The 72,089-nt window shown below is 47.8% G+C and overlaps 2 protein-coding genes across 3 annotated transcripts; both read right to left on the bottom strand.

The window, feature by feature from the left end:
• Nucleotides 1-16,415: 16,415 nt before the first annotated feature.
• Nucleotides 16,416-18,199, bottom strand: LOC123113836 (chitinase 2-like). The gene has a single exon (XM_044535179.1). The coding sequence runs from the start codon at nt 18,164-18,166 to the stop codon at nt 17,222-17,224; it is 945 nt and encodes a 314-aa protein (XP_044391114.1). The 5' UTR covers nt 18,167-18,199; the 3' UTR covers nt 16,416-17,221.
• Nucleotides 18,200-20,805: 2,606 nt separating this feature from the next.
• LOC123044273 (ABC transporter G family member 25) lies at nt 20,806-57,130 on the bottom strand. Of its 2 annotated transcripts, XM_044466976.1 has the most exons (15): nt 56,828-57,130; nt 56,622-56,698; nt 33,437-33,700; nt 33,158-33,221; nt 32,916-33,059; nt 32,802-32,836; nt 32,305-32,378; nt 31,105-31,829; nt 30,341-30,637; nt 29,443-29,889; nt 29,211-29,359; nt 22,097-22,386; nt 21,883-22,007; nt 21,185-21,337; nt 20,806-21,104 (listed from the first exon to the last, which is right to left on the bottom strand). In XM_044466976.1, the coding sequence occupies exons 1-14, from the start codon at nt 57,061-57,063 to the stop codon at nt 21,187-21,189; spliced, it is 3,078 nt and encodes a 1,025-aa protein (XP_044322911.1). In that variant the 5' UTR covers nt 57,064-57,130; the 3' UTR covers nt 20,806-21,104; nt 21,185-21,186. The 2 variants fall into 2 exon arrangements, with proteins under 2 accessions (XP_044322911.1, XP_044322920.1); XM_044466985.1 differs by lacking the exons at nt 56,622-56,698; nt 56,828-57,130 and adding an exon at nt 33,842-34,625.
• Nucleotides 57,131-72,089: the final 14,959 nt, after the last annotated feature.

Raw genomic sequence — 72,089 nt, 5'->3', positions numbered from 1 at the left:
CATATAATAACTTAATAATCGTGCAACGCTTTAAAACAAACTTAATATGATAGTTGTTTAGAATTTTGTCTAGTTTAATAAAATGCAACTTTCATCTATGTTTAAAATGTCTAAAATGTTGTTTGTTTAAATGTGCCCCTATGCCATGCTAAAATGCTTTAATTCATAACTAAATAACCGTAACTCTGAATTAAATAATCTTTATATGTAAATGGGGTAGAATTTTGCCTAGTTTATCATGGTGGCCTTACTTTGCATGTTTAACAACTCTAAAATATGGTTTAGGGCAGAACAGCACCAAATCTAAAATATGCATATGGGGAGTTACCGGAATTTGTTGTTTGTTGTTCCGGCCTCATTTAAACTTGCCTAGATAGGTAGTTTTCATTTGCTTCACCTCTTGCCATGTTAATCAACATTTAATATTGTTGGTCACATAAACGAGATAGAACTAAATAACTTGTTGTGGTGTTTCGTCACTAAGCAACTCGTTGCATATTGAGCTCCACTTAACTTGTAGTTTTGCTTGTGCACTCTGCCATGCCATGAATCATTAAAGCGGACATGCATCAAACTTGGTTGTGCATCATGCCATGTTCATGTGTTGGTTGTTTACTATGTTGTGTGCTTCTTTCTGGTGTTTGCTTCTTCGGGTTGGTTCCGATAACGTCGCGTTTGTGAGGAACCGTTCGACTACGTTAGTTTGTCTTCTTCATGGACTCGTTCTTCTTCCTTGCGGGATCTCAGGCAAGATGATCATACCCTCGAAATCACTTCTATCTTTGCTTGCTAGTTGCTTGCTCTTTTGCTATGACTATGCTGTGATACCTACCACTTGCTTATCATGCCTCCCATATTGTTGAACCAAGCCTCTAACCCACCTTGTCCTAGCAAACCGTCGTTTGGCTATGTTACCACTTTGCTCAGCCCCTCTTATAGCGTTGTTAGTTGTAGGTGAAGATTGAAGTTTGTTCCTTGTTGGGACATGGAGATGTTGTTCCTTGTTGGAACATGTTTACTTGTTGGGATATCACAATATATCTTATTTAATTAATGCATCTATATACTTGGTAAAGGGTGGAAGGCTCGGCCTTATGCCTGGTGTTTTGTTCCACTTTTGCCGCCCTAGTTTCCATCATATCGGTGTTATGTTCCCGGATTTTGCGTTCCTTACGCGGTTGGGTTATAATGGGAACCCCTTGATAGTTCGCCTTGAATAAAACTCCTCCAGCAATGCCCAACCTTGGTTTTACCATTTGCCACCTAGCCTTTTCTTTCCCTTGGGTTCTGCAGACTCAAGGGTCATCATTATTTTAACCCCCCCGGGCCAGTGCTCCTCTGAGTGTTGGTCCAAACTGTCAGCCGCCGGTGGCCACCAGGGGCAACTCTGGGTTGGCCTACCGGAAGTTTGGACAATCTGAGTGTGCCCTGAGAATGAGATATGTGCAGCTCCTATCGGGATTTGTCGGCACATTCGGGCGGTGTTGCTAGATCTTTTTTACCTTGTCAAAATGTCTTGTAACCGGGATTCCGAGTCTGATCGGGTCTTCCCGCTAGAAGGTATATCCTTCGTTACCGTGAGAGCTTGTCATGGGCTAAGTTGGGACTCCCCTGCAGAGATTTGAACTTTCGAAAGCCGTGCCCGCGGTTATGGGCAGATGGGAATTTGTTAATGTCCGGTTGTAGAAAACCTGAAGTTGACCTTAAATAAAAAACATCAACCGCGTGTGTAACCGTGATGGTCTCTTCTCGGCGGAGTCCGGGAAGTGAACACGGTGTTGGAGTTATGCTTGACGTAGGTTGTTCTAGGATCACTTCTTGATCATAGTTGTTCGGCCGTGCTTTTGCCTTCTCTTCTCGCTCTCTTTTGCGAATATGTTAGCCACCATATATGCTAGTCGCTTGCTGCAGCTCCACCTCATACCTTTACCTTACCTATAAGCTTAAATAGTCTTGATCGCGAGGGTGTGAGATTGCTGAGTCCCCATGACTCACAGATACTTCCAAAAACCAGCTTGCAGGTGCCGTTGAACCGTGCAGATGACGCAACCGAGCTCAAGGAGGAGATCAATGAAGATCTTGTCCTTTATGTTGTTTCGTTCTAGTTGATCAATAGTGGAGCCCAGTTGGGGTCGATCGGGGATCTGTGTAGCATTTGGGGTAGTCTTCTTTTATTTTGGCTCCGTAGTCGGGCCCTGATTGTATTTGGATGATGTAATACTTTATTCATGTATTGTGTGAAGTGGCGATTGTAAGCCAACTATGTATCTCTTTCCCTTATGTATTACATGGGTTGTGTGAAGATTACCTCACTTGCGACATTGCTTTCAATGCGGTTATGCCTCTAAGTCGTGCTTCGATGCGTGGGAGATATAGCCGCATCGAGGGCGTTATACCAGCGTTGGAGCTCGGATATATTCTGGCGTTAGAGCTGGGAAGCGGTCCGGCGTTGGTGCTCGGCTGCAAAAGATACCTCGAATGCAGTCCGGCGTTGGAGCTCGGACGCAAGAGGACGCTGCCGCCCGGGACCAACTTCAAACCCGAGGTGTGGCATAAAAATAACAAGGCATTGATAAAGGCGGAAAACTTAAAGGGGCTCCTCGGATACCCGACGTGTGAACTCGTCGAATGCATTTCGGCGATCCTCAAGATCGAAGATGAGAAGATTTGTTGAACCAGTTTTCAGGACCGACGACCGAAGATGAAGAACGGTTCGGAAGAATCGAGGAGCGTCCCTAACTTGAAGACCGGTTCAGGGGGCTACTGACAGTGTCCTGGACTAGGGGGTACTCACCACGTCATCTCCCGATCTGTTAGATTGGGCCGAGGACCCCCATGGTCGTATACTCATGGGTCAGTTCGGACAGCTGCCGCATACAAGGAATATTCCACAAGACTTGGCGACCAAGACAAGGACTCCTCCCCACCGGCGTATTCGGCTAGGACTCTTGTTATCCTAGGCCTCTGGTGCATTATATAAACCGAGGCCAGGCTAGTTGATAGATGATATACAACAACAATCATACCATAGACTAGCTTCTAGGGTTTAGCCTCTCTGATCTTGTGGTAGATCTACTCTTGTACTACCCATATCATCAATATTAATCAAGCAGGACGGAGGGTTTTACCTCCATCAAGAGGGCCCGGACCTGGGTAAAACATCGTGTTCCTTGCCTCCAATTACCATCCGCCTTAGACGCACAGTTCGGGACCCCCTACCCGAGATCCGCTGGTTTTGACACCGACATGCACTCTCTGGATTGAATAGAAAAATCATCCTGGCAAGAAAAAACATAACGGGCTGAAACTGGGGGCGGACTGAGCTGCTCACATTGGACCTACAAGGGCGCGGCAGATCTGGGCCTCGGCCCGGTTTGGTGGAGAGGGAGGCCGGCAAGGGCACGCTGGGCCGGCCTGCTTGTGGCCCACGCGCACAGGAGGCAGGCGGCCTGGAGCTGGGCTTCACGCGATCGATGCTGGAAGTCAACGCACAATTGGACGAGCGGGCGAGGCAGCGGTTTGCGGGCGCGCTCCTCTGCTCGAGAAGAAGTAGAGCAGAGCAGCGGCGTCAGGGATCTCCGGCGCGGCGGGATGGCACGGCTCCGGCGTGGCGTCGGAGAGGCTGGCAGGAGGCGGGACGATGCTGGCGGCAGCGAGAAAGAGCAGGCGGGGCGGCGTGGGAATTGGCGGTCAACGCGGTGGGGCGGCTTCCTCTGTGTGCTCCCGGCAGAAGGATCCAGCGCGGCGCGGAGCAGTGCTTGGCTGCAGCGGCAGCTTGGCTCCTGCGAGGCAGGGGAACGATGGAGCGATGAGGGAAGGCGGAAGCGAGCAGAAGACGGCAAGGCGTCGAGATCCGGTCGGAGGTGCGGCGGCAACGGCTCTCGGCAGCAGCCATGGATGGTGTTGTGGGCCCTGTTCTTGCCGAAGACGGCGACGACGAACCTGCGAGACGAGGCGGCAGTGAGAGACCCGAAAGAGAGAAGAAGGCGGGGAAGGGAAACGAGAGGAGGAGTGGAGCGGGACGAGGCCGGTCCTGCTTGTGCTCAACGTCAAGGTGCGCCGGGGCGGTGCTGCTGGTCCGGCGGCTGGACTCCCGCGAGGGTGATGCTCTTCAAGGCGGGGCTGCGGCCATCTTCTGGAGCTATTCGCCAGCGGCGACCGGTCAGGCGAAGTCGAGGAGCAGGCCAGGGTGAGGTTGCAGCAAGGCTGCTCGGGCACGAAGGAGCAGAGAGCGTGAGGAGGTCCTCCGTTGGCTAGCGTGCAGACCTTTGGTGGCCGGCGACGAGGGACTCTGCAGTGGGGAGCTGCGGCTTCGAAGCCTCCATTCAGCGAGGATATAGGAGGGAAAGGCACGGGGAAGGAGGCGTGATTGGCCCGCTGCTTGCCGGAGCTTGTCGGTGGCGGCGAAACGATGACGGGGCCTAGCAAAGGGAGCGTACAGGAGGATCTCCAGAGGAAAACTCATCTTTGGGCGCACGAGGAGGATTTCCTCTCCTTGAATCGTGTGCGCTAGGTAGAGCAGGAGGGGGGATCGAGTGCTGCTGTTGGTTGGCTGCAGAAAAACAAGGTGGATTAGATCGGAAGGGATCCCGAGGGAGATGGAGACCGGGTGGAGGCGGCGGCTGATCCGAGGAGGAAGGAGACTTAGGTGGCGGCGGCTAGGGGGAACAAAAGTCCTAGGATTTAGGGTTTGGTCTAAAATGGGCAAGGGGTATATATATATATATAGACAAGGGGCGTTTAAGGTAGATTCGGACCCTCCAATCGAAATCGGGCGGTTGAGAAAAATAGACTAGGTGAGTACAAACAAGAAAACGAAGATGTTTTCAGGATGTTTGGGGATGATCCGGATCCAACGGTGACGACTGTCCGGGTCAGGTCCGGGACAACTTTCGGACGCACACGCGAGGAGGGTCGCGGGCTGACGAGAGAGGTTAAGTTGGGCCTGACGGTGAGTGGTAGTGGGCTGTGCAGAAAGCCTTGGGCTGAGAGAACAGAAGAGAGAGACCCGACGACTATTTTCGAGACCAAAAACGTCCGACGTTAGACCGGCTATACTGCCACTATAGTTATCCGTTGGGGCCTCAAACGGACTCCGAATGCGATGAAACTTGGCATAGGGTCTACCTACAACATAACAAGACCGCACGCCAAATCTCATCCCATTCCGAGAACATTTTCCGGGCACTTAAAAAATACTTTTTCGAACGTGCCGCGGGCGCGGGCGAGTGTGTCTGGGCTCAGAACGGACAACGGACGGAACTGGAGGAACCCAGATGGATGCAAGTTTTAAAAACATGAGGATACAATGCACATGATGACATGACAAGATGCAAGACGCAAGCGAATGACATGGAAACAAGAGCGAATAACTGGAAGACACCTGGCGCATCGGTCTCGGGGCGTCACACCTTCGTCCTCTTCAGGAACACTTCAATATTGAACCGTGGGTGTTGTATGAATACCTTCCTCGCCTCCTGGCCATACAGGTGGTTTGAGAGGTAATCATTAGTGAACTGCTTTGGAAAGGCCTGAAAACAAGGATGTGCATAAATATCTTCTCTATATTGGAAATGGGGCAAAGGAATAAAAAGGCAAGGTATAATAGTTAGTACCATCCTGTAGGGAACTGATGTCTTCTTCATTGTGCAGACAAAGATCTTGTTGTTTTTTGTCGCTAATTTCTTTATACGATCTTCCTGAGTTTCTTGACTTGACTGGTATTCATGGACAACTCATTTCCCCATATGCAAAAAGGGTCGAACAGTGGGTCAAAACCTCTGATAGCAGGACCTACATGTGCAAGGCCAAGTTGTTAAAAACCTAAATATTAGAATGGTTCCTGCAATTGCACAATAATATGCTATTAGACAACGGACCATGCACGTACTAACCTTGATTGTAAACCTCGGTGCTTCCTATTGTTTCCCTGCAACACATATAAGGTAGTTAGTCATCAGGTTAAGTAAGGGTTCGCATGCTATCAGTAAAATATGTTGATGAAAAATAAGCACATTGCAGATTCATCAGATTAATTCAAGCCACATGGAAAACCCATTTATCCAAAGCAAGCATGATTAAGAACTAGGAAATATAGCACTTGTATATGTTTCTCATGTATTAAGTGCAGCCAAATTCGATTTATTCCTCACATGCACAACAATACAAAATTCTACCAACGACAATTGAACATCGCGGTGTAGAATTGAACCAAGCAATTAGCTAAACACCACAACAAATGAATCAAACATTAAATGAGCACCACATTGCACAATATAACATACTCCTAATAGAAGATAAGACAGTTAACCAAACCAAGCATGCTTAACAACTTGGAAATATAGCAATTGTATTTTTTTGTCATGTATTTACTACAGCCAAATTCAATTTATTCCTCACATGGTATATAATAATAGAATGCACCCACAACTATTGAACATCACATTGCATAATTGAACCAAACAAAAGAGTTAACTAAACACCACAACAAATGAACCAAACGTTAACTGAGCACCACATTATACAATATAACATACTCCTAATGGAAGATCAGACAGTTAACCAAACCAAGCCTGCTTAACAACATGGAAATATAGCAATTGTATTTGTTTCTCATGTATTTAGTATAGCCAAATTCGATATATTTCTCACATGGTATACAATAACAGAATGCACCCACAACAATTGAACATCGCATTGCAGAATTGAACCAAACAACCAACCATGTCGCTCGTTGGCACGCGAGGCATCGACGGTGGCCTCGACGGTGAGGTGCTCCTCCAAGATCCGGGGTCGACACGAATGGCAACCATCGCGACCTCATCCGCGCATGCGGCCGTGATTTGCTTCTCCGCTGCCAAATGGTTCTTGGGATCCTGGCTATACTGCGTGCACCATGGCCTAGGGCGGCGCTTATTTGGTGGAGGGGTCAGTGATTTGGGTGGAAGGTGTCACGCTGGCGGTCGGGGCATGTGGAATGTGGAAGGAGAAGGAGGATGGGGGTCGGGTGTGGATTACCTACCTGGATAGGCGAGGCCGAGCAGCGTGGAGGAGGGTCGCCAATGAGGAGGTGGCGCTGCAAACAAGGAGTTAAGGTTTCAACTTGGAAAGGAAGGCAGAAACAGGGGAAATGTGGATTTTGGTAAGGGCGAGGGGCAGGGAGGTAGATATTTCCGCGGAAGCCGAAAATTTAGAATCTCTTCAGCGAAAAAACTAGCGCGCAAGGTGTCATCAGACACGGTTCCTTATTCAGAACTATGTACGATATGTGAACATCACAAACGATTCAGATAGCTTAACCCGTGTGTGTTGAGTTTGAACGTCAAAATTTTTGGTTTTAATTTCCCTGGTTATAGTAGTCATCCACGTCACTGCATAATTTGGGTACACAAAGGAGACTAACTTCTTAATCGAGCAAGTTCAGCAATTAAACAGAACTAGCTGACCTAAACATTACTCTAACAAATTAAAGACCGGCGCTCTTAATTAAACAAAACAAAGAGTACTACTACGGCTGGTGCTCGTCGATCTCCGCCACTGCCTCCATGTCCAGCTCGCGTCTGACGATCTCCTGGGGAAGGGGCTCCATGGCATCAATTGCACCAGACTCGACAAGCATCTCGCCATACGCATCCGCCATATCTTTGAAATAGGCCGCCATGAGCTGGGTGTGGGAGGCCACTATCTGGGCTCTAGCGGGCTCCGTCGTGGCAAGGTATGCCGCGCAGGAACGGGCGGCTTCTCGAACTCTCTCGGTGATTGCCAACTCTTCGGTCGTGGGTTGTCGACCGTTGTCGGAGAAGCTTTGTTCGATTTGTGTGGTGACCGCCACGAGCTGGGCGTGGACGGCCTCGACATGGTAGTGGGCGGCCTTCATCAGGGCTAAGGCCGCCGCTGCGGAACGGACAGCTGTTGTGCCACTCTTGCCAGTTGCTATCCCCGAGGCAGATGTTTCTGCCGCCGCCTAAGAAGCAACATCGGCCATTTGGGCTGCCTTGGTCGCTTGGACGCAGACTGTGGTCGCCCCCAAGAAGCTTCTTAGAACGTGCCTGGCGGCTGCGGTTGCGCTCTCGCCGGAGTGGGCCGCCAAAGTTGCCCTCACGACGTGGGTCTCGTCCCCATCTTTCACCGATGACGAATGAATAGTGAAATGATATTTGGGGAGTGAGCTAGTGTGCTTGAAACATCGGCTGTGGACTGTAGCCGACGCACCTTCTCGCGTAAGCCATAGGCGTAGTATACACCCACGGTGCTCCAAGATATTTTGTGCTGCATCTCACACGGTTGGTGATAATAAACTGCGTGTGATCTACTTGATTTATTGTCTTGATTTGAATTGCGTAATGGGGTCACAGCTACAAAGGATGGTGTTTGAATTGCTAGAACTTTTATCTGCAGTGAACATGCAACTATAGGTGTGTCGTAAAAAAAATTGGAATTATTCAGCATTCGTTTGGACATTTTTATACATTAACTTGGCTTTGTAGGCATTCATGTGCATAATTCTAATTTGAACTACATGCAAATGCTCTAGTGCATATAAACGGGTTGAAAAATCAAATATGTGTCCTTGGTTGCATGCTTAGGTCCCATGCAAGAAATAGGAATGAATGTCACACACCCTGCCACCGTCACTCGGCCGCAAACATTTAGATACCTGGTTTTTAAATTCTAGTGAATTCAAAACTCGTTTGAAATTCATGAAACTTGGCATGCTATCATGGAGCGGCATCAACATGTTGTGGTAAAAAATTTGTCCCATTTGGGGCAGGTTTGGGTATAAGCTTCTCATAAACCAGAGCTTCTCATAACAACCGTGATGGTTTCAATAGGGAACGTGCCACCTTTTGGGACGAAACGATATCCGTTGCCTCTTATTGCTTTCAAAAAATTCAAGTGTCAACATAGAACAACAGGATTGCTGTGTTTAATTTTAGAATTTTCCGGGGTTCATTTGGACATTTTTATACATTAACTGGGTTTCCCAGGCATTTTATGTGCATAATTCAAATTTGAACTACATGCACATTCTCCAGTGCATATCAACTGGTTGAAGTATCAAATCGGTGTCCTTAGTTGTATGCTTAGGTCCCATGCAAGAAATTAGAATGAATTTCAAACACCCTGCCACCGTCACTCGGCCGCAAACATTGAGATACCTAGTTTTTAAATTCTAGTATATCCAAAACTCGTCTGAAATTCATGAAACTTGGCATGCTATCATGGAGCGGCATCAACATGCCATGGTAAAAAAATTGTCCCATTTGGGGCAAGTTTGGGTATAAGCTTCTCACAAACCAGAGCTTCTCACAATAAGCGTGATGGTTTCGGTAGGGAACGTGCCATCTTTGTGGACGAAATGATATCCATTGCCTCTTATTGATTTCAAGAAAATTCGAGTGTCAAAATAGAACAACATGAGTGGTGTGTTTAATTTTGGAATTTTTCGGGGTTCGTTTGGATATTTTTATACATTAACTGGGTTTCTCAGGCATTTTATGCGCATAATTCAAATTTGAACTACATGCACATTCTCCAGTGCATATAAACTGGTTGAAAAATCAAATATGTGTCCTTGGTTGCATGCTTAGGTCCCATGCAAGAAATGGGAATGAATTTCAAACACCCTGCCACCGTCACTCGACCGCAAACATTGAGATACCTGGTTTTTAAATTCTAGTAAATCCAAAACTCATATGAAATTCATAGAACTTGGCATGCTATCATGGAGCGGCATCAACATGCCGTGGTAAAATTTTTGTCCCATTCGGGGCAGGTTTGAGTATAAACTTCTCATAAATCAGAGCTTCTCACAACAAGCGTGATGGTTTCGATAGGGAACGTGCCACCTTTGGGAACGAAACGATATCCGTTTCCTCTTATTGCTTTCAAAAAAATCTGAGTGTCAACATACAACAACAGGAGTGTTGTGTTTAATTTTGGAATTTTTTGTGGTTCGTTTGGACATTTTTATACATTAACTGGGTTTCCCATGCATTTTATGTGCATAATTCAAATTTGAACTATATGCACATTCTCCAGTGCATATAAACTGGTTGAAAAATCAAATATGTGTCCTTGGTTGCATGCTTAGGTCCCATGCAAGAAATGGGAATGAATTTCAAACACCCTACCATCGTCACTCGGCCGCAAACATTGAGATACCTGGCTTTTAAATTCTAGTAAATCCAAAGGTGGTCTAAAATTCATGAAACTTGGCATGCTATCATGGAGCAGCATCAACATGTCGTGATAAAAAATTTGTCCCATTTAGGGCAGGTTTGGGTATAAGCTTCTCACAGACCAGAGCTTCTCACAACAAGCGTGATGGTTTCGGTAGGGAACGTGCCACCTTTGGTGATGAAACAATATCCGTTGCCTCTTATTGCTTTCAAAAAAAATCGAGTGTCAACATAGAAAAACGGGAGTGTTGTGTTCAATTTTGAAATTTTTTGGGGTTCGTTTGGACATTTTTATACATTAACTGGGTTTTCCACACATTTTATGCGCATAATTCAAATTTGAACTACATGCACATTCCCAAGTGCATATAAACTGGTTGAAAAAACAAATATGTGTCCTTGGTTGCATGCTTAGGTCCCATGCAAGAAATGGGAATGGATTTCAAACACCCTGCCACCGTCACTCGGTCGCAAACATTGAGATACCTGACTTTTAAATTCTAGTAAATCCAAAAGTCGAATGAAATTCATGACACTTGGCATGATATGATGGAGCAGCATCAACATGTCGTGGTAAAAAATTTGTTCCATTTGGGGCAGGTTTGGGTATAAACTTCTCACAAACATTAGCTTCTCACAACAAGCGTGATGGTTTCGGTAGGGAACGTGCCACCTTTGAGGACGAAATGATATCCGTTGCCTCTTATTGCTTTCAAAAAATTTCTAGTGTCAACATAGAACAACAGGAGTGTTGTGTTTACTTTTGGAATTTTTCGGGGTTTGTTTGGACATTTTTATACATTTACTGGATTTTCTAGGCATTTCATGTGCATAATTCAAATTTGAACTACATGCACAAACTCTAGTGCATATAAATTGGTTGAAAAATCAAATATGTGTCCTTCGGGGCATGCTTAGGTCCCATGCAAGAAATGGAAATGAATTTCAAACACCGGGACACTATTGATTGCCAAAAAAACGTTGAGATACTTTGTTTTTAGATTCTAGTAAATCGAAAACTCGTCTGAAATTCATGATACTTGGCATGCTATAATGGAATGGCACCCGACATGCTGTGATATTTTTCGTGTCCATTTTAAGAGAAGGCGCACTCGAATAATAGCCAACAAAGGCATTTTGAAACAAATAGTGTTTGTTTTGTTAACCACTATAACATCTCTAACGTTTTGTATAATTTGAATTGTGTGTGTTCTGTTAACCATTCACGTGACGCCACGCCTCACTCTTTTAATGGCTAGGAGGTGCCGTCGGACAGGTGCTTGAGTGCTTGACTAAATGGAAGGCATGTGAGCTGTACTACAATGCGGAGGCTCACCGAGAACCGTGCAAGCTATACGCCACGTAGACTCACCGGGAAGCGGGCCCTTTGACTTTCATGGCCACCTGCCTTGCTCGCATCCTCTACATTAATGGCGCCCAAGCCGTTATTTAATATTATTTTTAAATATAAAACGCTAATCGCAAATGGCAGCTTCCCCAGGAAGCCAAGAGAAAATGTGTCGAGCAGGATTTATGCAGCTCTTGATCGCAAACGTTTTAGATAGAACACCCATATGCAAAATGAGAGCTATGGTCTTTCCCCTTAAGTCGAGGGAAAACCCGCAGCGCAGGATTTGTGCATCCCTTCAACGCAAACGGTTGTTTTGAATGACCCGTGTGCAACCATGTACAAACAATTTGGTAAGATTTGCATCTGTCATATTGGGTATGTTGCCATTTGTCAAACTGGAAAGATTTACATTTGTTGAGTAACGTTGCCATTTGTCAATCCTTGTAACACTGCGATTTGTCAAAATATGCAGCTAGAAATCACTAGCACTATCTAATTTTTGCAACTAAAATTTAGTAATTAAGCATAGATTTTATTTATAGATTAAGCAGTCGTTCTTAATTTATAAAAATAGTTCAAATTGACAGCTAAACCGATGAAATTTTTCCCCAATTATTGCCAACCACGTACTGAAATAGCTAGTTCAACTATATATACTAGCTAATTTTAAGTATATTGTATAGTTCAACCACACGTTTATAATCAGATGAACTGAACAAAATAGCCCCTAAATACTAATACTACCACGGAGGGGCTTTGTGCTATTTCTGGCAGTCTCTCCTCTGCCGAGCGCGCTCAGTAAGATGCAGTTACGTGCGGCACAATGGAGTTACGCGCTGCAAATTAGAACTGCCATCAGGGCTTGCCGATATTCCTGGCCGTTCGGCTTCCCCTTTAATTCCCGCGGCCATTATAACCTTAGTCTCTCAACCTTTCGATCGCGCCCCACAACACAACAAGCACACCCATGACGACACATAGAGAGGGGATGTCCAGCGGCACTCCAATGGAGTTCGACGAGGATAGAGTGGAGACCCACGCGAGGGAGATAGATCTCTCGGTGGTGTACACCATCGACCCGGCCGTGGTGGATGACTACATCAACAACGTTGAGCAGTTGCTTGCTCGCTACAAGTACAAGGTGGTCGGCATCGACCTCCAATACACCGCCGGTCGTCCCGACATAGATTAGAAGGTTGTCGTTGCCCAATTGTGCGTGCGCCATCATGTCCTCATCTACCACTACTGCATGGCCACAGGGCCTTGCAACCGTTTCAATAGGTTTTTCAACAGCACCGACTACAAGTTCACAATGGTGGAAACCATCGATGATGTAAACGCGCTCAGTGTTACGGGTTTGGCCTGCAAGAACCTTGTCGAAATTCGTGACCACTATAGGGTCTGAGGCAGCACGAAGAAGGACTCCCTGGTCGAACTCGCCTCGGCCATCATCGACCCCTACTATGAAAAGATGAAGCAGGATGCCCAGAGAACAAGTCCTCTGGCACAGGGCCTGGATGACGCAACTAGATGAACCTCACCTCAGGTTCGCGGCCAAGAGCGTGTACACATGCTACGAGATGCACAAGCGGATTGTTGACATGAGAAGTGCCTCGTTACCCAAATCGGCAAGCCCGGATCGAGCCACAAGCAAAGCAAGCGTCACAAGAAGTAGATGATGATCAGATGATCGTTTATGCTAGTTAATCATGCATGTAATATATAGTTTACTTTATTGCTGTGTGGAAATGTCATGTGTGTAGTAGCCACCTATGTAATTATACATGTAATAGTTTACTTTGATGTGTGCAAATGCCATGGTTGTAGTAGCCACCTATGTAAATGGATGTTTAATTTGGTTATGCAAGCATGTCCTTATAAGTGTGTGTGTGTGTGTGTGTGTGTGTGTGTGTGTGTGTGTGTGTGTGTGTGTGTGTGTGTGTGTGTGTGTGTGTGTGTGTGTGTGTGTGTGTTGTTGTTCTGTATACAATCCCATCACACAACACACACGTCTTATTAGCAGCAACTGTCTGTGTTATTATCGGTCTTCACACACATTTCTAATTACAGACCTGTTTGCCGCGTATCACCCACATCTTGTTAAGTTGAACTGTTTCTGTTCTCATGTCTCAACGCAAACAGTTCATTCGAGTGAACCGCATGTCGTATATCACGCACACCTTTATCTGGCTGACCGTTTCTTTTATGTTGCCTAATCACAAACAATTCATCCGAGTGAACCATATGCTGTATATCTCACACACCTTCATTTAGCTGCCCATTTCTTTTGTTCCTCCTCATTGCAAACAGTTAACTGAACTGAACTGTATGCCCTGCATCGCACACGCAACTAAAATCTGAACCGTGTTTGATGGCTCCGCCATCGCAAATGGTTTGCACCTTTTTGACGGTTTTTTACACCATCGTTTGCGATTATGGCATCGCACACAGTTTCATCAAAGGGTCTCTGATCATAGTGTCGCGTTAGCAGCATCCTACAGTAGTGCCACTTTCTAATACAAAAATAATCTTTGCAAATAATGCACAGAATAAGTGCACAAAGCATAGGCCAATTATACCCTTTTACCTGTTTGACTAAAACATAGCACAAGCTCCTTCCAAATCGGCATGAATCCTAGCTCATAACACAGCCGCCGCCCCAGCTGTCCCGCCACCGCCGCCGTCGCCCCTACTGCTCTCCGGTGGCCCCTGCTAGCCCGCCGCCGTATCCCCTGCTGCTCCCCGGAGGCCTTTGCTGCTCCCGGCGTCTCGCGCTCACCTTGAGGTGGACCAACACAACGCAGCAGCACATAGCAGCGACGGCGGCAGCACACAACAGCAGCTTCACAAAGCATCATGGTCACAACCCAGCCAACGACAGAGCACGTGCACTGGTAGGAGCAGCCGCTCGAGTCACCGCTGCTCCTCACGCTGGTACGTCAAGCTCGGCCTCGACCGCTCCCCTCCTCGCCTAGATGCGAGTAAATTGCATGAAACCACCACTTTGAAGGCTAGGTTTGCAGAAAACACTACGTTGCATTTTTTGCAAAAAACACCGTGTCTGCCGTAATCATTTTGCAAAAACCACTAATCAGCGGATTAGAACGCTTTAAGTACGTTTATGACATGTGGGTCCTGATTTTGCTGACGTGGCATAACGGCTCGACCGAGACGGCGTTAGATCAAGAATTTGACTAGATTTACAAACTAGTCCCTGCAATTTTACATGAAAGCGCCTCAATCAAAATCAGAAAAGCAATCAGCTCCATGGGCTACCAAGCACGACGAGGGCATAACAGTCGATCCGATTCAGCTGCATCCGCAGCGTCTCCATGCAGCCCAACCCGGCCAACATGTATGCCTGCTGCCTTCAGGCGCGCGTTGACATCACCCAGGGCGTCCCGCGTAACGCCGCCGCCGGCTGCTGCCCCGACTGCTTCTCCTACCTCCAGCCGCAGCGCTCCTGGCTCCGCGCCGGCCCGGAGTCCCCCGAGCACCCGCTCGCTCGCCTCCGGATCTCGCTCTCCGGCGTCGAGTTCGTCTTCTCCGAGCCCCACTCCAAGCGCCTCTGCCTCAAGCTCCGCCTCCGCAGCGAGGTCCTCAACGACATCGTCCTCGAGCAGACCCACCCCGTCGAGTTCGCCGTCCACGACCGCTTCTGTGACTCGTGCGCCCGCGCCCAGCCAAGCCCGACCAGTGGGCCGCCCTCGTCCAGTTCCGCCAGCACGTTCCACACCGCCGCACCTTCCTCGCAGCTCCTCTTCAAGCATGGCCAAACCGCGCTCGCCATCCGCGTCGCCTCGGCTCCCGGCGGCCTCAACTTCTTCTTCGGCTCACGCTCGCACGCCGCAAGCCTCGTCGTCTTCTTGGTACAGTCGAGCGTGCGTTCCACCATGAGAAACGGGATCGAGAAAGGGAGTAATTTCGGGTGAGAGGAAGAGAAGAATCGAAGAAGAAGATCCAGCTAACAAGTGGGCCCGGTCTCTCTGGCCTGACGCCGTCTCGGCCGAGCTGTTATGCCATGTCAGCAAAATCAGGACCCACCTGTCATAAACATACTTAAAGCGTTCTAATCCGTCGATCAGTGGTTTTTGCAAAATGATTACAGTAGACATGGTGTTTTTTGCAAAAAATATAACATAGTGTTTTTTTACAAACCTAGCTTTTAAAGTGGTGGTTGCGTGCAATTTACACCCCGATGGGTTACAGCCCGGACATGCCCGCCGCGCCTGGCCATTGTGTCCGTGCAGGTGTAGCAACTCGTCCGCCATGCCGATGCCCACCGCGCAGGTGTAGCAGCTCGTTGTGGACGTGCCCGCCGTGCCTGGTCGTTGGGTCCGCCATGCGCAGCGCCATCTCACCGGCCGCAGTAGCTCGGCTACAGGTCGAGCTTGGTCATTGCGGCCACCGCGCGCAGCTCCAGCGATGAACCCCACCGCCACCGCCACCCCGCCACTCCTGCTGCTCCCCATAGGCGGAGTCCCCGCACGCCACCCCGCTGCTCCTGGCCGGTGCCCCTTTCTTCCCCCCAACACCGCCGTCTGCTGCTCACGACCGTCGTCGCTCCGCACTAGCACGGGCCCCCGACCAGCCCAGGCAGTAGTCTGCTACGCACCCGGTGGCAGCGTGAGCCATGTCCAGTACGCGCGCTGGGCAGGCAGCGCGCGGCGGCGAAGGATCAGGAGAGGCGCACCCGCGGATCCAGTGTGGTGCCTCATGGTAGAGGTGCAAGCGTGAGTCGTCGTCGAGGAGCCGCCGCCCTCTTGCCATCTCTGGGGGCGAGAGAAGGGGATGAGAATGACGACCGAGAGCTTCTCTCCCGTCCTGGTCAATCGAACGGCAAGGGTATTTTGGACTTTTCCTGTGGGGCCCAACCGACAGATGGCAAATTATCAAAATTCCAAGTAAAGGGTGGCACCAGAAAAATATCAAAGTTCAAAGTAAGTTGTGGCAAATAATCACAAATCCCTTTTTTTTTATGTTTTTTGAGTTTTGTTAGGGTTTGTGTCCTGCTTAGAGATGCGAGGCGGCGGCAACTCTCTGTAGGTGGAATAAGGTCTTTTCTGCCTAGCCCTAGTTTTGATGGTGTTTCTAGCATCGTCAGGGGGCGTGTGAAGGTTTATCTCCGGCGGATCTCATGGAATTCGTTCGGCGTTTGTCTTCGGTGGATCTACGTGGATCCGGTTTTCGTTCGTCTGTCTACAGGTTGGATTCTTCCAATCTACGCTTCTCTTCATCGGCGACGGTTGTTGTTCTGATGCGTTGGTCCCATCGGGTCTTAGCACGAGAACTTCTCGACTGTTTACTACAACAAGGTTTGCTCGTCTTCGACGAGGGAGGGCGATGACGGCGGCGCACCTTCAGCTAGCTCCAGTGCTTGTAATCATCACTAGGTGGTTTACGAACCTGAATGTATTTTTTATTTCTGTGTTCTTTGTACTACCTTAAGGGTCGAAGAATAGATTGGAAGTTTCTCTTGCAAAAGGAAAGTTTAGAGGAAGGGCTAGAAAGTTATGGATATGTTGAGAATGTGCTATAAATAAATCTCAAATGTAAATATTACGTACATTTTCCAATAATTTTAAGCCTAATAGGGTGCAGTCAACCAACAATTAAAATCGGATGCTCATTTTATTCCATATGATTTCACTAAAAAATCGATATACGCAAACCAAGAAGCTGTGGGTAACTAGTAAGTGGTGGCATCAGTCAACAGGGCCTGCGACTGTGTCTCATACTTGAATCCTTGGTTCCTGGAATGGTCTGCAGCCCAGACAAAGATGCCGTAGAGCTTGCCCTGCCCCTGCAGAGTCCGGCAAGCACTGAGCGCGGTGTCGACCGGCACCGAGGTGTTCGTCGCCGCCGTGGTGAAGCTGGCCAGGATGTTGGCTCCAGGGTAGTTGGCGATCTGCTCGTCGAAGAGGCTGACGTACTTCGCCGCGGTGGTGCTTGCGCCGTAGGCGTAGAACTGGAAGTTGACGTAGTCTATGGCGGCCCCGTGCGCCGCCCACAGCGTCCGGTAGTAGCGCTGCACGTCGCCGTTGCCGTACGGCGCGATGGACGCGAACCTGATGACGCCGCTGCTCTTGAGCGCCGCCACGAGACGGCCGGCGCACTCGGCGAAGGTGCCCGGGTCCACCTGGAACTGCTCGTAGTCGATGTCGATGCCGTCCAGGCCGTACCGCTGGATGATGCCGGTCAGCGAGTCGACGGCGTTGCGGACCCAGGAGTCAACGCCGGAGGTGACGTTGAAGAACACGGGCCTGCCGTTGACCGTGGCGCCGCCGAGGCTGACGGCCACGCGCACGTTGGGGTTCCGCCGCTTGACCTCGGCGACCGCGGCGGGGGTGAGCACCGTGTCCTGCCAGAAGACGTTGAACCGGCCGTTGGTCGGGGACGGTGGCTCCGTCGCGGTGGTGTAGTCGATGACGAACGCGAGGATGAAGTCGAACCGGGCGCGCGGGTCGACCGGCACGTCCGCGAACCTGACGCCGTTGTAGAGGGCGCCGATGTAGTCACGGAAGAGGTTGGAGTTGGAGCTTCCTGCCGCGGTGGCCATTGCTGCTGGGGCGTGTAGATGGAGGGCGAGGAAGGCGGGGAGAAGAGTCGCTGCGATGAGCTTTGTGGAGCCCATTGGTGGCTTTTGTTACTCCTGCTTTTGTTCGGGGGAGCGATTGGTTTTTGCACAGCTTGGATGGTTCAGCCGCAGTATTTATAAATGCTAGTGCGTTTTGCGGCTAACGATCAAAACAAGCGATCGAATGGACTTGTTCTGCAGGTGATCAAAGTCATCTGCTTACTTTTCAACAGAAAATCTCCTCCTCAATCGCTGACTCTTGACATTGCAGATACATTCACACGGAATAATGCATATGGAGAATTCATAATGTAACAGATTAATTAAGCGAACTGTCTTCACTCTTCAGGAATACACGATGCTTTGTAATCCCTCTGTTCACTGTTCAAAAACGTCCTACATTAGTGAACAGAGGGTGTAGTAGTTAATAAGCAACTTTGACCACCAATTTTCAAACCACATAATATTTTATGTTCAGTATAATAAATGTTGTTTCATCTGGAAAATAATAATAATGTTGTTTTAGGGTGTTGAGATGGATATAGTTACTCCCTCTGTACCATAATTCTTGTCGTGGTTTTAGTTCAGAGGGGGTACTTTTATGTGAATATGTTGACATGGAATTCTAGGATACTATGAAAATACTAACATTTATATTTTACCAATCCAAATAATATATTTAAAGCTTATGGCACTCAAGATATATATTTATGTTTATCTTCGTCTTCATCTTCAAACTCGCCGGCAAGGAAAACTTGGAAAGGTCGGACTTGGTACTACCAAGATTTTAATTATAAGGCGGGAAGTTCACGGAAATGACTTCTATGTTTCAACATTACCGCCACAATGGCTGTGGGAATTCTTCCAGAAGATAGTACATGCCCTGGATGGCAGGACGGTAGGATTAGGCACACGATCCAAGAAGTCAACTGTTGCATTGCTATGTGATTGAGTTTACCAGCTACCAGCTACAGTACAAGATTGTAATTTTCATAGCTGTGACTGTAGCGACGTGGAAATAATGGTTACTAATAGAGAAATGTCTAACAGCTCCGGGTGCCCCTACACTCTCATGAACAGTAAATTCATAAAAAATTAAAAGAAAATCAAAAAAAGCTGAAACTTTTAGGGATCAAAGACTATCAAAGGTTTGATGTTCCTGCAAAGTTTCAGCAACAAATAACCTTCGTGGAGCCCTCTCCAAAAAAACAAAATCACTGCTCAAAAATGCACATAAAGTTTGAACAATGATTTTGATTTTTTATTTGAGTGCTCTTTGAATGTTATTTTTAGCTAAAACTTTGCAAGATCATCAAAAGTTACATGATGTTCGATGTCCCAAAGTTTCAGATTTTTTTTGTTTTGTTTTGAATTTTTTTTAAATTTACTGTTCATAGAGGGTGTAGGGGCACCCGGGTGCTGAAAATCATGTCTCTTATTAATAGTATCGCTAGCTTTTTACCTAAAAGGAGAAATGTATGTGTGGAAGATTGAGGAATTTTGAGTGTTTGGAGTTTTGACTTCGAGCATTTGTAGCAGTAAAAAATTCTCCTTACAAGATCCGAGATCCCAATTTGATATGTTGGTATACCTATGACTTAAAGTGATTTATTTATCATAAAAGGCTAGAAAATTAATCCTTACTTAGATTTTGAGGGCTGAAAATCACTTTCTGGCGTAACATCCGGGCCCAGCCTGGATCGGTTCACTTAGAATACCTAAGTTGGGGAAGCATGACGAAATGATTTGAGAAATACTCCCTCTGTAAACTAATATAAAAGTGTTTAGATAACTAAAGTAGTGATCTAAACGCTTTTATATTAGTTTACGGAGGGAGTATGATTTTAAAAATAGCTTTAAAAAAATGGTATACTTACACGTGATATTTACGGAGTTAACAGGACTAACCCTACTACCCTCACTACCCCCCCCCCCCTCCGAGCTTCAGTGTGGGCCTCGCTTCCCCCTAATTACGAATCAAAACAGCCCACATCAGCCTGTATGTCACCTCCCGAAAAAGTTGTGCGTAGTTGTAGCATTGCTCCTTTAGAAATAGAAGATCACAACAGTGTTATAAGATCAAGAGCCTTTAGAAATAGAAATAGAAATAGAAATAGAAATATATATATATATATATACCTCATTATTATTTTTAATATACTTATGGGAGTACGTACTCTTGCTCCTCATATACCACATAGATGAATCTTTTATACCTCATTATTATTTTTAATACACTTCATTGATAATTACTAGATACCCTAAAATGGATTTCATGAAAAAAAAATCATGTGTGCCTCATATTTTCAAAAGGTTTACGTATATACTGATTTGTTTGTACGTGAAAAAGGTATATTACAAAAAGTAGGTCGCAAATGATATTTTTTCAACAAAACTCGTATTGAGGTATCTTAGAATATTTAATGAAGTATATTGAGAATGATAAAGGGGTATAGTCAATGCATATACGAGGTATATTGAATATGGGAGTACATACTCTCAAGGAGTATAGAAAATGAGTCCTATATATATGTATGTGTGTGTGTGTGTTTTTATCTGTGTTTTTTTTTCTTGTTATACATTCAAGGATCTTTCTCAATAAAAAAAGAGTTGCACCTTCCGCAGAATCCAAGGTAAGTGTGTGTTCCAGAGAAATGTGGATAATGTATTAAAACGACCAGACTGCTTTTCTGTCCTAGTAGAACTGGATTTCACACTTTTCATACAGCAAAATAAAATACAAAGGGACAATTTGAGATTACATTTGCATTCGAGAAATGAAGGGCAGCAAGTGTACAAACATATATGCTACCTATGTAGGCCCGATTCCCCCAAGAGCTTATGGACAAGAATAATAATTACAAATCTGCATATATTCTCGAGATCTCTACTCTACCAATGTGATAACCTTGTTATATACAAATTCCGCAGCAGTTGAATCTTGAATATTCAAGAGAACACACCCTTGTTCTTTAGTTCGCGAGATGATAAGAACCTTCATAATCCACATATCCAGGTTAAGTGAAATGAAAGCAGAAGAAAAATTGACAAAAACCTAATTATGTGCATACTTACGTCTATCTTAGCTTCAACAGACTAAGCAGAGCAACAAACCGGAAGAGTACACCATTAAGCATCATAATGCCGATGCAGATTGCAAAATAATTGATATTATAACCACCTTTTAGCAGTGCTCCACATCGAGTAATCAGCCATACACCAGAATACCTGAAGGGTAATACCGTAAGAATATGTGTTAGGATAAAGGGTAAAAGGCTTTAAGTTTGATTGTTATACTAACAGAAGAAACATTTGTACTGGACTTATAAAAGTTGGGGGCCTGGTTACCTAAAATTTCTACAGGGCAACTGAACGAGGAACTGCTGATATTTAGTAATTTACTCTAGAGACTTTAGTACCAAATAAAAATAAAAATACATATGCACTAAGAGGATTAGTTACAATTTTCAGTATATGCCGGGGTGATCATTGCCTGCAACAACTTGCATGTGAAAATATTATATTTTTCTCACTCCACCAAACAGTTTTTAGCAGTTTCAAGCTATTATGAAACCCAGGATCTTTTTCTTCTATATATAGATATGAATGAACAATTAGCTCAATATGCTTTTCTAGGAGTTAATGTTGCCTAGCCTGTGCTGCAGACAAGCTTAATTGAATGACAAGAACTCATCTTTTACTATTCATCGAGTGTCGATTTGCTGCTTAAGGAAATGGGAAATACTAACAACATTGAGGGAGAAACTACTAACTCTTTTGCTCCAGCAATAATGAAAGCTTCTAGTGTCCACTTGGGATAGCAGAATTGTTTAATAAATTGTGGAAATTTTGGGTCAGTGCCCACCAGGACCAGTACCACAGGTAGCAATGCAGAACACTGCAAGAGCAAAGTTCATTAAGCTAAATCACCTCCTGTAATTTGGATTTTCCATAGAATGGTAAAGTATTTGATAATTGCCTACTTACCAACTGAGCTAACCCCAGCTCAAACCAAATTGCAAGAGTATAACCTATGCCAGTTACACAGTAAACTAACGCAAGCAAGACCAAATAATTATCTCCAAGTGTAGACCGTGGATTGTTGAAGAAATAAAATGTTGAGAGGAAGACAATTGGTTTAACCACGGTGTTGAAATGATCAATAGTGTCTCTTGCAAGGAAGTAAGCTACAGAGCTCATGCCAGATTCTCTCTCCCTCCAGTATTGCAATCTTTCTGGTGAAAATGATCGCAGTGCTGCAAGCTGGCACAACAGTGCTGTGCACAAAGCAAATTAAAGTCAGGAAGAATGCTATTGTAAGTAACATATATTGCAGGTAAAGATGCCACATGAAGTGATAAATCAATTTTTTATTTTTATTTGACAAAAAATATTGTAAATTATACAAGCTTATAGATATGATAGAGGAGCCCTCCTCACCCCTAGCCCCTCCCCCCCCCCCCCCCCCCCCGACGCCCATGGCCTCCCCCTGCGGCAGCTCCGGCGACCTCGACCTCGGCTCCGCCAGCTCGCGCCGCTGGATGGACTCCGACGGCGAGTCCCCCGCGAGATCCTGCCTCCGCCTGCCCCGGGCCTTGCCCTCGCCGCCTCCCTCCCCCCGGCTGCAACCGGCCCTGCCGCGCCGCCCCCACACGCTCCAGCCGCCACCCGCCTCGGACCCCGCAGCGAGGTCCACCGCGTCCATGGAGGTCCGGAGGTCGACGCAGACGGCTTCCAAGCCCCCCGCCACAGGAACCGGCACCGGGGCACGCGCCGCGATGCCACCCCACCGGCCCAGCGGCGCCACCGCCACAGCCCATCCCCGGAGGAGGCTGCTGGCCTCTGCTTCCGTTGCCTGGACCCCGGCCACCCCGTGCGCGAGTGCACCAACGACGTCCGCTGTCTCCGCTGCCTCTACCCCGGGCACGGCTCGCGGAACTGCTGGAAATTCCAGCGCGGCGTCCTCCGTGCCCCCCCCCCCAACCACCGTCGCCGCCGCTGCGCCGACCGCTGTCACCCGGGAGACGCCACGCCCCCACATCGCAGCCCCGCCCGCGGCGCCGCCCCAGCCCGCGCCGGCCCCGCTCATCGACCCGGTGCGCGTCATCATTTCGCGCTCCATGGAGATGGACGAGGCCGAGACGGTGTTGCGCCGTGGGATGGTCGTCTCCATCACCGGAGACAGACCAGCGGTCGCCGCCCGTGACGTTGAGCGCGTCATGTACTCATCCTTCGACCTCCTCCCCGGCGACTTCACCATCCACGCGCATCGCCTCGAGGACTTCCTCCTCATCTTCGCCACCAGAGAGCTCATGGACCGCCTCGCCGGCGACCACTTCATCAACGGCCCCGGGTTCACTCTGGCGCTCCGCCCGTGGAACAAGCTCGCCCATGCCCAGCTCGGCTCCCTGGACTGCAGCGTCGAGCTCGAGCTCCGCGGCATCCCGGCGCAGGCATGGCATCTATCCACCGCCGAGCATCTCCTCGGCACCAGCTGCTGGATTGAGCGGCTCCACCGGAGCACGCGCTCTCGCGCCGACCTTGCCACCATCCGCCTCACCGCGCACACGCGCGACCCCGCGAGCATCCGCCAGGCGGCCATCCTGGAGATCGTCGAACCCGTCCCCTCCCGCAACCGCGCCCACGGCCGCACCCTCCCGCCTGCCGTGCGCACCCTCATCTACCCGGTTTCCATCATGCTCGCCTCGGCCACGCCCCGCCGGACCGCGCAGCCTCCCGCTCGTAATGGCCCTGGCCCGAGCGATGACGACGCACCAGACGGCAATGACGGAGACGTTGGTCGCGAGCATGCCGCGGGACGCAACCGCAGCCGCCGCCTCGGGCGTAAGCGCCGCCGCTCTTCCGGTGCCCCTGACGGCCGCGAGGACGGCATGGCTGTCGACTCCGCGTGCTGTCACGTGTCCAGCCACCATGGCCGTGCTGGTGGCGTCGTCGTCGACGCCGGGTGGTGCCAACCTCGCTGTCGTACGGCCGGGGTGGCGTTGCCCCCGAGGCGCACGCGCATGATGGACCCTGGCCTGCTGCTGGGGGACCCACGGGCTCTCGTCGCTTTTCCAAAAGGGGAAAGCGTCGGGGAAAGAAAAGGCTGGCGGCCTGTGACAATGCTACCCCACCCCCCTACGCCACCATCGTCCTCCTGCCCCGAAACCCGCACCCCACCACCCACCAGCTCGACAGCTGACCGGCGACCATTGGCTCTGCCCTCCCCCAACCCTGCCCCAACCAGCCCGCCCATGTTGCCTTCCTCACATGGGGCGGGCCACACGATGACGGCACCGGGCGAGGCAAGCCACGACATGCATGGGGATCAGGATGGCCCTGTGGACGGCCAATCGCTGGCTAGGGAGGTACCGGACTCCCAGCCTTCGACGCCTGCAGCTGGTCCGCTGTCGGGGCAAAGCAGCGCTCTGTCGCTGTCCCCCCTGGCGCTGCTGCGCTCGTTGCTGACCGGTCCACGGACCGAATCCCCGCGGTGGCGACCCCCGAGTCGACAGCTGGACCGGTCCTGGAGCCCCGGGAGGCTTCCGCAGGGGCCCCACCATGCATGGACGCGCCCCTTGCCCCAGCCGCGGCCGCTCAGCTGCTGAGACGCAACACCCGCCCGAGGCCCAGCATGAGGCCCATCATGGCACGGGGCATGCGGCGGCCCGTCATGGGGACGTGCAGGCGACGGCCCAACATGGAGACATGCATGCGACGCATTCTGTCGAGCCCAATGCCACGTCGTCGTGCCCGCCCGCGCGCTTCGCATCCCCCCCCCAATCACCCTACGCCGCTCCCACCCACGCGTGCCAGCGCCTACTTCCTGGACTCTGGGAGATTTCCTCGCCGCCGCCACCAAGCAGATCGATGTCGCCCTCCCACCCCCCGGCAGACGCCCGCGACGCGTACCTCCCAACTTCACCCTGCGACGAGGGCGCTCGACCGCCTCCTCGTCTTGCAAGTCCGCAGCCCCGCCGACGGCTGAGCGGCGCTCGCAGATCCACATCCTGCGAATCCTGGGCATCGTTAGGGTCGACCAAAGGATCACGTCGGCCGAGATGAAGGCGTATGAAGGCCTCTTCGCAACGCCCATCCCTCTGCCCATCCTCTCGGCCATCGCCGCGCTGGTCGATCGCGAGCTACCCGCGGATCCCATGATCGCGCCGATCACCACGGTGCTCGCCGGCAGCCCGATTGAGGCATGACCGCGCCCCCGCACCCCACCGTCGACCTCTTTTCCATGGATTACTACGAGCCCAAGATCCTGATCTAGAATGTGTGCGGCCTCAATGCGCGTGCCCGCCGCACCGCCATTCACTCACTTGTTGTAAGCGCTAATGCGTCCATCGTTTGCCTCCGAGAAACAAAGATGGCTTTGGTTTGCGCGTCGACTGTCCTTGAAGCGCTTGGCTCGGAATTCGATGACTATGTTTACCTCCCTGCGGACGCCACCCGTGGTGGTATTTTGCTTGCCTGGAAAAGCATGGAGGTGGCCATCTCGGACCCTGAGTTCACGTCAAACACCTTGACTGCTAGGGTGTCTGCCCCCTCTGGCGCGCGCACGCTGTGGTGGATTTCCGTGGTCTATGGGCCGCAGCTGGACGCCGACAAGATCGCCTTCTTACAGGAGCTACAAGACGTCCGGGCGGCTTGCGACAGCCCCTGGATGCTATGCGGTGATTTCAACCTCATATACCGCGACGAAGACAAGAACAACGGCAACCTCAATCGCCGCATGATGGGTCGTTTCCGGCATGCTATCAACGACCTCGCGCTCAAAGAGGTCTACCTCAACATTCGGCGCTACACGTGGTCCAACGAGCAATCCCCCAAACCGTCGTGCACCTCAACCGCGTCCTCTGCACCCCCGATTGGGAGGACCCGCATGGGGAATGCCACCTTCGATGCCTCGCCTCCGTCGTTTCCGATCACAGCCCCTTGCCGCTTGATTGCAAACCGGTGCCGCCAGGACATCGAAGATTCCATTTCGAGGAATTCTGGACACGGTTGGATGGATTCCACGACATTGTGGCGGGCGCCTGGCACTCCATCCACGATGACGACCCATTCCGGCGACTCATGCGGCGCATGCAAATCACCGCGCGCAAGCTTAGTAGCTAGAGCACGCGAATTGTTGGCAACGTTCGCCTCAAGCTTGCGATCTCCAGGGAGCTCCTTCTCAGGCTGGACACGGCGCAGGAGAGCCGATCTCTGTCCCCGCACGAAGACTGGCTTCGGCGGCAGATCAAGGCCTCCTACCTTGGCCTCACCTCTCCTGAGCGCACCATTGCTCGACAGCGCGCCCGCATCTTGACTCTCAAGGACGGCGACGCCAGCACATCATTCGTCCACCGGCAATGCATGTATCGGCGGCAGAAGAATCGGATACACGGCCTCACGATGGACGGCGCTTCGATCTCCGCCCCCTGCGACATGGCAGCCGCGGCTTACGCGCACTTCGACGCCCTGCTCGGCCGTGAGACGCCCCGCGATTGCAGCCTCGACCCCACCGAGCTGATCACGTCCACAAACCTCGACGACCTCAACGCCCCCATTGACGCCGAGGAAATTTGGCAGGCGGTGAAGCACCTCCCTGCTCGAAAAGCTCCCGGCTCGGACGGCTACACCGCCGAGTTCTTGCGCGCGCCCATTGTCCGGAAAGACTTTGTCGACGTTTTCCAGCGGCTGTACGAGATGCGCGGTCGAGGCTTCTGCTCCCTCAACTAGGCACTGCTCACCCTGCTCCCAAAGCGCGCGGACGCTCGCGGCCTTGGTGACTTTAGGCCCATAAGCCTAATTCGCCTTGTCGCCAAAATCTTCACCAAGGTCCTTTCGCTCCGCCTCGCGCCGAAGCTTTGCAGCCTCGTCAGCACTTGCCAGAACGCATTCATCCCCAGCCACAGCTTGCACGACAACTTCATCCTCGTGTGCCAGTCCGCGCGCCTCCTGCACCAGCTCGGCGCCCCCCGCGCCCTCCTGAAGCTGGACCTGGCTCGTGCCTTCGACACCATCAGCTGGCCGTTTCTTTTCGAGGTCCTCCGGCAGTACGGCTTCGACTCCCGCTTCCTGGAATGGCTCGCCATCTTGCTCTCCTCAGCCAGCACGAAGGTGCTCATCAACGGAGACCCCGGCCCCACCATCTGGCACAGGTGTGGCCTCTGCCAGGACGACCCCGTGTCTCCGCAGCTCTTCATCCTTGCCTTCGATGTTGGGTCACCTCCTCCGCCGCACCACGGAGCTGGGCGTCCTACAGCGGCTGCACCCCCGATGCCCGGTCCCCTCGGTCTCCCTCTACGCCGACGATGTGATCCTCTTCTGCCATCCCACCATCGGCGACATCACTGCCGTCAAGAGCATCCTGCTGCTCTTCGGCCGAGCTTCAGGCCTCCTGGTCAACTACTCCAAAAGCTCCGCCACCTTGATCCGATGCACTGCTGATGACGCCGCGCCCGCTGTCAACCTACCGGGCTGCCCCCTCGCCGAGTTCCCAATCACCTATCCGGGCATCCCCCTCACTCTACATCGCCCCACGGCTGCACAGCTACAGCCCGTCGTCGACAAAACGGCCGGCATGCTACCCACCTGGAAGGCGCATCTTATGAACAAGGCCGGCCGCCTCGCGTTCGTCAAGGCCATCCTCAGCGCAATCCCGATCCACCAGCTCCTCGCCCTCGCGCCCCCAAGAAGACCATCAGGGCACTCGAGAAAATCTAGCGAGGCTTCCTGTGGGCTGGACGCGCGGAGGCAAATGGAGGCCACTGCCATGTCAATTGGCAACGTGTCGCTAGGCCGCTCTCGCTCGGTGGCCTAGGCGTGCGCGACCTCGGCCGGACCAGCCTCGCGCTCCGCATCCGCTGGTTGTGGTTCAGCCGCACGGACAGAACCAGAGCATGGGCTGGCCTCGACAGTTCACCGCCGAGGAGCGTGCATTCTTCTTCGCATCCACCACCATGCAAATCGGGAATGGCACGAAGGCCCTCTTCTGGGAAGATCGATGGATTGACGGGCGCTCCGTTAGCGAGATCGCGCTGCTCCTTTACGCTTGCATCCCCAAGCGTCGCCGCAAGCTCAGGACCGTCGCCGATGGACTTCAGGCCAACCAATGGGCACGGGACATACACGGCACGATCGGCATACATGAGATCGGGCAATACCTACAGCTCTGGCAGGCAATCAGCGCCACGACCCTCTCCGCCGAGCCAGACCGCCTCTCCTAGAGGTGGAACCCCGCGGCGTCTACTCTGCCAAATCGGCCTACCTCGCCACCTTCAATGGTTCCACAGGCTGCGACGCATGGAAGCTCACCTCGAAGCACTGGGCACCCCCGCGCGTCCGATTCTTCCACTGGCTCGCCCGCCTGGACCGATGTTGGACAACCGATCGCCTCGCCCGCCGTGGCCTGCAACACCCCGCACGATGCCTCCTCTGCGACCAGGCCCCCGAGACCATGCACCACCTCACCCTTGCCTGCCCCTTCGCCAGGAAGATCTGGCACCAGGTCTGCACTGGCTCAGACTCCCCTGTGCCCCGCCCGACAGCAGACTTCCCTCAATGACTGGTGGCGCACAGCGCAACAGGACACCCCAAAGCCCATGCGCAAGGGCCTCGCCTCCGCGGCCCTCCTCGTCCCATGGATGATATGGAAGCACTGTAACGACTGCGTCTTCAACAGAGGCCGGCCCTCGACGACCGATCTGCTCACGAAGATCAAAGACGAGGCCGCCCTTTGTGCCAGAGCCGGCGCCGTAGGGCTTCGTGCCATTTTACCGCAAACATGGGACGTGCACTGATATGCCTCCAGGCACTGTAATTCCCTCCTAGGAGGATTGTAACCAAAACTTCCTTTCTTTCCAAAGCAATGAAATGCAAGCTCTTCTTGCGTTTTCTCGAAAAAAAATGTTATGTATGGCCAGGTCAGGTGTTACAAATGTCTCTCGCCAATTATGCAGTCCGGTGTACCTAGTGTGTGTGGAGTGGTTCTCAATATTTTTGCAATCTAAGATGCTTTACAGGAACAGAATATTTCTTCTTCTGTTTTATTTTTTTGCTACTTTATGGTTTAGGACATTTATAAAAATAACACATGGTGCCAACTTACAGACTGCAATTATGGTATACCCATAAGAAGCTGCACCGAGTGTATCATCGTTTACTTTTGTGATGGTTCCAATGCATATGCCAGCAATACACAATATCAGGTAATCAACAGCCTGTTGCGTAGCTTCACGTAGACGTTGCTTAGCTACCCTGAAAACATAATTTGGCTATGGAGTTACAAAATGATTCACCAAACTCAAAGCAAGTTAGAGAAATGAAGGAGATCGGATTACCTCCCTAAATAGTATCTGTATTGTGCAAGTACACCGGGTGTTTTCCTATTCAGTAAATCATTTCTTTGGCTGACATTTTGGTGCACAGAATGTTTACTCTCTGTCTGTTCTACAGAAGATAGTTCTCTAGTAATGGACCCTACAGTATATAACTCGTGCATCATATTGATCTCCTCAAGGTCCTTCCGCATATCTTCTGGAACATCATATCCATTATGCAGAATCCAGAGAAGTGGCAAATGTTTAGGAGTGGCATGTCCGCTCATTTTTGTCTTTGCTATTCCCTCTAAGATGTCAATATAATAGTCTGGAGGATTCTCGCGGTCAGGAACCTTGATCCCCAGGCCTGAGAAATAATTTTCAACTTCACTTACAGGCCCATGGTAAGCAATAAGGCCGCCTCTTGCCAAAAGAACAAAGTCATCAAACATACTGAACAAAGTATAGCTGCGTAAAATGTTAATACATATTAGATCCAAATTCATCTTAATGAAGTACTCCCTCCGTTCCAAAATAAGGGTCTCAACTTTGTACTAGAGCTAGTACAAAGTTGTACTAAGCTTGAGACACTTATTTTGGGATAGAGGGAGTAGAAAAGAATGTGTAGAGAAGATTATTTTAGTCACACAGGGATAAATGACTTCCTGACTAGTCATATTTATACGACTCACTGTATAAAGTTGGGCATTACTACTACTCATGTCGATGAATTTGTTTTACCAAATTTTGGAACGCCAACTGATAGGTAGACCTAGTGTATTGGCCAGCTGATCAATTAATGTTACAATAAATTGCAAGAGCACTTTTCATATGAGCTATGTCTTTTCAACTCAAGATTAGAAAAGGATTCTTTCTGGAAGAAATAAAGGAATGATTAATTCAAAGTTTACAAGGAAACCTTGGTTGGTGAATCACTGCGCAAACATTCACGCCTTGGGATGCCTCATGACGAAGAGCTCTTAGAAGTTGTTGGGAGGAAGCACTATCTAAGCCTGTTGTTGGCTCGTCTAATATCAGAAGAGATGGTTCCATAACCATTTCAATCCCAACATTCACACGCTTCCTTTGTCCGCCAGAAATACCCCGCTTTTCCACTGTCCCAACAAGGGAATTTCTGATTTCTTGGAGCCCTAGTGACCCTATAACCCGTTCTAGAATGAGAACCTTATCAGCTTTTGACATGCTTTTGCTTAACCTGTTTCACAAAAGAATAGTGATTGTTAGAGGAAAATGATTGCCTTATGAAAGTACAATAAGGATATCATCAAAAGAGTTGCTGAAATTAATTAGGAGATATCACTTCTTTTAGATGCCTAGCAAAGAATATGCATCAACTATTAGGAGCCATCTAGGCACAGAACTTATGCCATACAAGAGATGATTAATTTATGTATGTGAAGGGGGGAATATGAATAAATAAGTAAATAAATGATATAACACTTTAATAATCAAACTAAACTATATCTGAAAAATTAAACATCGTTTTCAATGAATTTCGTGAAGAAACTGTAAAGAATAATATTGTCGAATTCTGCAGCGAATTGAAGTCTTGCAATGCTATGTCACTGATCCTAATAAAATTGTGCATTGAAAATTTTAGTGTAAGGCCAAAAGAATACTTTGGGAACACAAATGAATTGCGCTTTGTTATGTATCCAGTACCTGCAGCGTCCACTAAACCACAGATTTTCCTCAACCGTCAGGTTTCCATGTACGATATCATCTTGTGGAACAAAACCAATTATCTTCTTATATGACTGCATCGATCCGGATTTTCCATTTACAAGGACCAATCCATCCTTCTTATAGCCTGATGTTTTGCCTAACACAGCGTTGAGAAATGTGGTCTTTCCTGCTCCAGAAGGACCCATAATAGCCGTTATCCTACCTGGTGAAAGTTTTCCAGTAACGCATTGTAGAAGTTTCTTTTTCCCAATGGATAATGTCAGACCTTTGAAGGCCACCTCAAGCATTGGCCTCTGTGGTCTGTTTTCAGCAGCTCGAGACACTATTCCAGCGAGTGTTAATTTGTCTTTGTCTAGCTGCAGAGCTCTTTCCTTGTCAATCTGACTATATGCACGTCTGAACCTTTCAGTGCGAACATTTAGCTTTCTGCGATTTTTTGATCTCTTACCATTACCTTTATCAGCATGTAGTATCCCATCAGATGATGTAGCTAATTCCTCAGGTGCATCAGAAGACTCATACATTTCCATCTCATGCCTTAGTACAAGTTCTTTTGCTAATTTCCATCTTTTCCGTGCTGTTGCTGATTCTTGCGCAATCTTTGCTGCCTTTTTACGAGACTTCGATAAAATTTTAGCTCGAACTGCAATGAATTGATCAGAGCAATTGTACACCAGTAGTAAAATGACAATTAAGACAACCTGCATAAACAAGATCACGAGCGAATTGTTTACTAAATACTAGCATTAAAGAACGAGAACAAGATCGTTGGCTCTAAGTAAATAGGTATTGGTAACAATTTAGATGCTCCTGTTTATGTTGTGTGGGTTTCTACGAAAATCACTTGAGAGAGAAACTAGGATGCCTTACAGTCACAACTTATGCAGAAATTTACAGCATATAAACTTGCATTGGCGATAACAATCATATATATTAACAAAATAACTGGATCGTATTTACACAAAAGGAAATAAGACTTGCATTGGCAATGCATTAACATTGCATGTAATTCTAGGACTTATCAAATTGTTGTCTTGTTACAAATTCTAACAAGACAACAATTTGATAAATCAAAAGGTATAAGTTAGCACTATGTTTGTCGAGAAAATGTTTAGTGAAATGTATGAGTCGAAATGAGTGTCGTGGCCCAGAAAGTTGGCAAATTGCACTACTCACAATCAGTATGCCACCAAACAAAGCGATTTCTTCTTTTTCTGAATTCTCCTTACACCCGCCTTTCCATCTACACTCTGCAAAATTACATTAGATAAGTGATACAAAGGGTAGATCATAGCAATTGTAAACTTGCACGACTTGTTTGAATCAAGTGCTCTAGGCTATCTAGCTTTTAATTAAAAAGGTATGTCAAGCAACCGAAGGGGGTGAAAATTTATCTTTAGCAGACAAATGGAAGCGTTAAAATCATGTTTGGAGCTCTTCCATTTTGTCAAGCTCCAAACATGATTTTAACTCTAGAAGGAAGTGGGTGCAAACTAGTCGTTAGGATTCCAGGAAATGTTAAAATCATGTTTGGAGCTTGACAAATCATATACAGTATATTTGAACAAGACGCTTCTCAATAAGTAGAAAGCACAGGTTATTCAATAAGTAGTAATTCTAACTCATGCTTCTCAATGGATGAAATTCAGAAGAAAAACAAACAAGATGCTTACTATTTTCACCAGTGGCACCTTTCCTGCAATAGGACCTGAAAAATACAAAGTTTGGTATTAGTTATCACTATAAACATAACAACGTACCACAGAAAGAGAAGGCTAATACACTACCCCTTGCTGCAGTTAAGTTTTTGGGTAGTGGTTGGGCAATGGTGCCCTGGAGTGCAGAAGACATCATTGGTAGTAATCACATCAGCCCAAGTATCTGCACTGCCGCATGTCTGGTTTGATCCGGGAGTTATTTGGTAAGAATACCTAATATTTTTTGTCACAGAGAAACAATATGTGCTATGAAATTCGTATGAAGAGTGTCGCATGGTAAATAAGGAATCTTCAGTGTACATTACTCTTACGGGTCACAAAGGTTGGTAGTTTTATTCAGTGTCCCAAGAGGACAATAAGCACCCAAAGGACAAGCTGGACAAAAGAAGAATGGATTTAGAGCAAGTAAACATAACATTGAGAATACAGAATACCAACAAAAAAAGAAGTGGAGGAAGAAACTCTAAAATGATTGATGTATTGGGACTTGAGGAATATAGTGTGTGTGCGGGAAGGAATATAATGCTGTTGATTGCATGCATCATTAAGTTAGTGTCTAGGGGGTAATTTGTTTGAAAAGAAACACTTACGCATCATGCAAGTCAGTCCACGAGGGCAGAAGAAACCTGGACAGCATGGCCTGCAATTCTCTGCTCTGGACGGAACCGGGTTTTCAAATGAGTTGTTTGCGAATGAGTTCGTGTCCTGGGTTGAGCAAGCCCAGCCAGATTGGCACCCAGGTGCCCATGAGAACTGATTGCAATTCCTACTAATCCTTACACTGCTCTTGCTTCCCAAGCTGCTGAGATATAACTCTATTTCAGCTTTCCTGCACATCATCGCAACCAATCTCCCTGCATACACAACACATTTATTTTATTCTGGAAATATTTATGGGACACATTTTCTTTCATCAACAGAACTAAAGGCATGTACTTCAATTCTAGCTCCGGTCAAAGCAATGTGATATCTTCTTTGGATGATGTTAGTATTACCTCTTGGAAGGTACTCGTATACTGGTTGTAACAACATCTTATATTATGGGACGGGAGGAGTTGTACTCTTATGCTTTGTTTGAATGTATGTATTCAGCCCAACGAGTTGAATTGAGCTGCAATACCAAATCAACCAAGGTATTGAAATAGAATGCAATTCAAGATTTTCTGTTTGGACAATTTGAAATCTAAAGAGAGCAACCAATTATAGTCCCTTTCTGTTTGGAAGTATTGAATTGCAGAGTTTGACCGAGTCATCCCCGTCTCCTCTTTCTCGCGTACACAGCCTGCCTGGCCTCCGCCCCCTTAGCGACCGGCGTGCTCAGCCGCGACGATGCCGCCGGCTGCTGCTGCGCTGCGCGGCGCTCCTTCCAGAACGCTTCTGCTCGCCGCTGCCCTTCCAGAACGGCTTCTGCTCCGCCCGCGCGCAGTCCTTGTCCAGCTACAGCTGCGGCACGTGCGCCTGCGCCCCGGTCTCTTCTGCCCCGCACCGGAGCAGCAGCAGCATGCTCGAGGACCTGCTCGTGGCCGCCAACGGTACTGCAGGAGCTCGAAGTTGCGGATCTGGAGGGCTCGCGCGCGTGGGTGGGGGTGGGGGGAGACGCGGTCGCCGTCATCGAGGCCACCCCCTCTCTTCTCCTCCCTATGCGGGAGTGCCCTCCATGGTCGAGCTCCTGGCCACCTTATTTCTTTTCGAGAGAAGCGAACCTAAAGTTTTACGCGACCAGCGATTTCAGCAGAGCAACTAGCTACTCCCTCCGTAAATTAATATACGAGAAAGCTAAAATCCAGTCGGCAGGATTTCTGCAACGGATCCGAACACATTGGATCTCGTCCGTTCTAGATCCTATGGTCGTGCGCGACCCCATGTTTTCTTCTTTTCTCCCGCAGTTTTTGCGCTCGCTCCTGATGATTTTGTTCACCGCGGTCGCTTCCGATGATTTCGCTTCGACTTTTTGAGATCGTGAACGAGATAGGCGGGGTTTGTTTCCTAATTTTTTGGCGAAGGAAGGTTAAATCAGATTCTTTTTTTCTCGTATATGGGCAGCGAATTTTTGGGCGGAGGTTGATCCTTGTACGTAGGCAGCAGCGATTTTTTGGCGGAGGTTGATCTCTTGTTTTTAAATGCAAAAGTAAGAGCTACTTGGGAATCGATCACCCATTGTCTTGGTAAAGAAATTTGGCAACTAACCAACTGACCTAGTGCTTGTTTTGTGGTAACTACAGGATAATCACACCCCGCACGGAGAGGTGTGGTTAGGGCTGTGGTGAAGGCGCACAATGTGGCCATGGCATGTATCCAAGAAACCAAATTATCTGTGGTGGACAGTAGGATGGTGCAAGAGTGTTGTGGGGCTGAGTTTGACAAGTTTACCTTCTCTCCCGCGGACGGGACGCGCGGTGGAATTTTACTCGCATGGGTTGGGGCGAAGTTCAATCTCCCTAATGTGGATGCTCGTAATTCCTTTATTGCGGCGCATGGGAACACGACGGATGGAGCCCCTTTTGGTTTGGTGACGGTGTACGGACCACAACAAGAAGCAGAGAAGATGGTTTTCCTGGCTGATCTGAAGGCAACGGTGCAAGCCTTTCCAGTGGGCACGCCAATGTTCCTCGGAGGAGATTTCAATCTGATAGCACAGGCGACGGACAAAAACAACAATAACATCAACCGCAGATGTTTGTCAGCCTTCAGGGGCTTCATCAACGAGCTACAGCTAAAGAAATTATACATGCACGGCCGTCGGTACACTTGGAGTAACGAGCAAGAGAGGGCCACTTTGGTGAAGTTGGATCGTGTTCTGTTTAATGACGCATGGGACGCTAGTTTCCCTGGATGCTTGCTGCAAGCCCTCTCGAGCGAGATGTCAGATCATTGCCCGTTGCTTCTCACATGTGACACTTCCTTCCGGCCGGCGAGGCAGTTTCGTTTCGAGAATTTTTGGGTCAAGATGGAAGGGTTTGATGAATTGGTAAACAGGGTGTGGCGGCTTCCAACGACTAATGAAGAACCTATTGCCTGCCTTGCGGAGAAGTTGAAGCGTATTGCCAGAGAGTTGAAGAGATGGGGGGCCAAGATGGTGAACAACATTGCGCTAAGATCGGCGATAGTGAGTGAAATTGTGGCCAAGCTGGATAAGGCGATGGAAAGGAGGGATCTTACAGTTGAAGAAAGACAGTTCAGGGCGGCTCTGAAGGTGCAGCGACTTGGCCTTGCCGCACTGGAGCGGACGATCTGGAGGCAAAGGGCGCGCATTCAATGGATCAAGGAGGGAGATGCTAGCACCCGCTTCTTTCACTCCAAGGCATCGGCGAGAAGACGGCGGAAGTATATCCACAGAATTCTGTTCGATGGCAAAGTTTGCACTGAGCAGCCGGACAAACTGGAAGCTATGCACAATTTTTTTGAATCCTTGATCGGTGCAAAAGGAGAGAGAACGACCTGCCTCAATTTCGAGGAGCTGGAGATCCAGCAGGTGGATCTTACGGAGTTGGAAATGCCGTTCACGATGGAGGAAGCTACAACTGCAGTAAATGAGATGAATGGGGAGAAGGCGCCAAGGCCGGACGGGTTCACCGGACTGTTTTACAAGCACTGTTGGGGGATCATCAGTGAAGACATCATGAAGGCGCTGCAAGCGTTATACAGAATGAATTTCTCCAAATTTCACCTGCTCAACGACGCCAATCTAATCCTGCTGCCCAAGAGAGAAGACGCCGCGACACCGAGAGACTTCCGCCCCATCAGCCTGATTTCCAGTTTTGCGAAGCTCTTCACCAAAATACTGGCTATGTGGATGAGGGATCGAATGAAAGAGAACGTACAGCCGTGCCAAAATGCATTCATCCGTGGGCGAACTATCCACGACAACTACACATATGTTAGTGGTTTGGCAAAGGCGTTCAGACAGGCGAAGACCCCAGCGCTTATGATAAAGCTCGACATTGAGAAAGCTTTCGACGCAATCTCGTGGGAATTCCTTTTGCATGTTCTGGAAGCAAAGGGTTTCGGGGGTAGGTTTAGAGATTGGATTGCCGGCCTACTGTCTTCCTCTTTGTCAAGGGTCATGGTGAATGGAGAGCTATCGGAGAAAATTTTGCACCAAAGAGGGCTGCGGCAAGGGGACCCCCTCTCGCCGCTGTTATTCGTGATCGCCATGGATTGCTTGGCAGCCCTATTCAATTCGGCAGCGAAGGCTGGAGTTCTTCAGGAGATTGGCGCTCAAAGGATGCCATTCAGGACGTCTTTATATGCGGATGATGCAGTGTTGTTCATAAATCCTTGTGCTCAAGAGATAATGGCAGTGGCCGATCTGCTCAAGGCCTTTGGGGGCGCTACAGGTCTGATGACAAATTTTACAAAGAGCTATATCACTCCCATTTTTTGTAGTGGGGTAACACTGTCGGCAGTCATCCACTCGCTCGGATGCGAGATCAAGGCTTTCCCCTGCACCTACCTCGGTATGCCACTGTCCGACTCAAAGATTCGCAAGGTGGACTACCAACCAGCGCTCGACAAACTTTGCAACAAGATGAAGGGTTGGATCCGGATACACTTCTCCATGGATGGTCGAATTCTGCTGGTGAAGCATGTGCTCTCTGCGATGGTGGTTTTTCAGATGATGGTCGTTCAAATGCCGGTGTGGTTGCGGAAGAAGATTGATAAGCTCAGGAGAGGCTTTCTCTGGGAAGGAAAAGAATTTGCAGTGGGCGGCAAATGTCTGGTGAGCTGGCGCATAATTTGCAGACCAATGATCTTCGGAGGGCTGGGGATGACGGACTTGGCTGCGCAGAGCACAGCGCTGAGGCTGAGATGGTTGTGGATGTCCTGGACGGACCCAAGCAAGGCCTGGTTGGGGCTGCCTCTGCCCACCGATGCTAGAGTTCAGGAGCTGTTCATGGCTTCAGTTCAGTTCCATCTTGGGGATGGACAACGAATTTGCTTCTGGACGGAGCCCTGGATGCATGGAATAAGTTTCTGTCATAGCTACCCAGCGTTGTTCAGTGTCTGCACCCGGAAACGGCTCACGGTGGCTCAAGCGCTTACCGGCGATCGTTGGACGCGTCACCTAAGGGAGAATCTGACGCCGCAGGCTGTCCGTGAGTTCACCGCCTTGTGGGTTCAGCTACAGGGCGTGGCACTAGGCTAGCATCCGGACGCAGTTTCCTGGCGGTGGACGGCAAACGGCGAGTTCTCCGCTCAGTCGGCCTATTCTATTCAGTTTGAAGGATCGATGCGGACGAGTTACAAACAGCTGATCTGGAAGTCAGAGGCACCACTGAAATGCAAGGTGTTCTCATGGATGGCCGTGCTTTGCAAAATCCTGACCGGGGACAATCTGGAGAAGCGAAACTGGCCTCACAACCCGAGGTGTTGCCTCTGTAATGCCCAGCGAGAGACGCCCACTCATCTCCTTGCTAGCTGCCCATTCACGATTAGCTTGTGGGAAAAGATTATGCAAAGGTGCAATCTGCTTTTGGCCCTCATGCCATCGCTAGGCTCCGAGAACATTTGGGACTGGTGGTACCAATCAAGATAGCAGGTGCCGGTGATCCACAAGGCAGCTTGGAGCTCACTTGTGCAGCTCACGTGGTGGACTGTGTGGAAGGAGAGGAACACACACATATTTGAGCAAAAGAACTCGATAGAGGAGCAAGTGCTTGATCGGATAAAGAATGATATCATCGATTGGACTTTGGCAGGCAAGCACAAGGTAGCACGGATGATTCACAGGCCATGGGAACCAGATTAATACACTTCATCGTTGGTAGGCTAGTCTTGGTGCTTTCATCTGTCGGTCGCTAGATACTAGCTTTGTATCCTGGGCATATCCAAATGCCCCTGTAATAACTCTATCCTAATTTCAATGAAATGCTGCATCATGCAGTCTTTTCGTCAAAAAATAATAATCATACTATTTTAACTTGGTTCATCTCTGCTATAATAGCCAACCTTCGTTCAACGAAAATTTTATCACGTCGTTTCTCTGACTTTTCGATGTTGGTAATTTTGTAGTTAAGTAGTAGCCCGCGGAATAGTTATCGAGTTCCTAAAGGTACAATTATCTTCATGGTTATAGTTACCAAACTGTTCATGTTCAAGTTATCTAGCTGCTCATCTTGTGGTTACCAGACTTGTGTGCAGATAACATGGTAATATACGCACCATAGAGATGATAACTCACATACAAAACACCGCGGTAACTATTTGACCCACGAAAAAAGTTGTTAAAAACATACTCATAGTAAATTCTCTGTAAATTGCATGGTAATACACGCACATCAGAGCTGATAACTTACTTAGCCCAAACGTGATAACTTTTAACCAGGAAAGAAAAGTTTGAAACACCCCCGGTGACTCATATGTAAATAACATGATGGTATACACATAGTAGAGCTGATAACTCACTTACAAACAACACGATGACCCGGGTAAAAAAGATGTTAAAAGCATACCATCGACAAACTTGTGTGTAAATAGCTTGATAATATAGACTCACGGATCTGATAACTTAAGTACAAACACCACGATAACTTTGATCCGTGAAAAAAGTTGTTGAAAACATATGACCGATAATTTTTGTCTAAATAGCATGATATATAGACTCTCGGGCCTGATAATTTAGGTACAAACACCATGATAATTTTGAATCTGGGAAAATGATATTAAAAACATATCACTGATAATTATTTGCGTAAATAGCATGATAATATAGTCTTTCGAACCTGAAAACTTAGGTACAAACACCACGATAACTTTGCCCCATGAAAAAAGTTGTTGAAAACATACCACCGGTAACTTCTATGTAAATAGCATGGTAATATACGCTCCAGACCTAATAACATGGTAAATAAACAAGCGATTCGGGTGACAAAACATTTTGAAATTTCAAAACAAAAAGAACCCGTGATGACATTAGCTTTTCTGCACTTTAGTGCATTTGCATGTGGGGAGAAAGTTGAAAGAAGTCATTTTTATGCCCGAAATTTGCCTATGTAAACATCATGGTAACTAATGTAACATATATGTGATAACTGGCATACCCTATGCGTGGTAACTTTACGTAAAAAAGTCGTTGGAACATATCAATATGGGATCTAGTTTCGAAGTTCTCGCCGCGACGATTCTTTTATGTGAAAACAATTTTTCAATCGGAGCGATGGTTTGGCCTACGAAACATTTTGAATTTTTTGAATCATGAGGGAATCTATAGTGATGTCATCAATTTCGTCTCACATGCATGCATGTAACTAAGCTCTCTAAAAAATGCCATGCATGTACATGACGGAGAAAAAAATCACTAATTATTACATGCATATGGAAAAATGGACTGCATGCAATCGCGAGGTAGAACGGACTGCATGTGGATCGTCCGGATCTATTGCTAAAATCAGGACATCTGAAAGATAGCACTGTCCATTAATATAATAGCATTTAGATCGCTACTATAGTAATCTAAACGCTCTTATATTTCTTTACAAAGAGAGTAGTAGTTAACTAGGGCTCCTTGGAAGCCTCGCAACGACCATTTAACGCGCTTTCACCCATTCATTACGTGTCGCACTCTAGGCGCTTCTTTTGAATTTTGTTTTTTTATTTTTCGCACGCGTTTTGGCCTTTTTAAACGGTTTTTCGGGGTTTTCCGACATTTTGTTTTCATCGATTTCCCATAGCTTTTCGATAAAAAAATAGTTTTTTTTCAAGAAAAAACGTGTTTTTCCTTTCGTGAGTGTTACGGTTTTGCTTCCGCGACAGATAAGATTGTGCTTTAGCGAGAGTCATGGTCGTGTCTCTTGAAAACAAAAAAAACGCATTTTCTATTTTTTTTCTTACACGAGAGTCATGGTTTGTGCTTTCGCGAGAGTCACGGCCGTGCCTCTCGAAAACGAAAAAAAAACGTGTTATCTATTTTTTTTCCTTTCGCGAGTCACGGTTTTGCTTTCGCGAGAGGCACGCTTGTGCCTTTGCGAGAGTCACGGCCGTGTGTCCTTGGAAATGGAAAAAAGTCGTTTTCTTTTTTTTCCTTCTACGAGTCACGGTATTGCTTCAGCGAGAGGCACGGTTGTGATTTCGTGACACGCACGGGCGTGCCTCTTTCGGAAAGAGAAAACACCGGTGCTCCCGGTTTGGTTTTTTCGTCCGTTTTTTTGTTCGGTTTTTTCATAAAAGAAAGTTCGTCAAAACCTATCAACATGAAATCTAGTTTTGAAGATCTCAACACGAGGAATCCAACGGTGAAAACGGTTCAAGATTTGGATGCACGGTTTGAGAGATAAAACATTTTGAATAAACATATCTATGAAAAAGGGAAAACTTTCAGGTTGCGACAAGTGGCGCGCTGCATGGGCGCCACTTGTCGCAACCAGGGGAATTGGAGTGATCTTTGCAACGAGTACTCCTCAACTAGTGATTTCGCGATTTTAGAGCAATAGATCGACAACTCGATAAAGGTAGCCAAATGGGTCGGTCCTGGCGTGCTGGCTGATAGCCCACGTGTCTGGCCCGTGGTGGACCTGGCCTGAAACATTTATACTCGGGCTGTGCCGGCATGTGGCCCGCCTAGGGCCGTGCCTGGGCTAGGGAGCGCGGCACGAGTGCCGGCCCGACACGGCATGTGTCTTAGGCGTGTCTGGTTGGGTTGTGTCATGCCAGCCCATTTAGGACAGGTCGGACCGTGTCGTGCCGACCCATCTGGCCAGTTCTCCTCGGTATCAAGGGACTCGAAATTAAGTCAAGTTTCCAGCACTCAATACCATGACCATCCAAATGGATGTATTGGGTGCTAGCAAAATTCATGTTGAATACATACATGTGTAGTGAGTTGAGTTGGTGTCAATGATTGCCCACAGGCCGAAGAATTAGTTAATGGATGTTTATACATAATGTTTGATCACTTCCCAACACCTCTTGAAAAAAATCAATGGTGAAGCTGTCAGGTCTGGACGCCTTCCCCGAAGGAAGATAAAACAAACACCACCAATTTGATCTCGCCATCTCGGCATGACTTGTCCAGAGAAGAGAGGTCAAGTCTAGGGATATTCGGCAGGTCCGAGTTAGAGAACTCGATAGCATTCTCAAGTTCCTAATGGTGGACGAAAAGTGCTTGTGAAGCTCAAGGTGTTTGCCAGCCTAGGTGGTGAACTGCCCATTGTCAGTTTGCAACAGTGGGATGAAGTTGCAACAACGGGGGCCATTAGTCTTGATGTGGAACAATTTGGAGTTTGCATCTCACATGCGCAGCCACATCACCCAAGAAGTTGGTGAATTCAGATGCTTCAAATAGAAGCCACAAAAAGGAGCTTATGCTTAACATGTTGTCTGAGGCCGATATCAGCAATGGTTAGAGCTCGGTGGTTTTGGGGTTGAGCATAACAAGCATTGAAGGAAGAGCCGCCCCCGGTCTATGGAGTAGAAAGTATGACCGATCTCGATTTTCTCAATTGACACAAAGACGTCCATGCAACTGTTGTTCAAAGAGCTCCATGATGTTAAGAGCCGCACATAACACATTGACTAGCCTCCGATTGATCCCGTATTGCTCTTATCCTTGGCCATGTACAAAGGTTGAACATGCACATGGGAAGCCATGTTGACAACAGGGAAGGACAGATAGCCTTGAGTTGTTGATAAATGCAAGTTTATTAGTGTCTCCCTGAGGCCCATACACAACAGTGACACACCAGGAGGCAAGAGAGGCGCGCATATGGATAGTTGTCGGTGTCAAAACCGACTGATCTCGGATAGGCGGTCTCGAACTATGCGTCTGAGGATCGAAGGTAACATGAGACGGGGGACACGATGTTTACCCAAGTTTGGGCCCTCTTAATGGAGGTAATCCCCTAGTTCCTGCTTGATTGAGTTTAATGAGTATAGGGGTTACAAGAGTTGATCTACCTCAAGATCGTAATGGCTAAACCCTAGATGTCTAGCATGTATGATTTGTGATTGCCTCTACGGACTAAACCCTTCGGTTTATATAGACACCAGAGGAGGGCTAGGGTTGTACAAAGTCGGTTTACAGAGAAAGGAAACTACACGTCTGGCCACCAAGCTTGCCATCCACGCAACGGAGAGTCTCATCCGGACACGGGGGGAAGTCTTCTATCTTGTATCTTCTCAGCCCATCAGTCCGGCCCAAATCACATAGCCCGGACGCCCGAGGACCCCCTTATCCAGGACTCCCTCAGTAGCCCCCGAACTTGCCTTCAATGACGACGTAGTATCCGACTTTATGTCTTCGGCTTTGCAAGGTGAGTTCTCCATTACACTTCAGATTTGATGATAATTCGGCTCCACATTAAATATTGATTCTTTGTTGCCGTCGCCTCGTCTTCCACGTGTCGGGTGAATGCGAACGGCCTAGGTGCTTCTTTTACAAATAACCCCTCGACCACGCACGGAAGTGATACGTCTCCAACGTATCTATAATTTTTTATTGTTCCATGCTATTATATTATCAATCTTGGATGTTTTATATGCATTTATATGCTATTTTATATGATTTTTGGGACTAACCTATTAACCTAGAGCCCAGTGCCAGTTGCAGTTTTTTCCTTGTTTTTGAGTATCGCAGAAAAGGAAAACCAAACGGAGTCCAATTGACCTAAAATTTCACGGAGATCATTTTTGGACCAGAAGAAGCCCACGGAGTACCAGAGATGGGCCAGAAGAGTCCCGAGGCCACCACGAGGGTGGGGGCACGCCCTACCCCCCTGGGCGTGCCCCCCTACCTCGTGGCCGCCTCGGAGACCCCCTGACTTGTTCCCAATGCCAAAACCTCTTATATATACCCAAACTTCTAGAGCATAACCTAGATCAGGAGTTCCGCTACCGCAAGCCTCAGTAGCCACCGAAAACCAATCTAGACACGTTCCGGCACCCTACCAGAGGGGGGAATCCCTCTCTGGTGGCCATCTTCATCATCCCGACGCTCTCATGACGAGGAGGGAGTAGTTCATCCTCGGGGCTGAGGGTATGTACCAGTAGCTATGTGTTTGATCTCTCTCTCTCTCTCATGTTCTTGATTCGGAACGATCTTGATACATCGCGAGCTTTGCTATTATAGTTGGATCTTATGATGTTTCTCCCCCTCTACTCTCTTGTAATGGATTGAGTTTTTCCCTTTGAAGTTATCTTATCGGATTGAGTCTTTAAGGATTTAAGAACACTTGATGTATGTCTTGCATGTGCTTATCTGTGGTGACAATGGGATATCACGTGATCCACTTGATGTATGTTTTGGTGATCAACTTGCGAGTTCCGTGACCTCATGAACTTATGCATAGGGGTTGGCACACGTTTTCGTATTGACTCTCTGGTAGAAACTTTGGGGCACTCTTTGAAGTTCTTTGTGTTGGTTGAATAGATGAATATGAGATTGTGTGATGCATATAGTATAATCATACCCACGGATACTTGAGGTGACATTGGAGTATCTAGGTGACATTAGGGTTTTGGTTGATTTGTGTCTTAAGGTTTTATTCTAGTACGAACTCTATGATAGATCGAATGGAAAGAATAGTTTTGTGTTATTTTACTACGAACTCTTGAATAGATCGGTCACAAAGAATAACTTTGAGCTGGTTTCGTACCCTACAATAATCTCTTCGTTTGTTCTCCACTATTAGTGACTTTGGAGTGACTCTTTGTTGCATGTTGAGGGATAGTTATATGATCCAATTATGTTATTATTGTTGAGAGAACTTGCACTAGTGAAAGTATGAACCCTAGACCTTGTTTCAACGCATTGCAATACCGTTTTCGCTCACTTTTATCATTAGTTACCTTGCTATTTTTATATTTTCAGATTACAAAAACCTATATCTACCATCCATATTGCACTTGTATCACCATCTCTTCGTCGAACTAGTACACTTATACAATTTACCATTGTATTGGTGTGTTGGGGACACAAGAGACTCTTTGTTATTTGGTTGCAGGGTTGTTTGAGAGAGATCATCTTCATCCTACGCCTCCCACGGATTGATAAACCTTAGGTCATCCACTTGAGGGAAACTTGCTACTGTCCTACAAACCTCTGCACTTGGAGGCCCAACAACGTCTATAAGAAGAAGGTTGTGTAGTAGACATCAGGAAGTCGTCTATTTAAGGAGATTAGATCTTAGATGCCATTCCACACCATGCAGAAATCCTTAGAACTCGCCATAGGAAATTGTCCAAACATGGCTGGCGCTCCTAGCTCTTCCTCACGCCCCCTCGGCCCTCAAAAAGGCGACTGGGAAAACTGCTCAGTATCCCGCGCCCATCTGAATAAACTTCAGACGCAGGGATATCTTCCTCCCGTGGATCTAGTCTATGTTTGGGCTGGATTAACTTCCATCAATGGCGAAGCCCTGGCGGAGAATCCCCCCAATCCTTCTAAAAAGGAGCGGGTGTGCTTCGTTTCCTTCCTTTTGAGAGTCATAGGATTTCCTATCCATCCTGTCCTCAGAGGTCTCCTGGAGTATTACGGCCTCCAACTGCACAATCTGACGCTGGACTCCATCCTGCACATCGCGGGCTTCGTTGCTCTTTGCGAGCTATTCCTAGGCTGTGAGGCTCATTTCGAGCTATGGCAAAAAAAATCTGCCTCGTCCCCCGCTCCCAAAAGGGATCTATATTTGAGGTGGGCGGCGCCGAAGTATGGCGCATAGCCGGGACAGGATACCTGTGCAGCACTCCGAAGAAGGCATCCGAAGAGTGGCCCTCGAAATGGTTTTATATCAAAGACGTCGTTCTTCCGGACCCAATCCGGCGCGGTCTTCCTGAATTCTCCAGCGCTCCTTTAAAGAAGCGCGTCAGTCGGCGTCCCCGAAGCCTAGAGGAAGGAGACAGTGCGGAGGTCGAGAGGCTGGCAAGCAAGATCAGAGTACTTGCCAACTCCGGTCTGTCTATAATCGAGGTAATGGCGATTTCAATGACGTGATGCGTTCAGCCGCTCCAATCTAGAGGTTTCCCTATGTGGAATTACAACGGGGAGGACAATGCGTCTTGTTGTCTACGCAAGGGTCCAGACAATTTTGCCACCCTGGCCACCATCCTAGCTGACATTTACAAAGGGGAGAAAGGAAGACTTCACTCGCTTGAAATGTCGGGAAGGTTTTTCCATGTATAACCCCATCGACTGGGTGAGTTTTTTAATTATTGGCCTTACTCAACCTTTTTCCAGAGTTATGCTAGTCGAATTTAATCTGGCTACTTTTAGTAGGAATGGAGAAAAGGTCGTCGAGGGGGTCTACAGCCCCGCTCTGCAGCCAAAGGACCATGTTCGAGACCTGGATCCCAGATATGAAGAAGATCCGGATATATTCATAGAACTTAAGCAGGGGGTCTTCTATCAGGCGAGCTACGACGGCACGGAAGTGGCCATTATAGCCGATTACCCCGGTCTTCTCCCCTCTTCCCAAGTAAGTACCCAAGAAAGGTCTCCTCCAAAAGAGTTTTCCCATCGCGCCTCACCCACCGCACTGTCTCATGCTCCGAAGGGGCGGCGCTCGTCTCGCCGAGCTGTATCAAAGGCGCCCTCTAAGAAGGCGACGCCCGAGCAGGGCGAGTCTTTGAAAAGAAGGGCAAGCGGTGGTACTACCGAGCCCCCGCCTTCACCAAAGAGGTATAGTTTTTAACATGAACTCGGTGGATAGACCGAATTGTGACATTTTCCGCCAGGCCATCTTTCAGGAAGAGCATACGCCAGACTATATCCGGGGACCTCGCCGGCCATGCATCGACCAATCCGGCCCCGGACCCTGTCATAAGGACTAGGGTTGATACGGAAAAAATGACGGATTGTCACCTCCAAGAGGATTCAGATAATGTATCCGTCACCAATTCCGAAGTGGAGAGCGCGATGAATCATCGGCGACGGAAAGAGGCCATGCGCGACCCAAGTTTCACTGAAGAGGCGTTCAATGCCTCAGCTCTGCGGACATATATCCGGGCTGCTCGGGATGGACTTGCCGGAGCCACTCACCAGCTTTCAAAGGATATGCGGGTAAGAACTTTGTGTAGATTCAATAATCATGTGTCAGTAGCCCCCGAGACTTGAAGAAGTTGGCCCAACTGATTTAAGGGTCGTTATATCATCAGGTACTCACGGAGAAAAATAACATGCTATCCAAGGAGCTTGAAGAATGTCGGACCAAGCTAACTGTTGTCACCGCCGAACTGGAAAATTTGAAGAAATCCAAGAAGGCACCAGATGGTAAGCACAACAGTGTCCAGAAAATACGATTCTGCGCCAACAATGATTGTTAAATATGCATTGGTTTGTTTACAACTGCAGGATCGGTCGATCAATTGAAGGAGATGTTGAAGGCTGCTCAGGCGGACAAACAACACACCGAAGGGCAAGAAGCCGCTGGTCAACGTGTATTAACACGGATCATTAATGTAAGGAACAAGCTACATGATGCCACCATCAAGCAAGCCGAAGAGCTAAAGGACGTACGAACCCAACTGTCGGATGCCTTGAAGGAGAACAGAAAGCTGAAAGGCGGCATATTCAGTATGTCCCTTAACCTAACTTTGATGCAGTTCTCTGATGGAAAGGTCTTACGAGATTTGTTCCTGTAGGTCTGTTAACTGGGCGGCCCGACGAAGAAGTGTCCGGATTTCAAGGCGACTTGCTGCAAGAGCTGTCCAAAGTGCACGAGCGAGCTCGGAAAGCAATGAGGAACATGGCTAAGGCTTTATGGCCCTCCGATTCTCCTCCAGGAATGATGGAGGAGCTCGCGAATTTATTCAAGGGAGCTAATCTTCGCTTTGAACTATGGAAGGCTTAAGCATGTCGAGAAGGTGCACGAGAAGCCTGGGCCATGGTGAAAATGTGGTATACCGGACTTGATCCGAATCATATGGCCCGGGTCGGACCTCGAGGACCAGACGGACAAGAAATTCTGGTTAGCTTGGTGTACGACCAAGTAAAGACAGCCGCCAAACTTTCACAACAAGACTGCAAACTAGATAGCCTGATAGATGGTATAGATAAAGAGTAGGCGTTTGATTCCATGCAACAATGTACTTTATCACCAAACTTATCTCCGTCCGAACTAGAAAAGATTGTCATGGCAAACCTTCCGCTTCTACCTCCGAAACCCAAGGGTTGGAGTGTTTCCGAATACTATATCTATGGGAAACACCAAGTATGTTCGAAAATCAGGCAATCCGATCACAGTGCTTGAACAGACAAACTGTATTCGGGGAGTTATGTTATATTACTTTTAAATGTAAGAAACATCTTCCAAAGAGAATAGTTCCATTAAGGGTTCCTCTCCCTGGGTCAGCATGTACTATTTACGCATGCCTAAGCCGTGATGCGAAAGTATCACAGGAGTTTTTGTATTTTGAGAGTTTATATTGCAACGAAGGCAGTTCGTTGTTTGTTCGCCGACCAATTATTCCCTTAAGAACACTAGCTTTCGGCTTCACCCATATGAGGTATATGTCCGGATGACCCGGTTGTAACAATCGCAGAGGTGCTCCCTTTATGCCCTAGCCGAACAAGCGGGAACGTAGGGCATAAGCACAGGAGCCACGCAACCCAGCTTGGCAAAAACTTAAGTCATAGAGGTGCATATAATGGCGAAGACAGGACGTATATGAGAAAACAACACACACGCATATATATATGGTGAGCTTTATGCTAAAAATAATAATAAGCTTCTATTGAGTGAAGCCCCCAGGTATGGTGGGGTGTGTACATTTAAGGATGTATACCCCTCAGGTGTGTGGCTTACCCAAACACATGCTAGAAATCGTAAAAACATAACAAAAAAGAATAAAGAAAAAATTGAAAAGGAGAAGAAAGGGACGCACAAAGGTGTATGTCCGGACTTAGGCGTAGAATCTTCGGAGCCGAGCACCGTTCCATGGGTTCGGCTCTAAGCGATTATCCGATGCATTGCGAAGGCGATAGGCTCCCCCAATGAGAACTTCATCTATAATGAAGGGACCCTCCCATTTGTGCTTTAGCGAGAGACATGGCCGTGCCTCCTGGAAATGAAAAAAACGCGTTTTCTGTTGTTTTTTCGCGAGAGGCACGGTTTTGCTTCCCGGAGAGGCAGGGTTATGCTTTCGCGAGAGTCACGGCCGTGCCTCTCGGAAACGAAAAAAAATTGTTATATGTTTTTCCCTTTCGCGAGAATCACGGTTTTGCTTCCGCGAGAGGCACGGTTGTGCTTTCGCGAGAGTCACGGCCGTGTGTTCTCAGAAATGGAAAAAAGGTGTTTTTTCTTCTTCTACGAGAGTCACGGTTTTGCTTCCGCGAGAGGCACGGTTGTGATTTCGTGAGAGGCACGTGTGTGCATCTTTCGGAAAGGGAAAACCCGTGCTCCCGGTTCGTTTTTTCGTCTGTTTTTTTGTGAAAAAAGGTTCGTCGGAACCTATCAACATGAGATCTAGTTTTGAAGATCTTGACGCGGTGAATCCAATGGTGAAAATAGTTCAAGATTTGGACGCACGGTTTGAGAGATAAAACGTTTTGAATAAACAGATCTACGAAAAAGGGAAACTTCTAGGTTGCGACAAGTGGCGCGGTGCATGTGCACCACTTGTCGCAACTAGGGGAATTGGAGTGATCTTTGCAACGAGTACTCCTCAGCTAGTGATTTTGTGATTTCAGAGCAATAGGTCGACAACTCGGTAAAGGAAGCCAAATGGGCCGGTCCTGGCGTGCTGGTCGATAGCCCACGTGCCTGGCCCGTGGAGGATCTGGCCTGAAACATTTATACTCGGGCTGTGCTGGCACGTGGCCTGCCTAGGGCCGTGCCAGGGCCAGGGAGCGTGGCACGAGTGTCGGCCCGACAAAGCCTGTGTCTTAGGCGTGTCTGGTTGGGTCGTGTCATGCCAGCCCATTTAGGACAAGTCGGACCGTGTCGTGCCGACCCATCTAGCGAGTTCTCCTCGGTATCAAGGGACTCGAAATTAAGTCAAGTTTCCAACACTCAATACCATGACCATCCAAATGGATGTATTGGGTGCTAGCGAAATTCATATACATACATGTGTAGTGAGTTGAGTTGGTGTCAATGATTACCCAGAGGTTGGAGAATTAGTTAATGGCCGTTTATACATAATGTTTGATCACTTCCCAACACTCTTGGAAAAATCAATGGTGAAGCCGTCAGGTCTGGACGCCTTCCCCGAAGGAAGATCAAGAAACACCACCAATTTGATCTCGCCATCTCGGCATGACTTGTCCAGAGAAGAGAGGTCAAGTCTAGGAATATTCGGTAGGTCCGAGTTAGAGAACTCGATAGCATTCTCGAGTTCCTAATGGTGGACGAAAAGTGCTTGTGAAGCTCAAGGTGTTTGACAGCCTAGGTGGTGAACTGCCCATTGTCAGTTTGCAACACTGGGATGAAGTTGCAACAACGGGGGCCATTAGTCTTGATGTGGAACAATTTGGACTTTGCATCTCGCACGCACCCACATCACCCACGAAGTTGGTGAATTCAGATGCTTCGAATAGAAGCCACACAAAGGAGCTTATGCTTAACATGTTGTCTGAGGCCGATATCAGCAATGGTTAGAGCTTAGTGGTTTTGGGGTTGAGCATAACAAGCATTGAAGGAAGAGCCGCCCTCGGTCTGTGAAGTAGAAAATATGACCGATCTCGATCTTCTCAATTGACACAAACTAACACACGTGAATTGACGTCCATGCAACTGCTGTTCAAAGAGCTCCATGATGTTAAGAGCCGCACATAACACATTGACCAGCCTCCGATTGATCTCGTATTGCTCTTATCCTTGGCCTTGTACAAAGGTTGAACATGCACAGGGGAAGCCATGTTGGCAATAGGGAAGGACAGATAGCCTTGAGTTGTTGATAGAGGCAAGTTTATTAGTGTCTCCCTGAGGCCCATACACAACAGTGACACACCAGGAGGCAAGAGAGGCGCGCATACAGATAGTTGTCGCTGTCAAAACCGGCTAATCTCGGGTAGGGGGTCCCGAACTATGCGTCTGAGGATCAAAGGTAATAGGAGACGGGGGACACGATGTTTACCCAGGTTCGGGCCCTCTTAATGGAGGTAATACCCCACTTCCTACTTGATTAACTTTAATGAGTATAGGGGTTACAAGAGTTGATCTACCTCGAGATCATAATGGCTAAACCCTAGATGTCTAGCCTGTATGATTTGTGATTGCCTCTATGGACTAAACCCTCTGGTTTATATAGACACTGGTGGGGGGCTAGTGTTGTACAGAGTCGGTTTACAGAGAAAAGAAACTACACGTCTGGCCGCCAAGCCTGCCATCTACGCAACAGAGAGTCTCATCCGGACACGGGGGAAAGTCTTCTATCTTGTATCTTCTCGGCCCATCAGTCCGGCCCAAATCACATAGCCCGGACGCCCAAGGATCGCCTTATCCAGGACTCCCTCAATAGTCGCCGAGACCATGTTCATGGCCAGAGAGGTGGTCTGGTTGTTGAAGAGATCAGAGTTGAAGGCCACTATAGTACCACATCTAGTCTCGTCCAATAGCGGGAAACAAAAGGTATCGGCGAACAGAAGGCCAAGAAGCTCAAGAATGAGGGCGCGACCAACAATAGAGAGCTTCATCTCTTGAAGATAGACAATTGAATTACAATTTTGTAGAACAAGATCATGGACAATTAGGCGACACTAAAGGTTGTTGAGTCCCTGTATGTTCCAATTGAAAATGAATAGTGGCCTTCACTCATTTGGAACTAGAAGAGCTCAGTCAAAATATAATGGGCAATGGACATGGAGGTGGTCTAACTCACGAAATTGAAGAAAAGGAAAATTGACAGTAGGGCATAAATTGCAAGATACAGATATATGAGCCCTAGGGGTAACGATAGGGGCCCTCCACAGGTTCTTACAAGTGGAAACCATGGGGTGGTGATTTACACAAAGGGCGGAGTGCTGGAGGACCCGGCATCACTTGGCGGCGGTGCCTTGGTGCACAACTGGCAGCCCGTGGCTAACCTGGTCAGGAGTGCGAGCTTGGCCTTGAATATTTGGCATAAGCCAAGGAGTGCCTTGACGGCAACAATCTCGTTCGTGGTCATTGGCTCCTTGAAGAGATCAAGTACATGTTAGAGCGGGGCCTTTTCCAAGGTAGTGTCGACATCATCGTCAACAATCCCCATTTTCTTACGAAGGACCCCTTTGTCCCTTTCAATGGTGCCTAGCATGAATGTAGATTTGCTGGCAAGGCGATGACTGGTACGGTGAGGTGGTGCTGTGGGATGGTGATGACTGGCACCTCGCAAGGAAGCAGTGGCTGGATCTTGGAGGTGATTGCCACATCAAAAGCCATGGGGTCAGTGAGAACAATGGAAGCAGAGACAACTAGTATTGCATCGATGTCGACAAGAACCAAGATGGTCCCAAAGAGATCGGCGCCCAAGTCCTGAATGGGTCGTTCGAGACGGGGCCCAAGAGGATAGAATCACCCTCCATGCTGGTAGTGGGGGATCTTTTCGGGCCCGCATTAGTTTGAGTCATGTGATTTAGCATGAAAACATCAGTGACCACTAGCTGAACAACCAGATCCTGCACCCCATCTCCTTAAACATGGTCAACATGGACTAGTGACGTACTGCTGACAGAGGCAATATGGGATCAAAGGCTTTGAAAGACACTTGGTCGGTATCCGGACTCAGGGGAGGTAGAGCATGTGTCTGAACTAGCGCAGTGGCAACTACAATCTGAATGACCAATACTGGCAGTACTAGTGGCATGGTGACATTGGTGTGGATCGTCATGGCACCGTTACCCTCGGTTGGCGTGGTGACAAGGTCTCCATTGCATGGAGAGGCAAGGTCACCATTAGGGATTTGCTAGTCGAAGGAGGCGTGTCATCCACGTCTTGGTGGCGATGGTTGTCGGAGGAGAAGCCACTGCATGCCCTGAGCGAGATAGAGGAAGTGTTGTAGCCGTGAATGGCATGATCATGGGATTTTCTAGTCCCGCCTTGGCTCCTAGGATCGCCTGACAAGAGTTCATGGCCACTAGGGCTGGGCCTTTTGTGCGCATGTCGGCTATCCACTGGTCGCCACCCATACTCGAAGGCAAATGACCACCCAAAAGAAAGCTTCCAAGAGTAGTTGTCATCGGGGCCATTTGATGGGATGTCGTTTTGGTTGGAGTCACTGCTTCCTCTAGAGAAGTCGTCGTGGCGCGTCCAGTAGTCCCATAGCTTGCATAGGTGTATAAGGATCAAATAGGACAGAAGGTTGGTCGGTCCCTCAACCACTAGCAGGGAATCATGGATGCCGAGGTCTAGGAAGTCCATGGGAGGCAACGTGGTGCGAGGGCGCTCCTCTAGAGCGAGAGAGCCGTTGCGGGCATTCATCTCCGGGCCAGCCAACCAAACCCAAAGGCCACCGTATCTAGTTGACGATCGTGCTTGGGCACCCCTTTGAGGTAGATGCGGGCACGAAAAGGCAATGACATGAGCTCGACCCTGACAAGGCAAGAGTACGGATGAAAGGTGAGGGAGGCATAGTTGCCCTACAACGCGTGGGGCATGTAAATGTTGTTGTTGTGGACGACCGGGTCATTGAACATTACGAAGAAGTCTCTCCATGCAAGAGCATGGTGATGAAGAAGGTTCCCAGAGTGAGGTCAAAACTTTTTACCACTTCCGCAACCACCTGACTCACACGGAGGTGGCCGGTTGCCAATGGTGATTAGCATGATGTCATAGTCCTTGTGGTACCGCTCAGCCGACATCATGCCCAAGGTGAAGGCCGTGATCCCAGTGAAAAAATCCGGGTGGTTGCATGCGTTGTCGGGGACTAGATCCAACTCCATGTAGGTGAAAGGTGAAGGTACTGGTCCAAGAATGGATGGCATGGTTGAAACGATGGTGTGGGAGGGATGGGGTGGTCATATGTTTGCTTAGTGGAAGGGTGAGGTAGGAGGCGACCGGTTGCCAGAGTGGGACTAGGTGGTCCGGAGAGGCGTGTGGAGGCGGGCATGCATGTGGAGTTGGGATGATCCAAGGGAAAGACCAGGCGATGGACATGTTGGTATGTTGGAGCACCGTTGATCTTTGTGGTCGGGCTGCCCATAGAGGAGTTTGGTGGGAGTCCTTGATGCAGTGGAGCGAGGTTAGGCAGTTGAAGCATCTTCATGCAATGCCAACTAGGCAAACTGGTGAGTTGACGCACTATTAAATGAGGAAAGATAGGAAGGCGGTAACATATTATGTTACCATCACATAGTGCTTTCCAAGGCACAATGAGTATACACACTAATAAATGCAACCATCTATGATACTACCTCTAAGTTATTTTGCACTATGAAGATGGTAATATAGACAGGTGTCATATGCATGACACTACTCTAAGTTACTCTCCGCTATGACTAGCCTAAGAGGGCGATGAATGACATGGGGAGGGGGCATGGATCTGGGCGATTCATGAATGCTCTGACGACCCTGTTGATTGCGGCTATTCATGGTACGCTACTCGTCCAGAAGGCATGTGCTTTACTCCCTTTGCCATCGAGCTTTTTTCCTTTGGGTAGACTAGTTACTGGAGGGTCCTGGGTCGTTGCCTGCATGCGGGTCACCCCCTTAAATCATTCTCAAAGAGGAGGCCAGGGTGGGACGAGCAAGACCAACATGAAGGAGTAAATGGCCTTTCCTCCGTCGGTTGTTGCGGCGGGCGGCGTAGATAGCAAGGCATCCTTGAGGGTTGCCCTGGTGGCGGTGACATGGATGGTGAGGAGAGCGGGCTGCAGGATAGATCAAGCCCATGTGGATGAGGTCTCGACAAGTGGGCGGCGGCAGCCGGAGTAGTCCATTGTCGATGAGGCTGGATGGTTGGGGCTCGATGGAGGTGGGTGAGCGGGGTTGTCCACCAAAAGTCATTTTTTGGCAACCCGATGAGTAATTTCTACCTTCAGAAGTGACGAACATTATATAGAGTGCAGGGCAGCCATGAGGTGTATTAGTGCGCTAGGCGAATACAAAAATGTGTTATACAAGTCATTAAAATTCTGAAATTAATTTATGGCATAGAGATAACTATGTCATAAAATCTTAGATTTAAATTCTGTTCACAACCAAACCATGAATATATTGTAGCAAATTCAAATCTGGGCGGCTCGTTATCTAGGTGGACGAGTTGTCCTTTTTTTTTCTTATTGAGCTGCGTGCCGTTGCTATTCGCAAACAAATTGTCTTTTTTTCTTAGATTGTGTTTTCAATTCGGACCTGAAAATTTGTGACGTCATACATATATGATGAATGACGAAAAAGCAAATATTTTCAAAATAATATAAAATGTTGAAATAGAGATGTAGGTAGACCCGGCCATGGGCAGCCCGGGCCGGTCGACCTGACACGACCCGACCCAAAAAAGCCTGACCTGACCCGGTCCGACCTTGTCCATGGGACGGGCTCGGGCCTAGATTTCAAGCCCGATGGCCGGGCCAGGCCCGTTAATGAAGAGACCCGGTCTGAGGCCTCACGGGCTTTTAGCTTGATGGGTCGGGCTCGGGCCTGACGACCGGGACAGGCTGGGCTCGGTCCTGGGTTTTTTGCATCGGGCTTTGGTAGGCCCGGCCCGAAGCCCAACCCGACAAATGGCCAGGTATAGATGTAGGACATGTTTGATTTTACCCTAGCCTTGCCCTACCAAAGATTGGTCTGCCAAATTTTTGGTGAAGCTTATGCATGCCCGTGAATTAGGTAACATTGACTAGATAAGTTAACTAGAATGAATAAAGAAGCATTGGCATGCCAAAATATTAGAAGCCATCCAAACATAGACCAAGATTTTAGGAGTAAATAGCGTAAAACTACTATAATTTGGGTTAGGGTTTCAGAAAACCACTAGATTTTTTCCCACCGAGAACTACCAAGTTTGGGGTCGGCTGTTTTGAAAAACTCAACTCGCCGAGTTCTTATCGATTGATCACGATTATGGCAGTTGGGGCCCACACGTAAGTTAACCGTTTGTTTGACCGTTAACTTACATGTGGGTCCCACATGTAAGCTTTCTCTTCCTCTCTCTTTCTTCTTCCTCTCTTCCTGATCTCTCTGTCTCTTCTCTCCTCTCCTCCCGTGATCTCTCTAGAGCTAGCAGCCCTCTCCCCTCCCGAGCTTACATGTGGAAGAAGAAAGAGAGGAGGAAGAGGAAGCTTACATGTGGGGCCCACATGTAAGTTAACGGTCAAACAAACGGTTACCTTAGGTGTGGGCTCCAACTGTCATAATCGTTGGCTGTGTGCATTCTTGATGTTTTTGGACATCTTGTTGTTGCAGAGGCTGAGTGTAATTGATATCTTAGCGATATTAATATATTTCTTTTTATCGAAAAACTGTCATAATTGTGATCAATTGATAAGCACTCAGCAAAAAAAAATTGGAACGACCGACGCCGAACTTGAAAAAATTCCAGTAGTTTTCTGGAATCGTAACCCAAATTGTAGTAAATTTATACTATTTACTCAGATTTTGGCCATGACCAAAAATTGGTAGTGTGGGTGTTGACCACGGGCCAAACAGAGCTTTGCATTAGTATACACGTGAAGGTGCTCCGGTATGCCCCCAGAAATCCCCGAGCTATTGTGTACGGGAAGTTAAGCAAAAGATTTAAATATCATGAAGATACACGTGCTACAGCGAAGTTCTTCGGTTTTAGGTTGAACTGCTAATCACCAATATTTTTGTGCAGAAGCGGACAACTGAAGAATAAAGACCAAACTGGGCCTGACCGTTGACCTAGCTAGAAGGAGACTCGTGCTATCTTACTCTAAGTGGCCGATCGACTTAGCTTGAATGTTGTTTGTACCTTGGGTTTGCTCATTGCACTCCGAGATGAAGCTCGGATCGGAGGTGAGGTCGAACGTCTGGTCGAAATCATTGTTCCTACGAATAAAAATTCCTCGTTTCTCTCAGCTCACGACCAACGGACCAATATGCACACCAAGCAGCGAAATAAACAGCAAGGGGAGGTAAACTTGGGCCGGTTCCGCAGCGCAGGGCGAGAAGACGTACGCGCTGGACATGCAGAAGCCGTACTTGCTCTGCACCTCGTCGGCGAGCTCGCGGCTGACGGTGTTCATCCTGGCCATGAGCGCCGCCGTGGCGGCGGACGAGGCCGACGGCGGCAGAGCGCGGTCGCGCACGACGGGGCCGGGGTTGTCATCGCCCTGCTGGCATCGCCCGCCCGCTGGGAGCAGCGCGAGGACTAGGGGGAGGAGCAGCACGGCGGCGAGGGGCGCTGGCAGCATGGTGTCGAGCTGAGCAGGTAGGTAGGGGGAAAGAAGGAGCTTGACACGGTGGAATCTGTGTATTGTGTAGCCGCCGGGAGGGTATTACGTGGAAGACCGGGCTTTCGCTGGGCGACATGGTCCGAGTCTCGACAAGAACGCGCGCGCGTGTCTGGTGGGAAGTTCCTGTCATTGATTACACGTCGCGGTTGACCCGGCCAGGGCAAAGATAATAAAGAGTGGGTCAGCCACTCTTGTTCTATCTCATTTGTTCATAATGGAACCTGGGAGCGGATTCTGTTCCACGAGAAAAAGGTCGAAGGAATTTAAGTACTACTCACATTAATAAAATGTTCGTGCGTTTCTACGGGCTATAATGCATATAAATGAGTTATTTTCCCTCTCATATATATTAGGCATCGAATTAGCGTTCAACTTGTTTCCCAAAATTCAAACAAATGGGCAGTCGGGGCTCATTCAAATTCAACCCACATGTGAGGGAAAAATGTGCTTGTCCAGACTATCTGACATGTTATCTTCAACACATGGCCTCAACACAAAAACCGACCCACAAGAAGCCTTCTTCTTTAAAACCGGATGACATCCACCTCATCATCATCATGACGCCCTCTCTCCTTCACACCGTACTTCCCCACAAACCATCAAGGATGAGCCCCCTCCCCCCGCTAATCACCCCAATCTCTACCCTACTCCCTTTTCTTTGTGTTTGTGCCGATCCGTCACCACCATTAAAGAGGTCGATTGGTCAAGCATGGGACGCAAATGGTGTGGCGGTAGCGTAACCATTAGAGGAATGGTGAGGGGAGTTTAGTACATAACATAGATAGGAGAGGACAGGAGCAGCATGTACTGGTGAATCAAACAGGAATAAAAATATTTCAATAAAACCAATGCGTGCAAGGTTGGAAGGTGGAGTTGAAATGAACGAAAAAGTATCACCCAAATGCAACTTGCTGTCGGATCACGGGTTCCGGCAAAACCTTTAAGGTTCGAACACTAGGGTGCGCGCGAAGATCTTCCCCTCCCCCTATCGATCCGCGGCCTAACTTAGCCTAGATCTCACGAACTAACTCGACGAACTCGCAACACAAAGGACACAAGATTTATACTGTTCGGGCCATCGCTGTGGTGTAATACCCTACTTCAGTGTGATGGTGGTGGATTGCCTCTTGGGCTGAGGGCGAACAGTACAAGGGGAAGAAGAGCCTCCTGAGGTTGAGGTGTTCTTGTGCTTGGTGCACTTGTGTGGTTGGGGATGATCTTGATGATTCGTCCTTGCCTATGGTGGTGACTAGTCCTATTTATAGAGGCCCTGGTCCTCTCCCCAAATATTAAGCGGGAAGGGAGCCAACAACGACCAATTTGAAAGGGGACAACTAGTACAAGCTATCCTGACAAAAGGTGGTCTTCGCCTGCCAAAGGTTCTGGCGGTGACGCCGTCCTGGGCTCCATGGTGACCTCCGTCTTGCCGTCTTTCTGGTCTCGGTCTCGTTGCACCAATATGGAAACCTTTGCTTGATGCCTCGGTACTCCGCGCCCGCGCTTGCCCCCTTAGCACCAAAGAGGAAACAAGGACGCTGCGCGCGCTGGCGCCCACCTGGCGCCCGCCTGGTCTCGATCGCCATGGCTCACGTCACAAGAACCTCGCGAGGTTTGCCCGATCTTGAACTCTCCGTCCCTCACGAGCCGGCATGGCGAGGCCGCTCCTGAGGAGGTCTTGTGTTGTCCGCCTCGCGAGGCTTGGCCCCTTGTAACACCCCAGATGTAACTTTTCCTATTTGTACTCCAACTCTTGCCGTTTCCGGTATTAAGTTATATTTATTTCCTCGGGTTCAGGTTTTTGTCTCCGTGTGTTGTTGTCGTTGTCATGCATCTCATATCATGTCATCATGTGCATTGCATTTGCATACGTGTTCGTCTCATGCATTCGAACATTTTCCCCGTTGTCCGTTTTGCATTCCGGCGCTTCGTTCTCCTTCGGTGGTCATTTCTAGCCTTCTTTCATGTGTGGGGATTAAACATTTCCGGATTGGACCGAGACTTGCCAAGCGGCCTTGGTTTACTACTGGTAGACCGCCTGTCAAGTTTCGAATCATTTGGACTTCGTTTGATACTCCAACGGTTAACCGAGGGACCGAAAAGGCCTCGTGTGTGTTGCAGCCCAACACCCCTCCAATTTGGCCCAAAACCCACCTAACTCTGTTCTATCATCTAGATCGTTCGATCACGATCGCGTGGCCGAAAACTGCACCTCATTTGGACTCTCCTAACTCCCCCTATGCCTATTTATAGACCCCCCTCGAAAAATCCCGGATCCCCTCCTCCTCAAACCCTAAAACCCACCTCGCGCCGCGCCGGATGTGTCCGTTCCGGCCGGACACGCCGCCGCCGCCGCCCGCAGCCAGTGGCAGCACGCCACGTGGCCTCCAACCCGCCACCGCCGCTCCGGCCCGGGAGGCCCAGGGAGGGCCCCCGCGGCCCAGTCACTGCGCCCCGCCGCCCAGCCTTCGTCCGCCGCCGCCCGACGTCTTCCCCGACCCCGGCCGCCGCCTCCTTCTCCTACCTCGCCGCCTCCGCCGCCCACCCGGACGCCGACGAGCTCCGCCGCGGCTCGCCCCTCGCCCGTGCGCCGCCCGAGCCGGCCTCCTCGTCCACGAGCGCCGCGCCGCTCCGCCGCCTCCTCGTCGCCGGTGAGCGCCCCGGCCACGGCCTCCCTCCGGCGAGCGCCCTTCTTCCTCCGGCCACCAAGGCGCCATTTCCGGCAAGGAGCTACAGTGCAGATCCGTCCGTCCTCGTAATCCGTGCAAACCCTAGATCTCGGGGTGATATTTTCTACTAAGTCCCGAAATTCTCAGTCCATATGCACATGTTCGTAACTCCGTAACTTTGCATGCATAGCTCCGATTCATGCATATAGCATATCAAAATGTTCATCTCAGAGAGTACATCATTTCATTCCATTGCGTCATTTTTATTTGAGCTCATCTTGATGCCCGAAATGCTATTAGAAGAGGGTTACTTGAGTTAATTGTCAGATCTGCTACTCCGTTTAGCACTTTTGTCATTTTTGCCATGATTATTGTGTGCAAGATATGCCCGTGAGTTCTACATGTGTTTTGTTAAGGGTTTTGTCATCTTTTCAGAGGTGCAACCCATGTATTTTTAGGATGTGTGTGGTGATTTGTGCAAGCTTGCAAAATGGTGTCCTGGAGCTGTTTATCTCATGATGCCATATGTTCTTATTGTTTCCTAGTGATCCGTGCCTCTTTTGAGGATGATCAATAAGGATGTTTTGTTAATATTGTAGTGCTCTATCCATCCATGTCTTTGTTTGCAATTATAGAGCACCCTAGCTTGAGTCAATCGAGTTCTATTTTGGCTACTTTGTGAATCTGGGCAGATTGTCAACTTGTTTGCAATTTTGCCGGTGATGTTGTAGTTGATCCGTGCATGCTATGCTATTGTTATTGCCATGTCTAGCTTGCATTTTGTGCCTTATTGATGGATGTATGCTTGTCTTGCCATGACTTGCTCTGTAGTGAGTGCATCGAGCTCGTAAACATGCCTACTTGAGTTATATTTCAGCATGTGCCAGTTTTTCACTAAGTCTGAAAACTGATTATGTTTTTGCTATGTTCACATGCTTGCAATTGTATTTTCTGGTCCTTTTTGGCTCAAGGTCACTAAGGGACTTTTGTTAAGCTCTTTGAGTAGCTCCATGCCATGCTTTACTTTGACATGTGCAGATCCTGTAGCATGTAGTTTTGTGGCTCCGAAGAGGGCTACCTGGTCTGAAATTCCAGACAAGTGTTAATTTCACTAAGTCTGAGAATTGTTTGTCATATGCATTTTTGCCATGCTTGTTTGAACCTGTTAATGGATGATTTGGCCGTAGCTCGGTGCTAGACTTTTGTTAAGCATCTTGTGTGCATCCCTGCCATGTATTTTGTTGATATGTTTGGGTGCTGTTGCATGTTCATCTCATTGCATTTAGAGGCCTACTTGCTGTAAATCGTAGACCGGTGTCATATTTGAATCGCTTGCCATTTCCAAACCGTAACTCCGATTCCGACGTTCTTTATATCATTTTCAAGCGATTTCATCTCATCTTTCCAGTGGCACACTTGGCTTTCCAAGTTGAGGCCAGGTTCATGCATTTCCTGTCATATCTTGCATTTTGCATCCCGCATTGCATCCCACATAGCATATCATCATCGCATCGTCTTGTTTGGGTTCTTGCACGTGGTTGATTGTATCCTTGTTGCTTGTTTGTCTTGTTTGGGTAGAGCCGGGAGACGAGTTAGCTAACGAGGAGCCCGTTGAGTTTGCTTTCGAGGATCCAGTCAACTCGGACAACTGTGCCTACAAGATGATCCTACCCTCGAAATCACTACTATCTTTGCTATGCTAGTTTGCTCGCTCTTTTGCTATGCCATTGCTACGATGCCTACCACTTGCTTTCAAGCCTCCCAAATTGCCATGTCAAACCTCTAATCCTCCTTGTCCTAGCAAACCGTTGATTGGCTATGTTACCGCTTTGCTCAGCCCCTCTTATAGCGTTGCTAGTTGCAGGTGAAGATCGGAGGCCGTTCCTGTTGGAACATTTATTTACTTGTTGGGATATCATTATATTGCTATGTTATCTTAATGCATCTATATACTTGGTAAAGGGTGGAAGGCTCGGCCTCTCGCCTAGTGTTTTGTTCCACTCTTACCGCCCTAGTTTCCGTCATATCGGTGTTATGTTCCCGGGTTTTAGCGTTCCTTACGCGGTTGGGTTATAATGGGAACCCCTTGATAGTTCACCTTGTTTAAAGCTTTTCCAGCAATGCCCAACCTTGGTTTTACCATTTGCCACCTAGCCTTTTCTTTCCCTTGGGTTCTGCAGACTCAAGGGTCATCATTATTTTAACCCCCCCGGGCCAGTGCTCCTCTGAGTATTGGTCCAAACCGTCAGCCGCCGGTGGCTACCAGGGGCAACTCTGGGCTGGCCTACCAGAAGTTTAGACAATCTGAGTGTGCCCTGAGAAAGAGATATGTGCAGCTCCTATCGAGATTTGTGGGCACATTCGGGTGGTGTTGCTGGTCTGGTTTTAACCTGTCGAAGTGTCTTGAATTACCTATTCCTTCGTTGACCGTGAGAGCTTGTCATGGGCTAAGTTCGGACTCCCCTGCAGGGTTTTGAACTTTCGAAAGCCGTGCCCGCGGTTATGGGCAGATGGGAATTTGTTAATGTCCGGTTGTAGATAACTTGAACCTTAATTAATTAAAATGAATCAACTGAGTGTGTTACCGTGATGGCCTCTTCTCGGCGGAGTCCGGGAAGCGGACACGGTGTTGGAGTAATGTTTGTGCAGGTTGTTCTCTAGTTTCTCACTCGCGCTTTGCCTCCTCTTCTCGCTCTCTTTTGCGGATAAGTTAGCCACCATATTTGCTAGTCGCTTGCTGCAGCTCCACCTATATTTACCTTGCCTTACCTATAAGCTTAAATAGTCTTGATCGCGAGGGTGCGAGATTGTTGAGTCCCTGTGGCTCACAGATTACTATTACACCAGATGCAGGGCCTGATGTTTCCGCTCCAGGAGACGCGTATGAGCTCAAGTGGGAGTTCGACGAAGACTCTCAACGTTACTATGTTTCCTTTCCCGATGATCAGTAGTGGTGCCCAGTTGGGGCTGAACGGGACCGTGTCGCATGTTGAGTTCTCTTTTATTTTGGCGTCGTAGTCGGGCCATGAGTGTTTGGATGATGTAATGTTATTTATGCACTTGATTGACGTGGCGAGTGTAAGCCAACTATGTTATCTCCCCTTTATTATTTATATTACATGGGATGTTGTGAAGATTGCCTAACTTGCGACATATGCCTTCAATGCGATTATGTCTCTAAGTCGTGCCTCGACACGTGGGAGCTATAGTCGCATCGAGGGTGTGACACCCCTTGCGAGGGTCTTGATTCCTTGTTGATGAAGATGGGCCGTACATGCCTGCTAGCAAAGCCACGCCGTGGGCCGTAGATAGGCAAGTCTGAGGACCCCCGTTCCCAGAACACCGACGTAGCCCCCGGGCCCAAGGCACGCTCGGGCTTGGCTTTGAGGCGAAGCCAAGGGTCAAGTGCGAAGCGCCGCGGGCCCCAATAGCATGCGGCCTCGATCGACATGTGGCGGTTGATTGGACGTGGGCGTCTCCGCTTCCCCACACTGTCTCGATAACTGTCCCACTATCAAAAGGCTGGCGTAGACAATGTTCACCTTCATTGTTTCCTTTCGCCTTGCTCAGATCCCCTTTCTTGCTCCCCGCTTTCGAAATTTTCAGATCCGCTCCCATCCTTTCCTGCATCAGCGATCGATGGCGCCCCGGAGGGTTACTGATGAGGACATCAATACCATTGTTACACCCACAACCCCTGCTGCTATACATAATGGACCAATTACTAGAGCTCGCGCACGCCAATTGAATTATCAGGTACTTTCGTTTCTTGGTAACGATTCTAATGTTCATGAGAATATGATGCTGCCTAAATTGGATAAATTTGTTTTGCTTACAAATGAAGGGCCTAGCTTGGACAAGAAAGATGAACCTTGGAGCAAGTTCAAGCATGGAGATGATGGCATGCGCAAGGGGATCAAGAACGGAGTTACAAGTGATGATTTCAGGACTTTGAAGCCACCATAAGGAGTGCATAAAGCCTTGGACGAAATATACAAGATGCCACTTCATAAATTTCGTTCAGAGACTATTTTAGGTGTTGCGTCACCTTATTATTGGGCCAGGCCCATGTATTTTCGAAATACTTAAGTATAGGCTGTTTTTAGAGTTTGTATGTGTGGGGAAACAAGAGTTAGGGTTGATTTCGGACCCCTCCACCAGGGGCCACGAAATCCCCCCCTCTTCCTCCATATATACAGCCCTTAGGGCGTCGTTTAGACTTTGGGTTTTGTTTAGATTAAAAGTTCGCCATAGCTGCAACTTCGCATTACTTTGTTTGTGTCCAGCGACCAGACCAAGACGTCACAGAACCCCACCTTGATCAATAAAGCTTTCATCTTATATTCGCAATATCCAGATTGCAATCTTAGTTTCTTGCTTGTTCTTCGTTTGTTCGCAGGAAATAGGCCCTCGTGGTCAGGTTGATCGTGCTCCGGCGTGGTTAATAACCCCTCAGAGTTGGTTTAGCGATTGCTAAGGCGCGACGTCCTCGCACGTTCGTAGTCGGATGGTCAAAGTCGACTTCCTCTAAAACAATAGCCACCATCTCATCGAAAGACGGGACACCTTTGCCTCTATCAAGTGGTATCAGATTCCCAGGTTGCTCGGTGAGATTTTACAGTTTTTCGTAGTTTAGGTCGAGTTTGTTCTTCATATCTATAGTCCACGAAAAAGCCAAAAAAAATTAGGGTTAGGTCATCATATCCGAACCAATCTGAGCCTTTGCATAATATTTTTAGAGTTTTGATTTGTTGAATTTGCGGTTGCATCATCGTGTCGAGTTGCAGGTCTTAGTGTCTAGTCCCTTAGAGTTTCGAGTTCTGTTCACAGGTTGTCACGCCGCCGCCGCACCATCGTCATCATCATTACCATATACCACCACCCCACCATATACATCGCCGCTGCCATATACAACCACCAATTCGAGTCCATATATACCATCGTCATATACCACCACCAATCCGAGTCCAGATATACCATCGCCAGATACAACCACCAGTCCGAGTTCCACCAGATTCATCTCCGCCACTAGTCCTAGTCTGAGTCTAGTATTTGTTGCTTTGTTTTCGAGTTCCAGATCACGCGATACTTTGAGTCGTGACCAAGTCGGACTCCCCAACTTCCGTGCTATCCGCAGTAGAAAAATAGTTCCAAACTCAAAAAAAACTAAGTCTGAAAAATTCTGGCTAGGCAGTTTTTAGACCATCTGTAGACTTTTTCGAAAAAAAATTGTTGCGGAGCCAAAAAAAGAGGAAAAAGGTACAAAAAAAGTGAAAAAAGGATTTTTTTTTTCCAGAGCGTGCTCCTCCCTTGTTTACGTGTCGCGCCGTGATTTTGTTCGTGTTCTAGGCTCGCGTCTCTAGTACGGTCTAGCCTAGGACCAGCACAGTACCGTCGTTGAGCATTTATTCAACTTTGCATCTCTGAATTGATTATTGCTGACATTTTTGCTACCATATCATAAGCCTTCCCAGCTCCACATACATCTACATCGTGCGTTTGACACCACCTGGCAATCGCTCTATCCAATCTTTGGGAGTTTTGACTACGACGGTTGCCGATCACCACCTACTGCTGGGTAAGAACTGGTAAGAATTTGAAATTCGCTTGCCGGATTTGTGATACACCACCACCATCACCACCACCACCGCTTCCTAGTAGTCTGTAGGATCATATTCTTGTGTGTTTCTATTGCTGCTAACCATGGCAGGATCACAAGCCGATGAGAAAGATTGGGAGAACATGACGAACAAAGAGCTACATGATAAATTTCAGCAAATGATGAGTGGACAGGTGCAAGATGTGCTAAACAGATTTGAAGAGGCCATGGAGAAGATAGATGGCATGGAGAAGACATTCGAAACAAAGCTCGATAACAAGTTTAATGAATTTCTCGCGTGTCTTCCACCACCACCACCAGCTGCACCTAACGCACCTCTACAACAACAACAACAACATCGCCTTCCAAATAAAGTGGGACGGGTGCTGTGCATTCCCCTTAAGCCTGGTCAAAATTCTGGTGCTGCTGTTGATGCTTCTGTAGCTCCTGCTGCTACTGCAGAGGTGGAGGACCATTACGAGGACGAGGTTGATCAAAATCAGTACTACGTGCAACCACCAGCACCACCGCCACCAGGTCGTCCTCATGCATATCATCGCAATGGTAGGGCTTCACAACCACCTCAGGTACGTGATCATGACCATCTCCCTAAAATGAAATTGAACAATCCACCATTTGAGGATAGATATGTTCCTGATATATATCTTACTTGGGAGTTAGAAACTGAACAACAATTTACATGTTTACAATATCCTGAGGAGGGACGTGTTCCTGCTGCTGTTTGTGCTTTCACTAGCTTTGCATGTGTTTGGTGGTCTGCAAATTGTAGTTATATCCTATTCCAGCTACTTGGGCTGCTTTGAAAACTGCTATGCGTACTCGTTGGGTTCCACCATATTATCAACGTGAATTACTTCAAAAATTGCAGCGTTTAAGACAAGGAAAAAATTCTGTAGAAGAATATTATCAGGAATTACAAACTGGCATGATTAGATGTGGTATTGTTGAGGAGAATGAAGCTATGCTTACACGTTTTATGGGTGGATTAAATAGAGAGATTCAAACCATTCTAGAGTATAAGGAGTATACTAATATCACTCGTTTATTCCATCTTGCTTGTAAAGCTGAACGTGAAGTGCAGGATCGACATGCATTGGCGCGAACTAACTTTTCTGCAGGTCGATCTTCATCATGGACACCACGTGCATCCTCTATTTCCACTGCACCAGCACCTCCATCAGGTGCCACCTCCAGCCGTGATACAAGAAAGCAAGCACAACCACCACTATCTGCCAAGAGCACACCTGCTGGGCCTGCACAGAGTTCTTCTTCTTCCATGGCATCAACAGGGCACACAAGTGATACTATTTGTCGTCGTTGTAAGGGAAGATGACATTTTGCGAGAGAATGCAAATCTCAGCGTGTGATGATTGTTACTGAGGATGGTGGGTATGAGTCTGCTAGTGACTATGATGAGGAGACTTTGGCTCTTATTACACATGAAGAACACGGTGGAGAGGATTCTGAGCATGAGACGCAATACATGGCTGCTGAAGATGCTGACAGGTATGAATGTTTAGTTGCTCAATGTGTTTTGAGTGTGCAGTACACAAGCTGAGCAAAATCAGAGGCATAATCTGTTCCATACAAAGGGAGTTGTGAAGGAACGTTCTGTTCGCGTCATCATAGATGGAGGGAGCTGCGATAACTTGGCTAGCATGGGGATGGTGGAGAAGCTATCTCTCACCACAAGACCACATCTACATCCTTACTACATCCAATGGTTCAACAACAGCGGCAAGGTTAAGGTAACACGTACTGTTTGTGTGCATTTTAGTATCTCTACATATGTTGATTATGTTGATTTTGATGTGGTACCTATGCAAGCATGTTCCTTATTACTTGGTAGACCATGGCAATTTGATAAAAATTCTGTACACCATGGTAGAAACAATCAGTATACTCTTGTTCATAAGGATAAAAATATTACTTTGCTTCCTATGACTCCTGATTCCATTTTGAAAGATGATATTAATAGAGCTAATAAAGTAAAACAGGAGAAAAATAAGAGTGAAAATCAGATTGTGGCAAAAGAATTTGAGCAACAAATGAAGCCTAATAATAAACCATCTAGTGTTGTTTCTGAAATTAAATTGAAAAGTGCATGTTTACTTGCCACCAAATCTGATATTGATGATCTAGATTTTAGCAAATCTGTTTGCTATGCTTTTGTGTGCAAAGAGGCATTATTTTTATTCGAGGACGTGCCTTCCTCTTTGCCTCCTGCTGTCACTAACATTTTGCAGGAGTTCGCTGACGTCTTTCCACAAGACGTGCCACCGGGATTACCACCTACTAGAGAAATTGAGCATCAAATTGACTTAATTCCAGGTGCATCGTTACCCAACCGTGCACCATACCGTACCAATCCAGAGGAGACGAAGGAGATTATGCATCAAGTACAAGAACTGCTCGACAAAGGTTATATACGCGAATCCCTTAGTCCTTGTGTTGTTCCTATCATTTTAGTGCCGAAAAAGGATGGTACATCGTGTATGTGCGTTGATTGTAGAGGCATTAATAATATTACTATTCGTTATCGTCATCCTATTCCTAGGCTAGATGATCTGCTTGATGAATTGAGTGGCTCTAGAATATTCTCCAAAGTTGATTTGCATAGTGGATACCATCAAATTCGTATGAAATTGGGAGGTGAATGGAAAACAACATTTAAAACTAAGTTTGGATTATATGAGTGGTTAGTCATGCCTTTTGGGTTAACTAATGCACCTAGTACTTTCATGAGATTAATGAACGAAGTTTTACGTGCTTTCATTGGACGATTTGTGGTAGTTTACTTTGATGACATATTGATTTATAGCAAATCTTTGGAGGAACATTTGGAACATTTACGTGCTGTTTTTATTGCTCTACATGATGCACGTTTGTTTGGTAACCTTGGAAAGTGCACCTTTTGCATCGATCGAGTATCTTTTCTTGGCTATGTTGTTACTCCACAGGGAATTGAAGTTGATAAAGCCAAGATTGAAGCTATTGAGAGTTGGCCGCAGTCCAAAACGGTCACACAAGTGAGGAGTTTCCTTGGCCTCGCTGGATTCTATAGGCGTTTTGTGAGAGATTTCAGTACCATTGTTGCACCTCTCAACGAGCTTACAAAGAAGGATGTGCCTTTTGGGGTACCGCACAGGAAGAAGCCTTCACGGTATTGAAATATAAGTTGACACATGCTCCTTTACTCCAACTTCCTGATTTTAATAAGACTTTTGAGCTTGAATGTGATGCTGGTGGAATTGGATTAGGAGGTGTGTTATTATAAGATGGCAAACCCGTTGCATACTTTTCTCCAAAATTGAGTGGGCCTAGTCTGAACTATTCTACTTATGATAAAGTATTATATGCTCTTGTTCGGACCTTAGAAACATGGCAACATTATTTATGGCCCAAGGAATTTGTTATACATTTTGATCATGAATCTTTGAAACACATTAAAAGTCAAGCAAAACTGAACCGTAGACATGCTAAATGGGTTGAATTCATTGAGACTTTCCCTTATGTCATTAAACACAAGAAGGGTAAAGAAAATGTTATTGCTGATGCATTGTCTCGTCGTTATATTATGCTTTCACAACTTGACTTTAAAATATTTGGTTTGGAGACCATCAAAGATCAATATGTGCATGATGCTGAATTTAAAGATGTATTGTAGAATTGTAAGGAAGAGAGAACTTGGAACAAGTTCGTTCTTAACGATGGATTTTTATTTCGTGCTAACAAGCTATGCATTCCAGCTAGCTCCGTTCGTCTTTTGTTATTGCAGGAGGCGCATGGAGGAGGATTAATGGGATACTTTGGCGTGAAGAAGACGGAGATATACTTGCTACACATTTCTTTTGGCCAAAGATGAGACGGGATGTTGAGAATTTTGTTGCTCGCTGCACTACATGTCAAAAAGCTAAGTCACGACTCAATCCTCATGGTTTATATATGCCTTTGCCTGTACCTAGTGTTCCTTGGGAGGATATATCTATGGACTTTGTTTTAGGTTCACCTCGAACAAAGAAGGGGAGGGATAGCATATTTGTTGTCGTGGATAGGTTCTCGAAAATGGCAAACTTTATACCATGTCATAAAAGCGATGATGATGTTAATGTTGCTGATTTGTTCTTTCGTGAAATTATTCGCTTGCATGGTGTGCCAAATACTATTGTTTCAGATCATGATACTAAATTTCTTTGCCACTTTTGGAGATGTTTATGGGCTAAGTTGGGGACTAAACTGCTTTTTAGTACTACTTGTCACCTCCAAAATGATGGACAAACTGAAGTAGTTAACAGAACATTGTGTACTATGCTTAGGGCTGTTATGAAGAATAACAAGAAAATGTGGGAAAAATGTTTGCCTCATATTGAATTTGCTTATAATCGTTCATTGCATTCTACTACTAAGATGTGCCCTTTTGAAATTGTGTATGGTTTCCTACCTCGTGCACCTATTGATTTGTTGCCTCTTCCATCTTCGGAGAAGGTTAATTTTGATGCTAAAGAACGTGCTGAATTGATTTTAAAAATGCATGAGTTAACTAACGAAAACATTGAGCGTATGAATGCTAAATATAAACTTGCTGGAGATAAGGGTAGAAAACATGTTGTGTTTGCACCTGGAGATCTTGTTTGGTTACATTTGCGTAAGGATAGATTTCCTAATTTGCGCAAATCAAAGATAATGTCACGTGCTGATGGTCCTTTTAAGGTGTTAGAGAAAATAAATGATAATGCATATAAACTTGAGCTGCCTGCAGATTTTGGGGTTAGTCCCACTTTTAACATTGCAGATTTGAAGCCTTATTTGGGTGAGGATGATGAACTTTCGTCGAGGACGACTTCATTTCAAGAAGGAGAGAATGACGAGGACATCAATACCATTGTTACACCCACAGCCCCTGCTGCTATACATACTGGACCAATTACTAAAGCTCGCGCACGCTAATTGAATTATCAGGTACTTTTGTTTCTTGGTAACGATTCTAATGTTCATGAGAATATGATGCTGCCTAAATTGGATACATTTGTTTTGCTTACAAATGAAGGGCCTAGCTTGGACAAGAAAGATGAACCTTGGAGAAAGTTCAAGCATGGAGATGATGGCATGCGCAAGGGGATCAAGAATGGAGTTACAAGTGATGATTTCAGGACTTTGAAGCCTCCATAAGGAGTGCATGAAGCCTTGGACGAAATATACAAGATGCCACTTCATAAATTTCATCCAGAGGCTATTTTAGGTGCTGCGTCACCTTATTATTGGGCCAGGCTGTAACGCCCTCGATGCGGCTATATCTCCCACGTGTCGAAGCACGACTTAGAGGCATAACCGCATTGAAAGCAATATCGCAAGTGAGGTAATCTTCACACAACCCATGTAATACATAAGGGAAAGAGATACATAGTTGGCTTACAATCGCCACTTCATACAATACAAGGATAAAGCATTACATCATCCAAATACAATCAAGGTCCGACTATGGAACCAAAATAAAAAAGAACCCCAAATGCGACAAGGTCCCCGATCAACCCCAACTGGGCTCCACTACTAATCAACTGGAAGCGGATCAACATAAAAGACAAGATCTTCATCGAGCTCCTCCTTGAGCTTGGTAGCGTCACCTGCTCGGTAACATCGGCACCTGCAAACTGGTTTTGGAAGTATCTGTGAGCCACGAGGACTCAGCAATCTCGCACCCTCGCGATCAAGACTATTTAAGCTTATGGGTAAGGTAAAGGTATGAGGTGGAGCTGCAGCAAGCGACTAGCATATATGGTGGCTAACCTATTCGCAAAAGAGAGCGAGAAGAGAAGGCAAAGCACGATCGAGAAACCATGATCAAGAAGTGATCCTAGGACAACCTACGTCAAGCATTACTCCAACACCGTGTTCGCTTCCCGGACTCCGCCAGAAAGAGACCATCACGATTACACACACGGTTGATGCATTTTAATTAAGGTCAACTTCAGGTTTTCTACAACCGGACGTTAACAAATTCCCATCTGCCCATAACCGCGGGCACGGCTTTCGAAAGTTCAAATCCCTGCAGGGGTGTCCCAACTTAGCCCATCACAAGCTCTCACGGTCAACGAAGGATATTCCTTCTAGCGGGAAGACCCGATCAGACTCGAAATCCCGGTTACAAGACATTTCGACAATGGTAAAACTAAACCAGCAACACCGCCCGAATGTACCGAAAAATCCCGATAGGAGCTGCACATATCTCATTCTCAGGGCACACTCAGATGAGCTCTCCATACAACTAAAACCAAACCTCGAGTTTCCCCAAGGGGACGCTGCACAGGACTCTAGTTTGGACCAACACTCAGAGGAGCACTTGCCCGGGGGGGGGGGGGGTTAAAATAAAGATGACCCTTGAGTCTGCAGAACCCAAGGGAAAGAAAAAGGCTAGGTGGCGAATGGTAAAACCATTGTTGGGTATTGCTGGAGGAGTTTTATTCAAGGCGAATTGTCAAGGGGTTCCCATTATTACCCAACCGCGTAAGGAACGCAAAATCCGGGAACATAACACCGATATGACGGAAACTAGGGCAACAAGAGTGGAACAAAACACCAGACATAAGGCCGAGCCTTCCACCCTTTACCAAGTATATAGATGCATTAATTAAATAAGAGGTATTGTGATAGCCCTACAAGTAAACATGTTCCAACAAGGAACAACATCTTCATGTTCCAAC

Source organism: Triticum aestivum, chromosome 1A (assembly GCF_018294505.1).
Source record: "Triticum aestivum cultivar Chinese Spring chromosome 1A, IWGSC CS RefSeq v2.1, whole genome shotgun sequence".
Classification (NCBI taxonomy): Eukaryota; Viridiplantae; Streptophyta; class Magnoliopsida; order Poales; family Poaceae; genus Triticum; species Triticum aestivum.
The sequence above is the reverse complement of the archived record's forward strand: the minus strand, read 5'-3'. Positions and strand labels throughout refer to the sequence as shown.

Bases quoted from the DNA above. Each gene is read 5' to 3' on its own strand.
- LOC123113836 (XM_044535179.1), bottom strand. From the start codon at position 18,166: ATGGGCTCCACAAAGCTCATCGCAGCGACTCTTCTCCCCGCCTTCCTC.
- LOC123044273 (XM_044466976.1), bottom strand. From the start codon at position 57,063: ATGCTGCCAGCGCCCCTCGCCGCCGTGCTGCTCCTCCCCCTAGTCCTC. The intron at 33,701-56,621 runs GTACAAACAACA...TTGTGTATGCAG, and splicing joins GTGCAATGAGCAAACCCAAG to GGAGATTGGTTGCGATGATG. The intron at 29,890-30,340 runs GTTTCCTTGTAA...CATTTTACGCAG, and splicing joins GCAGTGATTCACCAACCAAG to CTATACTTTGTTCAGTATGT.